A 72089-nucleotide genomic window follows, 5' to 3' on the forward strand; every position below is an offset into this window, starting at 1 on the left:
CCTAATAATTCTGCACTCCCTGTATGTGTATGTATTTATGTGTGTGAATGTACAGTATCTGTGTGTGTATCTATGTGTATGTAATTATGTGTGTATGCATTTGTATATGTGTGAAATTGTGTGTGTGTATGTATTTATGTGTATGAATGTACAGTATGTGTATGTATTTATGTGTGTGTGTATGTGTTTGTATATGTGTGAATGTGTGTATTTATTTATGTGTGTGTATGTATAGTATGTGTGTGTATGTATATGTGTGAATGTGTTTGTATGTATGTGCTTATATGTATGTGTGAATGTGTGTGTATGTATTTATGTGTATGTGTACAATATGTGTGTATGTATGTGTTTGTATGTATATGTGTGAATGTGTGTGTTTATGTATTATGTATATGTACAATATGTTTGTGTATGTGTGGGTGTATGTACAGTGTGTGTGTGTGTATGATTGTACAGTATCTGTATGTATTTATGTGTGTGTGTGTACAATATGTGTGTGTATGACTGTGTATGTATGCATATGTGTGAATGTATTTGTATGTATGTGTTTATATGTATGTGTGAATGTGTGTGTATTTATGTGTGTGTGTGTACAATATGTATGTGTATGTATGTGTTTGTATGTATATGTGTGAATGTGTGTGTATTTATGTGTATGTTTGTATGTATGTGTTTATATGTATGTGTGAATGTGTGTGTATTTATGTGTGTGTGTGTGTGTATTTATATGTGTGTGTGTGTGTATATGTTTGTATGTATATGTGTGAATGTGTGTGTTGAAATAGAATAAAGCACAGAACTGCATGAATTAAGTGATTTTTTTGTGCTCAAGCGATATCCGACATAAATTTTAGTGTGTGCCCCCACAGAAGTCTTTTATGTGAGAAATTTAATACACCCCACTATCCGACATGCAGATGTTAGCTTGCACAAGAGTATCCCTTGAGAGATAAAATAACTTTGTAACGTGAGCGCAGAAATGGACAATAGACCATGCATTATAATCTCTATATACAGTAGCTGGTATTAATTCATGTTTTTTGTTTATATACATATCTTTTTACACTGAGTGCTTTTTACTGAGCTATTACCCAAATAAAGCGTCTTGTCTAACATCCCTCTTGAGGGCCAACGTTTTTGACTTGAATCTGTAAATGTTGGGTATCAAATGCCCCATACCATTCTGTGCCAACACAGCTGACCCTTTTCTCCTGCCAATTGCACAGCCGTGTACGGTGGAATGTGGACCGCCAGAATCCAATGAAATGAAATCATTTTTTTTTCGGCCACAGGGGGATAACAAAACCAAATCAAATTTGTACTAACATATTTTTTTTTCTTTTAGAAGTTAAAAAGTAGCATTTTCCCTGAGAAACATTTTTTCCTCTACAATGAATGATTCATTGACTTGTTTTTCAATATGTCTTAACAGTTATTTTCATAACCTTAGCAAAATCAAAGAGAAATGTGTTGAAATCCCCATTAAGATATATTTTACACTACTCAATTCAAGGGTACAATATTTTTGCATAAAAGTCAAAGCCTGGGTTCCTGAATTTTAAAGAAGACGTTTCAATTTATATTTGGAGCTTTTTCCATTAGTTTTTATTTTTAAACATGATCAAAACACGGTGGGTAATGCCTGGCAGGACAGACTGTACGATGTGGGAAAAATAAAACTCAGTATATGTCAAACTTCTGTTAATCACTAGACAAGAGAGACTGGACACATTGCATCATCTGAAACCAAGTAGATCAAACCCTTAATACAGATATATCCATAGAATAAAGAAATAAAATGTGTGGTCGATATCTACTAATTAGTAATGGGATATGAAACCCCAAATTTTTCATTCATGATTCAGAATTTTAAACAACTTTCCAATTTATTTCTATTATTTCATTTTCTTCATTGTTCAGATATCCTTTGTTGAAGAAATAGCAATGCACATGAGTGAACCAGTCACACAAAGCATCTATGTGCAGCCACCAATCAGCAATTACAGAGCCTGTTAAGATATGCTTTTCAACAAAGGATATCAAGAGAATGAATCAAATTAGATCATAGAAGTAAATTGGAAAGTTAATTAAATGAAAAGAAAAAAATGGGTTTCATGTCCCTTTAAAGGGACAGTTAAGTGAAAATTAAATTTCAATAGATTGGAAACAATTTAATTACAATTAACTTTTATTGTCAATTTTGCTTAGTTGTTTTGGTATCCTTTGTTAAAGAGTAATCCTAGGTGAGCTCAGGAGCTTGCACATGTCTTTAGCCCTCTAACAATAGCATTTGCAACAATGTTTATAGCAATGTTATACATAGCTACAAACAGTGCTTCCATAGACTGGTAAAGGGATATGAAACCCAACAGAGCAAGAGATTTTAAACAACTTTCTAATTTATTTCTGTTATCATTTTCTCTTCATTCTCTCGGTATCTTTTGTAAGCTTAGGAGCCGGCACATATCTGGAGCACTATATGGCAGCAGGTTTGTAAGAATGTTATCCATTTGCAAGAGCACTAGATTGCAGCACTATTTCCTGCCATGTAGTGCACCAGATGCCTATCTAGGTATCTCTTCAACACAGAATATCATGGGAACAAAGCAAATTTGATAATAGAAATAAATTGGAAACCTTTTTTTTAAATGTTATGCTCTGTCTGAATCACAAAATAATTTTTTGTGCTTCATATCCCTTTAAATACACGTCCACGCTCCTTAACTCCTCTCAGCCTACCTAGATTTACTTTTTTTTTTTTTTTTTTTTTTTTTTTAATTTTAAATTTTTATTGAAATTTTGATAGAAGGCATACATACAATGCTAAATAGGGTAGTATATTAACAGTAATTGAATACAGGCAGCATGTGACATAACCTTATAATGGACAGTATGTATTCCTAGATAAGAGAGGAAAAGAAAAGAATATGTTATGCAGTTAGTATGCCAAGTACTCTAATCACCTCCATAATGATCAGAGAGGCCACTCTTGGACCTTTACGCTAAATATAACAAACTAGTGGAGGTTGATTACAACCAAGGAGATCACTTATGGATCTCGAGCTAGTAACACACCGTGCTTTCTAATTTTACTATTATAACTGGCAACTGTTACACACAAAGATATGGACACCTTTAAGAGCAATTAGTTGGATTATCAAATATAGAACATAAGACGCAACTGTGCATATAATTACTAATCAGAGTGGGAGCACTGCTAGACCGGATGGGGCTATGAATAAAAAAAAAACAACACATAGTACATAATGGCTTTGTAACCACTCTAACCCTCAGCACAATCTACTATCCTGGTGTGTGTGATAAATATCATCTCAGTCATATAATACATGCTTAGAATACTATATACGCATTTGTAACAAACAATCATTACGTATAGTAAATAAGTAAAACAGCTGCAGTTCCTGAGATATCTTACCTATCTTAGACAGTACAATTATGGCTTCAATACTGTCACATAGCATATGCTAATTTATAACTATATGAGGATACAGACATTCAACTTGATATAAGGAGAGGGGATTATTATTTAACTTGTTAGCAACTATAAATCCATATTTACCCGCCCTATGTAGTTAATACAGTCTCAGTTGTAGGAGGTGTAATGAACAACGTCCACACAGTAAATAAAAATGAATAATGTATTTTCATCAAATTGTCCAGTAAGAGGAAAATTACAAAGTTCTCTCGCATCAAGCCATGCTGTCAGCAGACACGTAGCACAACGGCTCTAACCCATGCCTGTCCTCCACAACTGTGCCACAAGCTTGGGGTATAATTTATCGTCGGGTGCCTTGAAAATCATGTGCCACATTGCCGTTGTTAGAGTGGCAGTACTGTAGACAATCTTCTTGAGTCTTTGGCATCGAGTGACATAAAGAGCAAGCTCTGAGTAGTGGGGTAGAAATCCCAGCAGTGAGAAGGTGAAAGGTATGCCTTTTGGCCTTTTAGGACGGAGATTCACAGGGGTAATCTCTGCAGCTCGATGCGTATTAACATCATCTTGGCAAGCGTTGTGAGGGTAAAGTAAATCCGGACGGCTCCAGACTAATGTATTCATAAATTTTTGGTGCATCGAGGTTTTCATCTGCTCCTCATTCTGTAATGTCTCAGGCTCAATACCCCGACACGCTTCCACCATTGGTGAGGCTGTGGTATAAGGCTGAGGGTCATTTATTGCGCTTGTCGCCCCGTCTGAACTGTCTACCTCTGCTACTGTTGCTCTCTGGTGCAAAAGATCCAGATCAGTTCTCAGGTGTCTAGTTGTAAGTGTGTTGACTTCGTCTGCAGTAGGAGTCTCACATATACAGCGCTGTATAGTAGCGATCATCTCCTCCTCTAGTCGGGACAAAGCTGCACATATAAGTTCCTTAATTATTCGGGATTGTGTATCCATGATGAGCATTAGTTGTAATGAATGGTCTCTTCTCAAAGTGTTGCTCTTTTAGCAGAACAAGAAGTTAGATCGTGCTCCAGCACAACCGGCTGGCATATATCTGGTATTATCAGATCAATGGAGGGGTGAGTGAGGTTCCAAGCCGTCTCTAGGCCTCTGCTGCGTACCTCACCAATTCTGGGCTGCTAGGCTGAAGTAAACAATAAATAGTACTTAAGTCTTTTCCACGAGGATTAGATATCCTCACCTAACTGAAATTTAACTTAGTGGGAGAAATTTAGGAGTGATAAACAGCAGATTTAACATCTCCTCTGTAGAGCCCTAATTAAAAGCAGCCATCTCAGTCGGTAGTTGGACACGCCCCCCTAGATTTACTTTTTAAGAAAGGATTTAATTAAAGAACAAAGCAAATTTTATATCAGAAGTAAATTGCATGCTCTGTCTGAATCCTGAACATTTAATGTTAACTTTATTGTCTTTTTAAGAGAATTTGCTTAAAGGGACACTCAGGTAAAATTAAATTTTAATGATTAAGATACAGCATGTAATTTTAAACACCTTTCCAATTTACTTCCATTAAAAAAATGTGCACATTCTTTTATATTTACACTTTTGAAATCACCAGCTCCTACTGAGCATGTGCAAGAATTCACTGACTATACGTATATGAATTTGTGATTGGCTGATTGCTATCACATGGTACAGGGGGAGTGGAAATATACATAAATATACATAAAATTTGTTAGAAAATAATTCTACTACTCATTTGAAATTCAGATTGTCTTGTTGTCTTGCATTTGTTGCTTAAGCAAATCTACTGTGTTAGGACCTTTTGAAATCAGCAGTGTATTTGGTGTTCCCTAGTGACAAGCTATGGTTGCATGGATCAGTTAGCAAGATAGGTAAAACAGCTATTATTGGCAGATTGATGACTTTAGTGTATATATAGAGGTAAAAAAAACAGGCCCATTGCATCTGCTAATATTTATTTTTACAATTTTTTTGTACTCAGCTTTTTTTATGTTATCCGTGTAAAAAATCAGTATGCAAACATATAGGCATTGTTGCCAGGAAAAAAACCTCAACATGAAATACAATCTGTTTAAATTTAAAATACCAGTATCAGTTGTGTACTCCCTATTAATAGTGAGCATTAGCCGGAAGTGCCTATCAACCAATGAGAATTAACAGGAAGTGCCTATCAACCAATGAGAATTAACAGGAAGTGCCTATCAACCAATGAGAATTAACAAGAAGTACACAACTGATACAGCTGTATTAGTATCAATTTAATATTAAAGGGACAGTCAATGCCAGAATTTTTGTTGCTTTAAAAGATAGATAATCATTACCAATTCCCCAGTTTTGTATAATCAACACAGTTATAATTATACACATTTTACCTCTGTGATTACCTTGTATCTAAGCCTCAGCAGACTGCCCCCTTATTTCAGTTCTTTTGACAGACTTGCAGTTTAGCCAATCAGAGCTGTCTCCATGGTAAATTCACGTGCATGAGGTCAATGTTATCTATATGAAACACGTGAACTAATGCCCTCTAGTGGTGAAAAACTATCAAAATGCATTTAGATTAGAGGCAGTATTCTGGTAAGAGGGCAAACTTTGGAAAAGAGCGAACCATGTCACTTCCTGTGACGTTTCATCAGTTGTTTCACACATTTTGGACCTAATGCGTATGTGTGCCAACGTCATCACATACCTGGCCGCATACGTCACTGCTAAAATATTTAGAGCTGTGAAATTCAGGAACCCTTTCTAGAGCGCATGCGTGGGATTTTCTATCACAAATGGTGCGCTCATGGAAAGCTGTTTATTAGGCTCCTCGGCAATATTCGGAACTCCGCCCCCCACTGCAACTAACTACTACTCTAAAGCTGAGTCTCCATGTTCGTGCTTGACAAACAGCCTTCCCGCCACTCGGCTATAGCCACTGCTTCTTCTGATGATCCAATGCAGCTTTTCACAGGCTCCATTCAATGTCTTTATCTTTCATTGAACCGAGCCTGTGAAAAGCTGCATTGGATCATTAACAGTATAACTGTCTACTCTATCATCTGTAAAAAAAAACTTGATATCAATTAAAAAGAAATAACATACAAATGAAAAGTTGACAACCTCATTAGTTTGTTATAGCAAAACACGACCGCCAGGATAAGTCACAGGGGAAATAGAATCAATTTGAATTTTGCATGATGGACGTAAGTTTAGATGAGAAATCCCAAAAACGCCTCTGTCTATCTAGAGCACACCAGAACACTCACGGATGCCCCTGGAGTAGCCTTTCATTCTATCCAGTGAGATAAATTTACCATTACAAAACAGACATGCACATATTTTAGTCTCATTTATATCCCCTTCCCGTCCGGATTTATTTGTCTACATGGTAACAAAGTTCCAATGTAAACAAATAAGTAAAAATTCAAATCACCCAATTTCAATGATGGGATCGGGTCAGGGGGGAGTGCCTATGACGCTAGGCACGTCCTCCAGTCCTCGATCCCATTTAGCAATCCTCTATGGCTTCAGGACAGCCAAATGGCTAAGACGTTCCAAGCCGTCCTTACGGCACTAAAGCCCAGTGCAGTTAGGAATGCATGGAATGTCCAATTAAAGGAAAGGGGATATAAAGCGTTTCTATAAGCGTGTTACCTACACTTTGCGGTTGTAATTAAAGTTCTTCTGTGTTGTTAGTGGTTCATGTTTGATGTGTGAGATCACGTGTTGGCCGACCTCATGCAGCTGTAGATGACAGCAACGCCCACTAACCAAACTGGAAAATACGTGTGAATTGATGCTCAATGATCTTTGAATATGATCTTTCCTTTACAAGACCACTTATGGGCATCTTTTTATCTAGGCCTATCTGTGGGCTTACACAGGAGTGAAGCAGGGAAGGTCAGTTTGCTAAGATTACATTGATGGCTATGAGCCTTGCTGTGTGTTAACTGGCTGTGTGAACTTGTATGTACGTATAGCCAAGGAACTGTAACATGCTTGGCTCACACACATGGCATTTTGGGAAGATCTTGGCTATGACTGGGTACTGTTTGGCCAAGATTTCTTTTTAATGTGCTAAAACGTTGCTGTTCTGTGTATTTATAACCCAAGAATCTGCCTTAAGCAGCATCATAAAAAGCTGAATTGTTTAAACCCACAAAAAAAAAAAAAAGGAAATCAAAGTAACTGGCAGATTATTTTGCAAGCTGATTTAGGGTGCCACTGATACAAATAGTTTATAATAATTTAGATAACTTACACCTTCTCAACTGAAATGTAGCCTACCCATGAAACCAATGGTTGGCTCAATTTGAGTTTGCTAAGCTGTTGTGTGATCAGAGGCAGTTTCAGACTACAGAGTATCAAGCAACACCTGATGCAAGAGAGACCTAATAAATGCTCTTGATTTATTGGCAGCTTTAAAAACATGTTTTGAATAAACTTAAAAGGGCATAAAACTAAAAATTGAAATGCATACAAATATATTTAAATTTTCAAATGAATCATTTTTTGCACTATACCTGCATTAGTAAAAATGCTTCTGTAAAAACATGTACAGTGAGAGCTTTTACTGCACATGCACATATGCCTCATACACCCTTATTTAAACAGTCGGACAGATTATCAGTGTAGCGCAAACATTTGCACGCGAGCGATAAGGAATATATCGTTGGGCTTTGCGCTCATTACACTCATAATACCACTGTCCAATAAATATACATTACACAGTACAGTTACACTCATACTTACACTATCTAATAAATATACATTACACAGTCCAGTTACACTAATAATAACACTGTCTAATAAATATACATTACACAGTACAGTTACACTCATACTTACACTATCTAATAAATATACATTACACAGTCCAGTTACACTCATAATAACACTGTCTAATAAATATACAATAGACAGTACAGTTACACTAATAATAACACCATCTAATAAATATACATTACAAAGTACATTTACACTCATAACACTATCTAATAAATATACATTACACAGTACAGTTACACACATAATAACACTGTCTAATAAATATACATTACACAGTACATTTACACTCATAACACTATATAATAAATATACATTACACAGTACAGTTACACTCATAATAACACTGTCTAATAAATATACATTACACAGTACAGTTACACTCATAATAACACCATCTAATAAATATACATTACACAGTACAGTTACACAGATAATAACACTATCTAATAAATATACATTACACAGTACAGTTACACTCATAATTACACAGTCTAATAAATATACATTACATAGTACAGTTACACTCATAATAACACTAATAAATATACATTACACAGTACAGTTACACTCATAATAACACTAATAAATATACATTACACAGTACAGTTACACTCATAATAACACTGTCTAATAAATATACATTACACAGTACAGCTACACTTTTAATAACACAGTCTAATAAATATACATTACATAGTACAGTTACACTCATAACAACTATCTAATAAATATACATTACACAGTACAGTTACACACAAAATAACATCATCTAATAAATATACATTACACAGTACAGTTACACTCATAATAACACCATCTAATAAATATACATTACACAGTACAGTTACATTCATAACACTATCTAATAAATATACATTACACAGTTCAGTTACACTCATAATAACACAGTCTAATAAATATACATTACACAGTACAGTTACACACATAATAACAGCATCTAATAAATATACATTACACAGTACAGTTACACTCATAATAACACTATCTAATAAATATACATTACACAGTACAGTTACACTCATAACACCATCTAATAATATACATTACACAGTACAGTTACACTCATAACACTGTCTAATAAATATACATTACACAGTACAGCTACACTCATAATTACACCATCTAATAAATATACATTACACAGTACAGTTACACTCATAACAACACCATCTAATAATATACATTACACAGTACAGTTACACTCATAACACTGTCTAATAAATATACATTACACAGTACAGCTACACTCATAATTACACCATCTAATAAATATACATTACACAGTACAGTTACACACATAACACTAATAAATATACATTACACAGTACAGTTACACTCATATTAACACCATCTAATAAATATACATTACACAGTACAGTTACACACATAACACCATCTAATAAATATACATTACACATTACAGTTACACTCATAATAACACTATCTAATAAATATACATTACACAGTACAGTTACACACATAATAACACTATCTAATAAATATACATTACACAGTAGTTACACTCATAATAACACCATCTAATAAATATATATTACACAGTACAGTTACACACATAATAACACCATATAATAAATATACATTACACAGTACAGTTACACTCATATTAACACTAATAAATATACATTACAAAGTACAGTTACACTCATAATAACACAATCTAATAAAATTATTTAAAAAAAATATTGCACAAAAAAGGTGTTAGAAGAAAAAGAATCAGGCAAAGGGCTTTAATATTGAGATTCATACATATATATGTCTAAAGATGTTTATGTACAGTATGTATAAAAATATGTCTAAATATGTATTTACAGACATAATTACACATATAAACACATATATATGTACACACACACATACATGTGTGTGTGTGAGACTGTGTGTGCATTGTTAACTAGATGAAAACATGAAAAAAATATTTAAAAAACATAATTTATGTAAGAACTTACCTGATAAATTAATTTCTTTCATATTAGCAAGAGTCCATGAGCTAGTGACGTATGGGATATACATTCCTACCAGGAGGGGCAAAGTTTCCCAAACCTCAAAATGCCTATAAATACACCCCTCACCACACCCACAAATCAGTTTAACGCATAGCCAAGAAGTGGGGTGATAAGAAAAAAGTGCGAAAGCATAAAAAATAAGGAATTGGAATAATTGTTCTTTATACAAAAAAATCATAACCACCACAAAAAAGGGTGGGCCTCATGGACTCTTGCTAATATGAAAGAAATTAATTTATCAGGTAAGTTCTTACATAAATTATGTTTTCTTTCATGTAATTAGCAAGAGTCCATGAGCTAGTGACGTATGGGATAATGAATACCCAAGATGTGGATCTTCCACGCAAGAGTCACTAGAGAGGGAGGGATAAAATAAAGACAGCCAATTCCGCTGAAAATAATCCACACCCAAAATAAAGTTTAAATCTTATAATGAAAAAAACTGAAATTATAAGCAGGAGAATCAAACTGAAACAGCTGCCTGAAGTACTTTTCTACCAAAAACTGCTTCAGAAGAAGAAAATACATCAAAATGGTAGAATTTAGTAAAAGTATGCAAAGAAGACCAAGTTGCTGCTTTGCAAATCTGATCAACCGAAGCTTCATTCCTAAACGCCCAGGAAGTAGAAACTGACCTAGTAGAATGAGCTGTAATCCTTTGAGGCGGAGTTGTACCCGACTCAACATAAGCATGATGAATTAAAGATTTCAACCAAGATGCCAAAGAAATGGCAGAGGCCTTCTGACCTTTCCTAGAACCGGAAAAGATAACAAATAGACTAGAAGTCTTTCGGAAATTCTTAGTAGCTTCAATATAATATTTCAAAGCTCTAACTACATCCAAAGAATGCAAAGATCTCTCCTTAGAATTCTTAGGATTAGGACACAATGAAGGAACCACAATTTCTCTACTAATGTTGTTAGAATTCACAACCTTAGGTAAAAATTTAAAAGAAGTTCGCAACACCGCCTTATCCTGATGAAAAATCAGAAAAGGAGACTCACAAGAAAGAGAAGATAATTCAGAAACTCTTCTAGCAGAAGAGATGGCCAAAAGAAACAAAACTTTCCAAGAAAGTAGTTTAATGTCCAGTGAATGCATAGGTTCAAAAGGAGGAGCTTGAAGAGCCCCCAGAACCAAATTCAAACTCCAAGGAGGAGAAATTGACTTAATAACAGGCTTTATACGAACCAAAGCTTGTACAAAACAATGAATATCAGGAAGATTAGCAATCTTTCTGTGAAAAAGAACAGAAAGAGCAGAGATTTGTCCTTTCAAGGAACTTGCAGACAAACCTTTATCCAAACCATCCTGAAGAAACTGTAAAATTCTCGGAATTCTAAAAGAATGCCAGGAAAAATGATGAGAAAGACACCAAGAAATGTAAGTCTTCCAGACTCGATAATATATCTTCCTAGATACAGATTTACGAGCCTGTAACATAGTATTAATCACAGAGTCAGAGAAACCTCTTTGACTAAGAATCAAGCGTTCAATCTCCATACCTTCAAATTTAAGGATTTGAGATCCTGATGGAAAAAAGGACCTTGCGACAGAAGGTCCGGTCTTAACGGAAGAGTCCACGGTTGGCAAGAGGCCATCCGGACAAGATCTGCATACCAAAACCTGTGAGGCCATGCTGGAGCCACCAGCAGAACAAACGAGCATTCCTTCAGAATCTTGGAAATTACTCTTGGAAGAAGAACTAGAGGCGGAAAGATATAGGCAGGATGATACTTCCAAGGAAGTGACAATGCATCCACTGCTTCCGCCTGAGGATCCCTGGATCTGGACAGATACCTGGGAAGTTTCTTGTTTAGATGAGAAGCCATCAGATCTATTTCTGGAAGTCCCCACATTTGAACAATCTGAAGAAAAACCTCTGGGTGAAGAGACCATTCGCCCGGATGTAACGTTTGGCGACTGAGATAATCCGCTTCCCAATTGTCTATACCTGGGATATGAACCGCAGAAATTAGACAGGAGCTGGATTCCGCCCATACCAGTATTCGAGATACTTCTTTCATAGCCAGAGGACTGTGAGTCCCTCCTTGATGATTGATATATGCCACAGTTGTGACATTGTCTGTCTGAAAACAAATGAACGATTCTCTCTTTAGAAGAGGCCATGACTGAAGAGCTCTGAAAATTGCACGGAGTTCCAAAATATTGATTGGTAATCTCACCTCCTGAGATTCCCAAACCCCTTGTGTTGTCAGAGACCCCCAAACAGCTCCCCAACCTGTCAGACTTGCATCTGTTGAAATCACAGTCCAGATCGGAAGAACAAAAGAAGCCCCCTGAACTAAACGATGGTGATCTGTCCACCGCGTCAGAGAGTGTCGTACAATCGGTTTTAAAGATATCAATTGAGATATCTTTGTGTAATCCCTGCACCACTGGTTCAGCATACAAAGCTGAAGAGGTCGCATGTGAAAACGAGCAAAGGGGATCGCGTCCGATGCAGCAGTCATAAGACCTAGAATTTCCATGCATAAGGCTACCAAAGGGAATAATTGAGACTGAAGGTTTCGACAAGCTGAAACCAATTTCAGACGTCTTTTTTCTGTCAGCGACAGAGTCATGGACACTGAATCTATCTGGAAACCTAAAAAGGTTACCCTTGTCTGAGGAATCAACGAACTCTTTGGTAAATTGATCCTCCAACCATGTTCTCGAAGAAACGATACAAGTTGATTCGTATGAGATTCTGCTAAAAGTGAAGACTGAGCAAGTACCAAGATATTGTCCAAATAAGGATATACCACAATACCCTGTTCTGTGATTATAGACAGAAGGGCACCGAGAACCTTTGTAAAAATCCTTGGAGCTGTTGCTAGGCCAAACGGCAGAGCCACAAACTGGTAATGCTTGTCTAGGAAAGAGAATCTCAGAAACTGATAGTGATCTGGATGAATCGGAATATGCAGATATGCATCCTGTAAATCTATTGTGGACATATAATGCCCATGCTGAACAAAAGGCAGGATAGTCCTTATAGTTACCATTTTGAATGTTGGTATCCTTACATAACGATTCAATATTTTTAAATCCAGAACTGGTCTGAAGGAATTCTCCTTCTTTGGTACAATGAAGAGATTTGAGTAAAACCCCAGCCCCTGTTCCAGAACTGGAACTGGTAAAATTACTCCAGCCAACTCTAGATCTGAAACACATTTCAGAAATGCTTGAGCCTTCGCTGGATTTACTGGGACACGGGAAAGAAAAAATCTTCTTGCAGGAGGCCTTATCTTGAAGCCAAATCTGTACCCTTCTGAAACAATGTTCTGAATCCAAAGATTGTGAATTGAATTGATCCACATTTCTTTGAAAAATCGTAATCTGCCCCCTACCAGCTAGGCTGGAACGAGGGCTGCACCTTCATGTGGACTTGGGAGCTGGCTTTGGTTTTCTAAAAGGCTTGGATTTATTCCAGACTGGAGATGGTTTCCAAACTGATACCGCTCCTGAGGGTGAAGGATCAGGCTTTTGTTCCTTATTGTGACGAAAGGAATGAAAACGATTATTAGACCTAAATTTACCTTTAGATTTTTTATCCTGTGGTAAAAAAGTTCCTTTTCCTCCAGTAACAGTTGAGATAATAGAATCCAACTGTGAACCAAATAATTTATTACCCTGGAAAGAAAGGGAAAGCAAAGTTGACTTAGAAGACATATCAGCATTCCAAGTTTTAAGCCATAAAGCTCTTCTAGCTAAAATAACAATGCTATGAGAATTATGATCTGTTACTTGTTGCGCTAAAGCTTCTAACCAAAAAGTTGAAGCTGCAGCAACATCCGCTAAAGATATAGCAGGTCTAAGAAGATTACCTGAACATAAGTAAGCTTTTCTTAGAAAGGATTCAATTTTCCTATCTAAAGGATCTTTAAAGGAAGTACTATCTGCCGTAGGACGTAGTACGTTTAGCAAGAGTAGAGATAGCCCCATCAACTTTAGGGATTTTGTCCCAAAACTCTAATCTGTCAGATGGCACAGGATATTATTGCTTAAAACGTTTAGAAGGAGTAAATTAATTACCCAAATTATTCCATTCCCTGGAGATTACTTCAGAAATAGCATCAGGGACAGGAAAAACTTCTGGAATAACTACAGGAGATTTCAAAACCTTATTTAAACATTTAGATTTAGTATCAAGAGGACCAGAATCCTCTATTTCTAATGCAATTAACACCTCTTTAAGTAAAGAACGAATAAATACCATTTTGAACAAATATGAAGATTTATCAGCATCAACCTCTGAAACAGAATCCTCTGAACCAGAGGAATCATTATCAGAATCAGAATGATGATGTTCATTTAAAAATTCATCTGAAAAATGAGAAGTTTTAAAGGACCTTTTACGTTTACTAGAAGGAGGAATAACAGACATAGCCTTCTTATTGGATTTAGAAACAAAATCTCTTATGTTAACAGGAACACTCTGAGCATTAGATGTTGATGGAACAACAACAGGTAATGTAACATTACTAAAGGAAATATTATCTGCATTAACAAGTTTGTCATGACATTCATTACAAACAACAGCTGGAGGAACAGATACCACAAGTTTACAGCAAATACACTTAACTTTGGTAGATCCAGCACCAGGCAGCGATTTTCCAGAAGTATCTTCTGACTCAGGGTCAATCTGGGACATCTTGCAATATGTAATAGAAAAAACAACATATAAAGCAAAATTGATCAAATTCCTTAAATGACAGTTTCAGGAATGGGAAAAAATGCCAGTGAACAAGCTTCTAGCAACCAGAAGCAATAAACAATGAGACTTAAATAATGTGGAGACAATAGTGACGCCCATAATTTTTAGCGCCAAAAAAGACGCCCACATTATTTGGCGCCAAAAATGACGCCACATCCGGTAACGCCGACACTTTTGGCGCAAAAAAACGTCAAAAAATGACGCAACTTCCGGTGACACGTATGACGCCGGAAACAAAGAAAAAATTTTTTGCGCCAAAAAAGTCCGCGCCAAGAATGACGCAATAAAATTAAGCATTTTCAGCCCCCGCGAGCCTAACAGCCCACAGGAAAAAAAGTCAAATTTTAAGGTAAGAAAAAAATTGATTTATTCATATGCATTATCCCAAATATGAAACTGACTGTCTGAAATAAGGAACGTTGAACATCCTGAATCAAGGCAAATAAATGTTTAAACACATATATTTAGAACTTTATATAAAAGTGCCCAACCATAGCTTAGAGTGTCACAAAAATAAGACTTACTTACCCCAGGACACTCATCTACATGAAGTAGAAAGCCAAACCAGTACTGAAACGAGAATCAGCAGAGGTAATGGTATATATAAGAGTATATCGTCGATCTGAAAAGGGAGGTAAGAGATGAATCTCTACGACCGATAACAGAGAACCTATGAAATAGACCCCGTAGAAGGAGATCATTGAATTCAAATAGGCAATACTCTCTTCACATCCCTCTGACATTCACTGCACGCTGAGAGGAAAACCGGGCTCCAACCTGCTGCGCAGCGCATATCAACGTAGAATCTAGCACAAACTTACTTCACCACCTCCATAGGAGGCAAAGTTTGTAAAACTGATTTGTGGGTGTGGTGAGGGGTGTATTTATAGGCATTTTGAGGTTTGGTAAACTTTGCCCCTCCTGGTAGGAATGTATATCCCATACGTCACTAGCTCATGGACTCTTGCTAATCACATGAAAGAAATATATATTTATGCAATATTCAAATTTAATTAAGGTTTTAACTATGTATTTACTGTAAATATTTCACATTCCAATGTTCTGCACATAGCAGAATATGTTCTATGTATTTATATTCCTATATATATCTGTATATATCTATTCCTATATATAATCTTGTAAATATCTATGCCTATATATAATCATGCATATATATATATATGTGTAGAAATATTCATTGATGAATAAATATAACATATTGTAATGTGAAGAATATTGGAATGTGAAATATTAATATTTTCATGCCGGGTAAGCGCACATGAGAATATGCGATCGGGTTTGCGTGAGAGTGGGTGTTAAGTTTTTTCCAGCTTTTTTTCTCCATTAACTTCTGAGGGAATACGCGAATGCGCACACAATATTAAACATTCAGCTTTTTGCGCTCTTCAGGTTCGGGTGCAAGAAAAAACAGTTTACTTTCAATACATAATATGAGCACAACACAACAAGCGCAAAAAGCTTACTTCAAGCACAATTAACGCTCATTGATGGTAATGGAGTCATCACCAACACAACATATGCTCACTGAGAAGGTGCAGTGTTTGAATTTACAGATAACATTTGTAAAATATTTTTGATAATATATAGGTATTATAAAAATGTTTATTTTTTTAAATTAAAATTCACCTCTCAGAGCATTGGGGAGCTGAGAGTGCAAGTCGTAGTGTGTGAGCAGGCCATGCATGGAGAAGGGCAGAAGTGTGTGAGCAGGGCATGCTGGGAGAGGGGCAGGAGAGTGTGAGCAGGGCATGCTGGGAGAGGGGCAGGAGAGTGTGAGCAGGGCATGCTGGGAGAGGGGCAGGAGTGTGTGAGCAGGGCATGCTGGGAGATGGGCAGGAGAGTGTGAGCAGGGCATGCTGGGAGAGGGGCAGGAGAGTGTGAGCAGGGCATGCTGGGAGATGGGCAGGAGAGTGTGAGCAGGGCATGCTGGGAGAGGGGCAGGAGAGTGTGAGCAGGGCATGCTGGGAGAGGGGCAGGAGAGTGTGTGCAGGGCATGCTGGGAGAGGGGCAGGAGAGTGTGAGAAGGGCATGCTGGGAGAGGGGCAGGAGAGTGTGAGCAGGGCATGCTGGGAGAGGGGCAGGAGAGTGTGAGCAGGGCATGCTGGGAGAGGGGCAGGAGAGTGTGAGCAGGGCATGCTGGGAGAGGGGCAGGAGTGTGTGAGCAGGGCATGCTGGGAGAGGGGCAGGAGAGTGTGAGCAGGGCATGCTGGGAGTGGGGCAGAAGTGTGTGAGCAGGGCATGCTGGGAGTGGGGCAGAAGTGTGTGAGCAGGGCATGCTGGGAGAGGGGCAGGAGTGTCAGTGTGTATCCAGGCCATGCTGGGAGAGGGGCAGGAGTGTGTGAGCGGGGCATGCTGGGAGAGGGGCAGGAGTGTGTGAGCGGGGCATGCTGGGAGAGGGGCGGGAGTGTGTAAGCGGGGCATGCTGGGAGAGGGGCAGGAGTGTGTGAGCGGGGCATGCTGGGAGAAGGGCAGGAGTGTGTGAGCAGGGCATGCTGGGAGAAGGGCAGGAGTGTGTGAGTAGGGCATGCTGGGAGAGGGGCAGGAGTGTGTGAGTAGGGCTGGGCGGGCATGCTGGGAGAAGGGCAGGAGTGTGTGAGTAGGGCATGCTGGGAGTGGGGCAGGAGTGTGTGAGCAGGGCATGCTGGGAGAGGGGCAGGAGTGTGTGAGCAGGGCATGCTGGGAGAAGGGCAGGAGTGTATAAGTAGGGCATGCTGGGAGTGGGGCAGGAGTGTGTGCGCAGGGCATGCTGGGAGAGGGGCAGGAGTGTGTGAGCCGGACATGCTGGGAGAAGGGCAGGAGTGTGTGAGTAGGGCAGGAGTGTGTGAGCAGGGCATGCTGGGAGAAGGGCATGCTGGGAGTGGGGCAGGAGTGTGTGAGCAGGGCATGCTGGGTGAAGGGCAGGAGTGTGAGTAGGGCATGCTGGGAGTGGGGCAGGAGTGTGTGAGCAGGGAATGCTGGGAGAGGGGCAGGAGTGTGTGAGCAGGGCATGCTGGTAGAAGGGCAGGAGTATGTGAGTAGGGCATGCTGGGAGTGGGGCAGGAGTGTGTGAGCAGGGCATGCTGGGAGTGGGGCAGGAGTGTGTGAGCAGGGCATGCTGGGACGGAGAGGGGCAGGAGTGTGTGAGCAGGGCATGCTGGGACGGAGAAGGGCAGGAGTGTGTGAGCAGGGCATGCTGGGACGGAGAAGGGCAGGAGTGTGTGAGCAGGGCATGCTGGGACGGAGAAGGGCAGGAGTGTGTGAGCAGGGCATGCTGGGACGGAGAAGGGCAGGAGTGTGGGAGCAGGGCATGCTGGGAGAGACGAGGCAGGAGTGTGGGAGCGGGGTATGCTGGGAGAGGGGCAGGAGTGTGGGAGCAGGGCATGCTGGGAGAGAGGCAGGTGTGTGGGAGCAGGGCAGGAGTGTGTGAACAGGGCATGCTGGGAGAGTGGCAGCAGGGCATGCTGGGAGTAGAAGTCCCGGAAGTAGTGCTGTTGGGGTTACAGTGTATCAGTTCAGGTGAGAGAGGTGTTGGTGAGAAAGTTCCGTGTTCTGCTCTGTTTTTTATGAGTTATGTTATTCTCACTCTCAGGCTCTGTGTACTGCTGCACATACTCTCAGAGTTCTGCTCTTATACTACTTGCTCTCAGGTGTACATTCATCTGTCTCTCAGCTGCACTCCCACTCTGTCTCTCAGCTGCACTCCCACTCTGTCTCTCAGCTGCACTCCAACTCTGTCTCTCAGCTGCACTCCCACTCTGTCTCTCAGCTGCACTCTCACTCTGTCTCTCAGCTGCACTCTCACTCTGTCTCTCAGCTGCACTCTCACTCTGTCTCTCAGCTGCACTCTCACTCTGTCTCTCAGCTGCACTCTCACTCTGTCTCTCAGCTGCACTCTCACTCTGTCTCTCAGCTGCACTCTCACTCTGTCTCAGGGCTGCTTTTACACTCAGGTGTGCATTCATCTGTCTCTCAGGGCTGTACTTACACTCAGGTGTGCATTCATCTGTCTCTCAGGGCTGTACTTACACTCAGGTGTGCATTCATCTGTCTCTCAGGGCTGTACTTACACTCAGGTGTACATTCATCTGTCTCTCAGCTGCACTCTCACTCTGTCTCTCAGGGCTGTACTTACACTCAGGTGTACATTCATCTGTCTCTCAGCTGCACTCTCACTCTATGTCTCAGGGCTGTACTTACACTCAGGTGTACATTCATCTGTCTCTCAGGTGAGCTCTCACTCTGTCTCTCAGGGCTGTACTAACACTCAGGTGTACATTCATATGTCTCTCAGGTGAACTGTCTCTCAGGACTGTACTTGCACTCAGGTGTACATTCATCTGTCTCTCAGGTGAACTCTCACTCTGTCTCTCAGGACTGTTCTTACACTCAGGTGTACATTCATCTGTCTCTCAGCTGCACTCTCACTCTGTCTCTCAGGACTGTACTTACACTCAGGTGTACATTCATCTGTCTCTCAGCTGCACTCTCACTCTGTCTCTCAGGGCTGTACTAACACATAGGTGTACATTCATCTGTCTCATCTGCACTCACTCTGTCTCTCAGGACTGTACTTACACTCAGGTGTACATTCATCTGTCTCTCAGCTGCACTCTCACTCTGTCTCTCAGGAATGTACTTACACTCAGGTGTACATTCATATGTCTCTCGGGTGAGCTCTCACTCTGTCTCTCAGGGCTGTACTAACACTCAGGTGTACATTTATATGTCTCTCAGGTGAACTGTCTCTCAGGACTGTACTTGCACTCAGGTGTACATTCATCTGTCTCTCAGGTGAACTCTCACTCTGTCTCTCAGGTGAACTCTCACTCTGTCTCTCAGGGCTGCACTTTGTCTCTCAGGGCTGCATAACATAACAAATAAGTATATGTTATTTAGAGGGACAAATATACATTTCTATGCATTTAATCTGTATATTTTAACGACTCTAAGTGCACTTTACCTTACATGAACATAATAATGAAAGTCATGTTTCTGTATTTATCAGACATTAAGCCATGCACAGCAAAAGATCTTCTTACAGAGTAATGTTTTATAAGATTTTAACCTGATAGCAAATTGCAGTATGTTTCAGCCCAAGGACACACCACTTTAAAAGCTGCCTGAGTATTTTTTATCTTATCTCCTCAGTTGTAGCAAATTAGGGACAGATACAAATAAGCTCCTGTATTGATCAAGCAATCAGTGTGTATTATGTTTCTGGGTAAAACTAGAAATCCTGCAGTAATACTCTTGTGCTAGTGCAAAAACTAGAAATTTAAGATTAAAATGACCTAATTAGGGAAAATTACCTATTTTGCTTCATTATCTTGTTATCCTGAGCATACCTAGGTATCTTTTTCAACAAAGGATATCAAGAGATAAAAGCAATTAAGATAATCAAAGTATATTATAAAGTTGGAAAGAAAAAACATTGAGCAAATTCTATTCATGCGTAAACATTTTACCAGGAATTGATGTATGTTTAATAATTAATGCTACCAAATAGAAACTGTTTTTGTAATAAACAATATCCCACTTTCTACACTCCTAGTTATCAGGTAAAGAGCCGTGTGGCCATAGGTTCTGTGCATGTGATCTCGTTGTCCCTCATCATGCATGTGTCAGGGGAAACCACATGCCCAAGGCTGCCAGACATGCCTGTATACACCAGACTTGTGAAGGTGTCATTTTTTGTTTATAGAACAAGAGCACCAATTTTCAATTCTACTTCTGTGGTCAAATTTGCTTTCCTCTTTCTTGGTATCCTTTGTTGAAAATCATACCTTGGTAGGCTCAGGAGTAGTAATGCTCTACTAGGAGCTAACTGCTGATTGGTGGCTACACACATATGCCTCTTGTCAATGGCTCACCAGATGTGCTCAGCTAGCTCCCAGTAAAGCATTGCTGCTCTAGAGCTGACTTTAAAGGGACATTGAACACTAAATATTTGTTATAAGTGTAGTATTTAAGTTCTTCTAGCCTCCCTCTAGTCATGTGTGCTGCCACGTTGAAATCTCACTTCACTGCATGCCAATGCTGTTGTATTTATACATGTGCAGCAACTCTACTTCAGATATCTGCAGTGCAAGTTCCAAAATTGTGGCACCCATAATTAGCGAGAGTTGCATAAAGTGTTTAGTGTCCTTTTAACTATGTGTTTAATTATTATATAAACACTAACAACAGAGCATAAATACAATGCTCTAACACATAAGAAATTTTTGCATTTTTATGTTCCTTTAAACATATAGGTTTAGTCCTGAAGCTGCAGGCTTGAGATGGCTGGTGAGCAAATCAGGAGCCGTAGTTGCATGTGCCCACCAATGACCAGCAGTTTCATGTAAGGGAGCTGCAGTGCTTGCAGGTTTTGGCAAAACTTTTACTTAAAGTGAATGTAAACTTTAATGAATTAGTGTCCGTTTTTTTTAAAAATACTATTAAAAACATGGGCACTTTGATTCATGAAAGTTTACATTGCAGCATATTTTTACAAATACTTACCTTTTTCTTCAGCAAAGCTGGATCGACGATCCCCCGCCCGTAACTCCTCTGTACTTACACAACAATGACTAAATCGGCTTCCTCTAATCATGGCTTTCCCCCAGAGCGTCCATCTCGTGAGGCCACGCCGTGACTGGAGGAAGCCGGTTTCGTCATTACTGTGTAAGTACAGCATGAGAAGTGGGCGGGGGATCGCCGATCCGGCTTTGCTGAAGAGAAAGGTAAGTATTTGTAAAAATACGCTGCAATATAAACTTTCAGGAATGAAAGTGCCCATGTTTTTAATAGTATTATTAAAAACCGGCACAAATTCATGAAAGTTTACATTCACTTTAAGTGTTTGGGGGGGTGTCTAGACATTGTAGTCTAGTGTCAGTTATGCAAATGTTACAGGGTTTAATAATTTAGAACATGACATGTAAATGTCTGTATAAGGAGCAGTGTGTAGAAAGGCTATTCATTTAGTCATCATCTCATACCTCCCTCCTGTTCCGGATACTGTAGGATTGTCATGGGTTGGTTGGTCGGTCTGCCAGCTTTCTTTATAAGGGTAAATGTTTTAGTTTCCATAAACTCCGTAGCTCCTCCCATGATACATCTGATTCCACTAAACCTCACTTATGACACGCCCAATCCCCACCCACAGAAAAAACATATGCCCCACCCTCTTGTCACTGCTCTGCTCACAAAATACGCTTGGCCACCGCAGACCAGGTCTCCTCACCTGCCTGTTTCGGTAAAGGTTGCAAGGAGTGTCATCTAACTGTAGCCAGAGCTATTGCAAATACACAGTAAATGTGAATTGTAAATCTCACATTCTTAAAAGGATGGTAATTCCAAATTAAACCTTCAGGATTCAGATAGGACAGGCAATTTTAAACATCTTTCCAGTTTACTTTTATCATTAAATTTGCTTTGTTCTCTTGGTATTCTTTGTTGAAAGCTAAACCTAGGTAGGCTCATATGCTAATTTCTAATCACTTGAAGGCCGCCTCTAATTTCAGTGCATTTTGACAGTTTTTTCACAGCAAGACATTGCTAGTTCACGTGTGCCACATATATATATATATATATATAACATTGTGCTCACTCCAGTGGAGTTATTTATGAGTCAGCACTGATTGGCTAAAATGCAAGTCTGTCAAAAGAACTGAAATAAGGAGGCCGTCTGCAGAGGCTTAGATACAAGGTAATCAAAGAGGTAAAAAGTGTATTAATATAACTGTGTTGGTTATGCAAAACTGGGGAATGGGTAATAAAGGAATTATCTATCTTTTTAAACAATAAAAATTCTGGAGTAGACTTTCACCTTAAAAAGACATAATAGTGCAATAATAAAATCCTCTTAATGCTATAGAGCACGCAATTATTGTTTAAATGATTGCTGCAAAGGGGTGAAAAACATAGTTAAAGGGACATGAAACCCTACATTTTTAATCTGTTGTGTAATATTTATAATAAACATGGAAACACCTTCCTTGTTTTAGCATTTTAAGTTAAATTCCTAGTCCTTTTACAACCCTTCTCTAGACTCACAAGTTGTGTCACAGAATGCTACCTAGGTAGGCAATTGTAAGCTTGCACAGTTTGTGTGCAAGTGCACATTGAAGCCAGTAAAGTCATTGCTGATGTCACCTGCTTTGACAGCGCCCAGCAGTGTATCAGTAGTTTGTAAGCCTACAATAGTAATCTTGTTCCTCTAGACCAGTGTTTCTCAACCTCTTTGCAGCACATACCCGGCAATCAGATATTTCCTATGTACCCCAACAGCAACACACAAATAATTCTGATCTCAAACGCTCACGTGAGCAAAAATTTAAATCACCACAAAACTTGTATCAGATCTATTAACCACATATACAAAGTGTCCACAGCACCTTGTCTTAAAATCACTCCTTTATTTGGACAGTTTAAAAAACATGTAACATTTCGGGCCTTTCAGCCCTTAATCATGCATCTTTGGATAACAGATTTATTAACCAGATAATCATATCCAATATTTATGGTACCACCTTTCTATAATTTTCTGCACAATTTATCTGGCTCATTTTACTGTGGAACACATTATCTAGCACATCACTGGTGTCTGCAATTGTGTTAGAATAAAAGAATAATTGCACAAAGATTCAGGAGCAAACCCAGGTGTTATTTTTATGCAAAAAATATTTGGAATATGCAATATGATCGGTCAAATATTATATGAGAGTTGAAGCGATTTAGACATTAAGGATTATAAAGATAAATCTGCACACAGGGACCTTATAAACCAAGTTATTTTAGTTGTGCCATAATTACGGAACACATGGCAATAGCACTGATTTATCTGGATTTCATATAATTCCATGTACCTTTAAAGCCTATATCCATTGAAGGTATTAAACACAGAGGATTTTACAGCTGCATTATTATATCCCTATGAATTTAAAGTGGCACAAATCTGGTCATGTAAAATCTCCCTGATTATATAGTATACTAGTGTGGTGCCGTGTTACTTTTGATGACAAATTTTGATTTAGTCTTTTGACTAAAATGCTGTTTTAGTCTTTTTTTAGTCATCTGAATTGTTTTAGTTTTAGTCGACTAAATCTTCAATAGATTTTAGTTGACTAAAATCTAAGGGGTTTAGTTAAAGTGTAATGCATTATTTAAGCATTTCTCTATAATTTGCAAACTGATTATATACTTCAGAAGTAAACATAACACCTGTTATTATTTATGGTATTAAGGGTTAACCCTTTCCCGCCGTTATGCCGTTGTATTCCGTTACAGCGGCGCTGGGCTTTAAAGCCGCTATGACGGAATACAACGTCATAGCCAATGGCTGTCCTGAAGCCTACTGCGCTTGCAGGATTTGATCGCGGTCTGGAGGGCGTTCCTAGCGTCATAGGGACGCCCCCCAGACCCGATCCCATAATTGAAATCTCACGATCGTTTGCACGATCGCGTGATTTCAATTTGTCTACAGTTGTTTCGATGTAGACACTTTAACCCAGTCATGAAAGGGTTAAACATACAATACAGACACAGATTTAGCCGTGGTGATATATAACGTCTTTATTAAACTTAAAATGAAATAAAACCAAGTTTCATAAACAAACAAAAGTGCAACTTTAAAATATAAAAAAACAAACTGTAAACTGTATTGGCTGTAATACCGTTGCACATATTACCCAATATAAACACTTATAATAATTAAAACAAGTATCAAGTAACTCAACACAACAAAATGTTTCTGCAGCTAGCACAGGCACAGCATAACTTAAAGGGACACTGAACCCAATTTTTTTCTTTTGTGATTCAGATAGAGCAACAATTTTAAGCAACTTTTTAATTTACTCCTATTATCAATTTTTCTTCGTTCTCTTGCTATCGAAAAATAAGGCATCTGGCCTTTTTTGGGGGGTTCAGAACCCTGGACAGCACTTGTTTATTGGTGGGTGAATTTATCCACCAATCAGCAAGAACAACCCAGGTTGTTCACCAAAAATTGGCTGGTATCTAAACTTACATTCTTGCATTTCAAATAAAGATACCAAGAGAATGAAGAACATTTGTTCATAGGAGTAAATTAGAAAGTTGCTTAACATTGCATGCTCTATCTGAATCATGAAAGAAAAAAAAATTGGGTTCAGTGTCCCCTTAAACCCATACTCATGGGTTATTCTTATTTCTATCGGAAGAATCATTTGATTGTTCAGATTCGAAAAATTAGCACTGCTCTAGAACTTGCAAACTCATTATATACTCCTGGAGTGAAGGTTTATTGACCTGTTTTTATTTTTGGTATTAAGGTTGGAACATGCAATACCGATTTAACTGTTGTGGTATATAACATTATTATTGTCTTTATTTATCTTAAATGAAATAAAGCTTCGTAAATAAATAAGAAGATAGCCTTGCTTTTTTTTTTTTTTTTTACAAAAGAGCAGTAATAAAATATGGATTGATTAAATTGCATAAAGTGTTAATTTTGACAACAAATCTTGATTTAGTTTTAGTCGTATTTTAGTCATCAAAATTTCTTTAGTTTTATGCTCATATTAGTCTAGTTTTAGTCGACGAAATTAACACTGGTGTGGTGTATATAAGAGATTTCCCAAAGGTAATATAATTAATTTTAGTTAAAAATTGCCCCTTGTTGAACCACGCTTAAAGGGACAGTCTAGGCCAAAATAAACTTTCATGATTCAGATAGAGCATGTAGTTTTAAACAATTTTCCAATTTACTTTTATCACCAATTTTGCTTTGTTCTCTTGGTATTCTTAGTTGAAAGCTTAACCTAGGAGGTTCATATGCTAATTTCTTAGACCTTGAAGCCCACCTCTTTCAGATTGCATTTTAACAGTTTTTCACCACTAGAGGGTGTTAGTTCACATATTTCATATAGATAACACTGTGCTTGTGCACGTGAAGTAATCTGGGAGCAGGCACTGATTGGCTAGACTGCAAGTCTGTCAAAAGAACTGAAAAAAGGGGCAGTTTGCAGAGGCTTGGATACAAGACAATCACAGAGGTTAAAAGTATATTATTATAACTGTGAAATGGGTAATAAAGGGATTATCTATCTTTTAAAACAATAAAAATTCTGGTGTAGACTATCCCTTTAACCTAAAGGCCCCTCACCCCCTTCAGCTTCTTACTGTACACAAAGACCAAAAGCCCTGGTAAGCAGAGTGGAAGACCACAAGGGTAAGTGCAGATAAAGTGAGGGGGTATTTTTAACTAAAATTAATTGATACCTATAGAAAGATCTTAAAGGGCCGTTATAGTGAAACCATTACATGTTCTTTTTGGCTATAGCATGTAATGTTAACTCTAGCAACTCTGTATTTAGAGTCAAAATTAAACTTTCATGATTCAGATAGAGCATAAAGGTTTAACCCCTTAATGACCGCAGCACTTTTCCATTTTCTGTCCGTTTGGGACCAAGGCTATTTTTACATTTCTGCAGTGTTTGTGTTTAGCTGTAATTCTCCTCTTACTCATTTAATGTACCCACACATATTATATACCGTTTTTCTCGCCATTAAGTGGACTTTCTAAAGATACCATTATTTTCATCATATCTTATAATTAATTATAAAAAAAAATATATAATATGAGGAAAAAATGGAAAAAAAACACACTTTTTCTAACTTTGACCCCCAAAATCTGTTACACATCTACAACCACCAAAAAACACCCATGCTAAATAGTTTCTAAATTTTGTCCTGAGTTAAGAAATACCCAATGTTTACATCTTCTTTGCTTTTTTTGCAAGTTATAGGGCCATAAATACAAGTAGTACTTTGCTATTTCCAAACCCCTTTTTTTTTAATAATTAGCGCTAGTTACATTGGAACACTGATATCTTTCAGGAATCCCTGAATATCCCTTGACATGTATATATTTTTTTTTAGAAGACACCCCAAAGTATTGATCTAGGCCCATTTTGGTATATTTCATGCCACCATTTCACCGCCAAATGCAATCAAATAAAAAAAAATCATTCACTTTTTCACAATTTTGTTCACAAACTTTAGGTTTCTCACTGAAATTATTTACAAACAACTTGTGCAATTATGGCATAAATGGTTGTAAATTCTTCTCTGGGATCCCCTTTGTTCAGAAATAGCAGACATGTATGGCTTTTGTTGTTGCTTTTTGGTAATTAGAAGGGCACTAAATGCCACTGCGCACCACACGTGTATTATGCCCTGCAGTGAAGGGGTTAATTAGGGAGCATGTAGGGAGCTTCTAGGGTTAATTTTAGCTTTAGTGTAGTGTAGTAGACAACCCAAAGTATTGATCTAGGCCCATTTTGGTATATTTCATGCAACAATTTCACCGCCAGATGCGATCAAATTAAAAAAAACGTTAAATTTTTCCCAATTTTAGGTTTCTCACTGAAATCATTTACAAGCAGTTTGTGCAATTATGGCACAAATGGCTGTAAATGCTTCTCTGGGATCCCCTTTGTTCAGAAATAGCAGACATATATGTCTTTGGCATTGCTTTTTGGTAATTAGAAGGCCACTAAATGCCGCTGCGCATCACGCGTGTATTATGTCTAGCAGTGAAGGGGTTAATTAGGTAGCTTGTAGGGAGCTTGCAGGGTTAATTTTTAGCTTTAGTGTAGAGATCAGCCTCCCATCTGACACATCACACCCCCTGATCCCTCCCAAACAGCTCCCTTCCCTCCCCACAATTGTCCCCGCCATCTTAAGTACTGGCAGAAAGTCTGCCAGTACAAAAATAAAGGGAATCTTTGTTTTTTGTAAATTATAGCATATTTACATATGCTGCTGTGTAGGATCCCCCTTAGCCCCCAACCTCCCTGACCCCCCCCCCCCCAAACACCTCTCTAACCGTCCCCCTCTGACTTTTTGGGGGCCATCTTGGGTACTGGCAGCTATCTGCCAGTACCCAGTTTGCAGAAAAAAATGTGTTGTTTTTTTTTTTTTTTTTCGCAGTTTTTTTTTTCTGTAGTGTAGCTTCCCTCCCACATACCAACCCAACATCCCCTGATTTAGCTTTTTTATTTTTATTACATTTTATACCAAATCCTATAGTGCATATTTTCTGTAGTGCAGCGTTCCCACCCGCTCCCTCCCCGTGCACGCGCCCGCCCCCTCCCTATCGTGCGCGCGCCCGTGCGCGCCCCCGGTCATCCCCGCCCACGATCCCGCCCCCCCCTGCACATCTCCAGGGCCATCGATGGCCGCCACCCGCCTTCCGGTCCTGCTCCCACCCACCAATGAAGGAAGCCACCGATCTCCGGTGCAGAGAGGGCCACAGAGTGGCTCTCTCTGCATCGGATGGCCATACATGGTTATTGCAGGATGCCTCCATATTGAGGCATCACTGCAATAACCGGAAAGCAGCTGGAAGCGAGCAGGATCGCTTCCAGCTGCTTTCCACACCGAGGACGCGCAGGGTACGTCCTCAGGCGTTAACTGCCTTTTTTTTTTTTAGGACGTACCCTGCACGTCCTCGGTCATTAAGGGGTTAAACAAAGTTTCAATTTACTTCTGTTATTTAATTAGCTTCATTCCCTTGGTATCTTTTGTTGAAAAGCATACCTAGGTAGGCCCAGGGAGCAGCAATGCACTACTGGGAGCTAGCTGATTGGTGGCTGCACATCTATGCCTTTTGTCATTGGCTCACCAGATGTGTTCAGCTAGCTCCCAATAGTTTATTGCTGCTCCTTCAACAAAACATACCAAGAAAATCAAGCAGATTTGAAAATAGAACTAATCTGAAAAGTTGCTAAAAACTGTATGCTCTGTCTGAAAGAAAAATGTTGTTTTATGTCACGTTTAATTTGAAATGTTTAAAAGGTAATGTTTACTGTCCCTTTAAGTCTGAAAATTGTGTGTTTTCCGGTCCTGAAAACCGATAGAGCACATGGCAGACTTCACAAGCCTAACCCTGCCACATATCTGTTCCTAATTTGCAGCTTGTTATTTTTTGTTATTGAAGCCAAACAATGGAGATTTTGTTCATGCAATGACAGTGGCAAACCCTATATTTTCCAGTCTGGATTGACTACTCCAAAGTGGGTGGCGTTTGGCCTTTAAAGACAACTGCAGCAAACAAGGTGTTATCTGCTGATATGTTAATCTATTGAGAGACTGCAGAACAAAATGTAATTACAAGGTGTTTACCGTCCCTTTAAATGCTTTTAAAACATTTATTTTTTGCAGATGTTTGTAATGCAATAGTATTTCATAATACTCTGCATATATAAAATGACTTTACTGTCCCTTAACCCCTTCCGCCAATCGGACAAAGATCTGCATCATGCGGTAAATAGATAACATAGATCTACGTCTGACCTTCAAAGGAAGCTCCTGAAGTCTCAGTTGTCAAGTGATAACCGAGACTTGCTGTTCCTGGGCTGCAGGCATTTGACTTCATATGGTAGAATAGCACGATCCGTTACCATATGAGTGCAGATGCCTGATCGTTACAGACAGTGGCACGGTCTTGTCACTGTCTGTAACAATCTCCGTTTGTGCTGGTGAGAGGTTTGGGAGGAATAGAGGGAGGTGCAGGGCAGATGAAGGGGCGGGACCTTACCTACAGAAAATAATGTGTGACTGGGAGAGGAAGGGAAGAGATGCTATAGAAAAATGGGGAATCAAGGTGGGGGTCCTAACAGTAACGATCGGGGGGAGGGGGCGGAAGGGACTGCTACACTACAGGAAAAAAAAAAATACATACATTTTAAAAAAATAAAGAGAAAATTGTAAACTGGGTACTGGCAGACAGCTGCAAGTACCTAAGATGGTGAACACCATGGGGAGGGTTACAGGGCTGTTTGGGAGGGATCCGGGAAGTTGAAGGCTAAGGGGGATTCTACACTGCAGAAAATAAATAAATAAATAAAATTAATTCATTTAAAAAAACAAAGCTAACACTTCATACTGGCACACTGTCTGCCAATACTTAAGATGGTTGTCAGGAGCGTGTGTTGGGGGGGGGGGGAAGCTGTGTGGGAGGGATCACGGAGTGGGAAGTGTCAGGTGGTAGGGTAATACTATCACCCTTACCAGCTAACCAATTAACCCCTTCACTGAATTTCAGAAGTGTGGTGCCCAGCTTCAATTAGCAAACTTCTAATTGCTAAAAAACAGAATTTATGCTTACCTGATAAATTATTTTCTCCAACGGTGTGTCCGGTCCACGGCGTCATCCTTACTTGTGGGATATTCTCTTCCCCAACAGGAAATGGCAAAGAGTCCCAGCAAAGCTGGTCACATGATCCCTCCTAGGCTCCGCCCACCCCAGTCATTCGACCGACGGACAGGAGGAAATATATATAGGAGAAACCATATGATACCGTGGTGACTGTAGTTAGAGAAAATAATTTATCAGACCTGATTAAAAAACCAGGGCGGGCCGTGGACCGGACACACCGTTGGAGAAAGTAATTTATCAGGTAAGCATAAATTCTGTTTTCTCCAACATTGGTGTGTCCGGTCCACGGCGTCATCCTTACTTGTGGGAACCAATACCAAAGCTTTAGGACACGGATGAAGGGAGGGAGCAAATCAGGTCACCTAAATGGAAGGCACCACGGCTTGCAAAACCTTTCTCCCAAAAATAGCCTCCGAAGAAGCAAAAGTATCAAATTTGTAAAATTTGGCAAAAGTGTGCAGTGAAGACCAAGTCGCTGCCTTACATATCTGGTCAACAGAAGCCTCGTTCTTGAAGGCCCATGTGGAAGCCACAGCCCTAGTGGAGTGAGCTGTGATTCTTTCAGGAGGCTGCCGTCCGGCAGTCTCATAAGCCAATCGGATAATGCTTTTAAGCCAAAAGGAAAGAGAGGTAGAAGTCGCTTTTTGACCTCTCCTTTTACCAGAATAAACAACAAACAAGGAAGATGTTTGTCTGAAATCTTTAGTAGCCTCTAAATAGAACTTTAGAGCACGGACAACGTCCAAATTGTGTAACAAACGTTCCTTCTTTGAAACTGGATTCGGACACAAAGAAGGTACAACTATCTCCTGGTTAATATTTTTGTTGGAACTTTCGGAAGAAAACCAGGCTTAGTACGCAAAACCACCTTATCTGCATGGAACACCAGATAGGGCGGAGAACACTGCAGAGCAGATAACTCTGAAACTCTTCTAGCAGAAGAAATTGCAACCAAAAACAAAACTTTCCAAGATAATAACTTAATATCTACGGAATGTAAGGGTTCAAACGGAACCCCTTGAAGAACTGAAAGAACTAGATTTAGACTCCAGGGAGGAGTCAAAGGTCTGTAAACAGGCTTGATCCTAACCAGAGCCTGAACAAATGCTTGAACATCTGGCACAGCTGCCAGTCTTTTGTGAAGTAAAACAGATAAAGCAGAGATCTGTCCCTTCAGAGAACTTGTAGATAATCCTTTCTCCAAACCTTCTTGTAGAAAGGATAGAATCTTAGGAATTTTTATCTTGTTCCATGGGAATCCTTTAGATTCACACCAACAGATATATTTTTTTCCATATTTTATGGTAAACTTTTCTAGTTACAGGCTTTCTAGCCTGAATCAGAGTATCTATTACAGAATCTGAAAACCCACGCTTTGATAAAATCAAGCGTTCAATCTCCAAGCCGTCAGTTGGAGGGAAACCAGATTCGGATGTTCGAATGGACCCTGAACAAGAAGGTCCTGTCTCAAAGGTAGCTTCCATGGTGGAGCCGATGACATATTCACCAGGTCTGCATACCAAGTCCTGCGTGGCCACGCAGGAGCTATCAAGATCACCGAGGCCCTCTCCTGATTGATCCTGGCTACCAGCCTGGGGATGAGAGGAAACGGTGGGAATACATAAGCCAGGTTGAAGGTCCAAGGTGCTACTAGTGCATCTACTAGGGTCGCCTTGGGATCCCTGGATCTGGACCCGTAGCAAGGAACCTTGAAGTTCTTACGAGACGCCATCAGATCCATGTCTGGAATGCCCCATAATTGAGTTATTTGGGCAAAGATTTCCGGATGGAGTTCCCACTCCCCCGGATGGAATGTCTGACGACTCAGAAAATCCGCTTCCCAATTTTCCACTCCTGGGATGTGGATCGCAGACAAGTGGCAGGAGTGATCCTCCGCCCATTGAATTTTCTTGGTCACTTCTTTCATCGCCAGGGAACTCCTTGTTCCCCCCTGATGATTGATATATGCAACGGTCGTCATGTTGTCTGACTGAAACCTTATGAATTTGGCCTTTGCTAGTTGAGGCCAAGCTCTGAGAGCATTGAATATCGCTCTCAGTTCCAGAATGATTATCGGGAGAAGAGACTCTTCCCGAGACCATAGACCCTGAGCTTTCAGGGATTCCCAGACCGCGCCCCAGCCCACTAGGCTGGCGTCGGTCGTGACAATGACCCACTCTGGTCTGCGGAAGCTCATTCCCTGTGACAGATTGTCCAGGGTCAGCCACCAACGGAGTGACTCTCTGGTCTTTTGATCTACTTGAATCGTCGGAGACAAGTCTGTATAATCCCCATTCCACTGTCTGAGCATGCACAGTTGTAATGGTCTTAGATGAATTCGTGCAAAAGGAACTATGTCCATTGTTGCAACCATCAATCCTATTACTTCCATGCACTGCGCTATGGAAGGACGAGGAACAGAATGAAGTACTTGACAAGAGCTTAGAAGTTTTGATTTTCTGACCTCTGTCAGAAAAATCCTCATTTCTAAGGAATCTATTATTGTTCCCAAGAAGGGAACTCTTGTTGACGGGGACAGAGAACTTTTTTCTTTGTTCACCTTCCATCCGTGAGATCTGAGAAAGGCTAGGACGATGTCCGTATGAGCCTTTGCTTTTGACAGGGACGACTCTTGAATCAGGATGTCGTCCAAGTAAGGTACTACTGCAATGCCCCTTGGTCTTAGAACCGCTAGAAGAGACCCTAGTACCTTTGTGAAAATCCTTGGAGCAGTGGCTAATCCGAATGGAAGTGCCACAAACTGGTAATGCTTGTCCAGAAAAGCGAACCTTAGGAACTGATGATGTTCCTTGTGGATAGGAATATGTAGGTACGCATCCTTTAAATCCACGGTAGTCATACATTGATTTTCCTGGATAGTAGGTAGGATCGTTCGAATAGTTTCCATTTTGAACGATGGTACCCTGAGAAATTTGTTTAGGATCTTTAGATCCAAAATTGGTCTGAATGTTCCCTCTTTTTTGGGAACTATGAACAGATTGGAATAAAAACCCATTCCTTGTTCTCTTATTGGAACTGGATGTATCACTCCCATCTTTAACAGGTCTTCTACACAATGTAAGAATGCCTGTCTCTTTATTTGGTTTGAAGATAATTGAGACCTGTGGAACCTTCCCCTTGGGGGTAGTTCCTTGAATTCCAGGAGATAACCTTGAGAAACTATTTCTAGCGCCCAAGGATCCTGAACATCTCTTGCCCAAGCCTGAGCAAAGAGAGAAAGTCTGCCCCCCACTAGATCCGGTCCCGGATCGGGGGCTATCCCTTCATGCTGTTTTGGTAGCAGTGATAGGCTTCTTGGCCTGCTTACCCTTGTTCCAGCCTTGCATTGGTTTCCAGGCTGGTTTGGGTTGTGAAGTATTACCCTCTTGCTTAGAGGATACAGAATTAGAGACCGGTCCGTTTCTGCGAAAGGGACGAAAATTAGGCTTATTTTTAGCCTTAAAAGACCTATCCTGTGGGAGGGCGTGGCCCTTTCCCCCAGTGATGTCTGAAATAATCTCTTTCAAATCAGGTCCAAATAATGTTTTACCTTTGAAAGGAATGTTAAACAATTTTGTCTTGGAAGACACATCCGCTGACCAAGACTTTAGCCAAAGCGCTCTGCGCGCCACGATAGCAAACCCTGAATTTTTCGCCGCTAATCTAGCTAATTGCAAAGCGGCATCTAAAACAAAAGAGTTAGCCAATTTAAGTGCTTGAACTCTGTCCATAACCTCCTCATACGAAGATTCTTTACTGAGCGATTTTTCTAGTTCCTCGAACCAGAAACACGCTGCCATAGTGACAGGAACAATGCATGAAATTGGTTGTAGAAGGTAACCTTGCTGTACAAAAATCTTTTTAAGCAAACCCTCTAATTTCTTATCCATAGGATCTTTGAAAGCACAACTATCTTCGATAGGAATAGTAGTGCGTTTGTTTAGAGTAGAAACCGCCCCCTCGACCTTGGGGACTGTCTGCCATAAGTCCTTTCTGGGGTCGACTATAGGAAATAATTTCTTAAATATAGGGGGGGGGAACAAAAGGTATGCCGGGCCTTTCCCACTCTTTATTTACTATGTCCGCCACCCGATTGGGTATAGGAAAAGCGTCGGGGGGCACCGGAACCTCTAGGAACTTGTCCATCTTACATAATTTCTCTGCAGTGACCAAATCGTCACAATCATCCAGAGTAGATAACACCTGCTTAAGCAGTGCGCGGAGATGTTCTAATTTAAATGTCACAACATCAGGTTCAGCTTGATGAGAAATTTTTCCTGAATCTGAAATTTCTCCATCAGACAAAACCTCCCTCATGGCCCCTTGAGATTGGTGTGAGGGTATGTCAGAACAGTTATCATCAGCGTCCTCTTGCTCTTCAGTGTTTAAAACAGAGCAATCGCGCTTTCTCTGATAAGTAGGCATTTTGGATAAAAGATTTGCTATGGAGTTATCCATTACAGCCGTTAATTGTTGCATGGTAATAAGTATTGGCGCACTAGATGTACTAGGGGCCTCCTGTGTGGGCATAACTGGTGTAGACACAGTAGGGGATGATGTAGTATCATGTTTACTCCCTTCATTTGAGGAATCATCTTGGGCAATATCATTATCTGTGGCATTACTGTCCTTACTTTGTTTGGACACTATGGCACAATTATCACATAAATTTAAATGGGGAGACACATTGGCTTTCATACATATAGAACATAGCTTATCTGATGGTACAGACATGTTAAACAGGCTTAAACTTGTCAACAAAGCACAAAAAAACGTTTTAAAATAAAACCGTTACTGTCACTTTAAATTTCAAACTGAAAACACTTTATTACTGAATATGTGAAAAAGTATGAAGGAATTGTTCAAAATTCACCAAAATTTCACCACAGTGTCTTAAAGCATTAAAAGTATTGCACACCAAATTTCAGAGCTTTAACCCTTAAATTAACGGAACCGGAGCCGTTTTTACATTTAACCCCTATACAGTCCCAGCTATATGCTTTGCTGAGACCCAACCAAGCCCAGAGGGGAATACGATACCACAAGACGCCTTCTATAAGCTTTTTCAGTGATTCTTAGCTCCTGACACATGCATCTGCATGCCTTGCTCTCCAAAAACAACTGCGCATTAATGGCGCGAAAATGAGGCTCTGTCTATAACTAGAAAGGCCCCCATCTGAAAAAGGTGTCCAACACAGTGCCTGCCGTTTTTCTAAACGTTCCCCAAGATTATAATACCAATAATTAGTTAGAATCTGCATAATATGCCTAGTAAAGCAATCGTTTTAGCCCAGAAAAATGTCTACCAGTTTTTAAGCCCTTTTTGAAGCCCTTTATTCTTTTATGTTTAACTAAGAAAATGGCTTACCGGTCCCCATGAGGGGAAATGACAGCCTTCCAGCATTACATGGTCTTGTTAGAAATATGGCTAGTCATACCTTAAGCAGAAAAGTCTGCTAACTGTTTCCCCCAACTGAAGTTACTTCATCTCAACAGTCCTGTGTGGAAACAGCAATCGATTTTAGTTACTGTCTGCTAAAATCATCTTCCTCTTACAAACAGAAATCTTCATCCTTTTCTGTTTCAGAGTAAATAGTACATACCAGCACTATTTTAAAATGACAAACACTTGATAGAAGAATAAAACTACATTTAAACACCAAAAAACTCTTAACCATCTCCGTGGAGATGTTGCCTGTGCAACGGCAAAGAGAATGACTGGGGTGGGCGGAGCCTAGGAGGGATCATGTGACCAGCTTTGCTGGGACTCTTTGCCATTTCCTGTTGGGGAAGAGAATATCCCACAAGTAAGGATGACGCCGTGGACCGGACACACCAATGTTGGAGAAACTAATTGCAAAGCCATGCATATCTGTTACTTCTTAACAAAAGGGACTCCTGAAAAACTTTTACAACCATTTTTCTTATGACTGCAGTAGTAGTTATATGTAAATTAGTTTAGTGAAAAAGTGAACCATTTTTTGTAATATGATCACATTTGGCTGCAAAACGGTGGCATAAAATATACCAGAATGGGCCTAGATCAATACTTTGGGTTGTCTACTAAAATATATATATATATATATATATATATATATATATATATATATATATATATATATATATAGTTTTGATAGGTTAATAAAAAAACAAGGCTCTATTTTTGTTTAAATGGAATGATAGCAAAATTATTCTGTATAAAGTTTTTCTCTGAATTTCCCGGTAGCGAAGGAGTTAAACCACTGCATCCTCAAGAAAGTACGAATATTCATCACAGTTCTGCATTTGCTCCTGTACACTCTATTTACTAGAGATACGTTCCTTCTGCAAACCAACAAGCCACACATTTTACATAACTCTTCATATTAAGATACTTCAGTTATTAGTAATCATTTTAGTTTGGCGACTCTACATACGCCCTTCTCCTCTAACAAGCTATAATTGCTTGCATATTTGATTTCTCAGTACTAGCAGGCATATATAAATACATGAATAGTGTTGGTTGTATTAAGCAGCTAGTTATAGATGGGTGATCACGCTCTCTCGCTGGATGGCACACACAACGTGCATGTTTTTTACAAAAGAAACAACACACGTAAATTACAAGCTAAAGTATCGTTTGATGGCTTAAGGCAGCACATTTCTGGTTGTCATTTCATCCCCAGCATATTTGTGAGCTTGTTTATATAATGATTTAGAAAAAGACGGACCACCAGCCAGCAGGCATACTTTGTACGGTGGGCAGACACCACTGGGAGATATATTTAAACCACATTTCAGTAATTCTGCCAGACAATTCTTCACTTTTTTTTCTGTTATTTAATTTTTTTGTAAGCCTCAGACTTCCTCACAGGACTTGAGAATTCTCCGGCACAGTATCATACAAATGGGTGCTGCAGCCCAATCTTACAAAATATGTATCCGGCATGGCAGTTGGTAAGAGAATTGTGCAATCTTCACCAACTTACGGAAACAACTGTGATGTGCTGCTAAAGCAGGAATGGCCAGGCTTTTATCAATATAGCAGACAGCACGTGACGCCCAGCCAGATGTGAGGAACCTTTGTTTAATATCTCCTCTTGGCTAATAAGCTGTATACAACCTCTTATGACATTTGATTTGATGCACCAAGAAAAAACTGTTCTGTGTGTGAAAAACATATAAAGCTAAATATGAATCTAAAAACTTTTGGTCTGATATTTGCACCTTACTGATGAAGCCTAAAGAAGGCTGAAACTCACGCCTGGGGTTGCCATGTCTTTCAATAAAAAAAAGTGAACTAGAAATTGTTGAAATAGGTTTCTAAGGTTCATGGTCTACACAATAACACAGGGAATACTTCATGATCTTAATATGTGTCAATTAGAGTGGAAAGAGATATTAATCCTGTATATTAAAGGGACGTGAAACCCAAATTATTTAATTCATGATTCAGACAGAGCATGGGATTTGAAACAACTTTCCAATTGGCTTCTATTATCTAATTTGTTTTGTTCTCTTGATATAATTTGTTGAATAGGATACCTAGGTAGCTTTAGGAGCTGCTGATTGGTGGCTGCACATGTATGCCTCATTTCATTGGCTCACCCAATGGGTTAACTAGCTCTCAGTAATGCATTTATGCTTTTTCAACTAAGGATAACAAGAGATTGAAACAACTTAGATAATAGAAGTAAACTAGAAAGTTCTTTAAAATTGTATGTTGTATCTGAATCATGAAAGACAAATTTTGGGTTTCATGTTCATTTAAAAATGGAACATAAGAGTCTAAATGAATCATTCATGATTCACATAGAGCATGCAGTTTTTAACAACGTTCCAATTTACATCCATTATCATATTGACTTTGTTCTCTAAGTACCCATTGTTGAAAAGCTACTTATATAAGCTCAAGAGCATGAGCATGTCTTTATCCATATATGGCAGCAGCATTTGCAATGTTATAAAGCTGTTGCTAACACCGCTGCCATTTAGTTTTTAGAAGCGTATAACTGAAAATCTTGCAGATACTGCTGACTTATAGTGCTCAAGACATGAACATGTTTCTAGACATATCTAGATATGCTCATCAACAAAAAATAGCAAGAGAAGAAAGTTAGTTTGCTAACTTTTTTCTTTTCAATTTCATGCTGAGGGCCTGATGATGGAAAGCTCTCCACTCAGGTAAGATGAACCTCCAGCACTGCAAGGTCTCTAGTCAAATTTTCAAAAGGCAGATTTTGCTTAATTTCTCCAAGGCGCGTCCCTGCATTTCTGTATGTGAAGGAGAGACAAGCCCAGTGCAAAATAGCACTGTATAACAGGACAGTTCTGCTGCATTTACACTTTATGCTTTCTATTTTATATCCCTTTACACTTTAGATTAAGCTTTATTACATTTCAACTTTGCACGTTTTATTTTGTATACAGCAGTGTATTTAGGATTATGATTTCACAAATTCTGATTATGCTTTCACAGTTTCTGTGTAACTTTAGAAAATTAGGATCTTCTTTATATATTTATGTGTATTTATTAAAAATTACATTGCACTGTGCATTTCTTATATTTAAAATAAAACTGAAAAACTGTCACTGACTTATGTTTCTGTGGCCTCTATGTACTTTGTTTCTATTTGCCTACATTCAAAGTTATTTTTTAACGTGTTACCTGTATTGTGCAGCCGTTTCCTTTTTTTTTTTAAAACTGTCAGCTTCAGTTTCCCCGAGTGCTTTATAATTTTCTGTGGGCCAGATAATCAGACATTCTCTAGTATGGAAGTCATGCAGACTTCACAGGGGCTGAACCTAGAAGTCCCAGATAAATGAGAGATGCCTTTCATAGAAAGTAATACAGTTCTCTGGGAAATACAATTTTACATAGGAGAGACAAGTTAACTGTAGAAATCATGGAACTGATATAAAGGCTCAGTTTGCATCAATTACAAATTAAACTGAAATGTTTTCACTACATTTTTTTTTCTTTTGTCTATATTTTTGTATATATATTACTTTTCTGTTAGTTAAAATAAGTGTATGGTGAATTTTGAGAAAACCATCTGCATACAGCTGGAGAGATAAATCAGTGAGACCAGCTTGTTTAAAACGCTTACATAATTTCACAAGCATTGTGAGAGAGCTTCAGGTTTTACCATGGGAACTCCCCTGCTCAGACAAGTAACTGCTCTGTCCCTCCCACTTTCTGAAACTGTCAGTTTTAGTTTACAATGGAGCAAATACAAAGTGCAATGTAATTTGTAAAAGATACACAGAAATATACAAAGCATGATGCTAAAAACCAGAAACTTTCAAAACATAATCAGAATTTGTAAAATCACTGCTGGATCTAAATGTATTAAAATATAAAAGTGAAAGTGCAAAGCTTAAATGCAATAATACTGAAAGGACCCAATGTGAAGTGTAAAGTAATATAAAATATAAAGCACAAAGTGTAAGTGAAACAAAACTATCATATCATGCAGTTATGTATTGCACTGGGCGTGTCTCTCTTTTAGATACAGAAATAAGAGAGATCTCGCACTGCTGGAGAGTTCCACCCTTTTTCTTTTGAGCATTCACTGAGTTCAGCCCCTGTGAAGTCTGAACTACAATTTCAATTTGATTTTATGTTAAATAAATAGTGTATGATTCATATACTTATAATTATAGGTGGTAAGGACAACTACTTTAAAATGTAAAAATGCCTGATATATCTAAAGAAACTTAAACTTTTGAGGGAAATATGAACTTTCTGTTCTTTATCAGCCATTATATTTTATATGACTGAACCTGAAGAATCTCCAGAAGCTCCTACATTTTCTGCTTTGTGATAAATGGGCACTGACATAAGTAAAATGTGGAGGATATTTTGTAATTCAGCCAGCTCTAAATATAATAGATTGATAAAGTTCTCTAAAAAATTCTGAATTACATTAGTTAGGATTAAATTAAACAAAACCTCAGATCATTCACTTTGAGTTTCTAAACCATATTGTATGATTATTACTGTGGTTTAATGTGTTTGTTAATCTTGTTTACACCGTTTCATTTGAATAAAGTCATGTTTGTAATTGCAATTTCCACAAATTACTTATTTTCAGGTTGAGCAGAGGCCTGAGAATGAGTCAAAATGCAACTTCAGTGGCAATCATTGGTGGAGGAATCTCAGGCCTGGTGTGCGCAGCACGGCTTTCTCAGCTGGGATTAACGAACACCATAGTCTTTGATACTGGCAAGCATGCAACAGGGGGGCGATGCAGCAGTAGATACATAAATATTTCTGGTAAACTACAGATATTTGACCACGCCGTGCAGTTCTTTACGGTGAGTGATCCACGGTTTGCTAAGATTGTGTCCTTTTTACACAACAAGAATGCCGTTAAAATTTGGTCAGGGAAGATAGTTGAACTTAAAAAAGGAAGAGCCCCGTCAGAAGTGAAGGGTTTGCAAGCTTTTATTGGAACAAGAGGTATGGTGTCCGTACCGGAGTGCCTTTCAAGTCTTGCCCGCGTGGAAATAAATAAGTGGATCTCCTCTGTACATTGGGACCCTGTTGTCAACAAGTGGAAGGTTGATGACTGTGGCTGGTTTGATTATTTGGTTATTGCCCATAACGGGAAATGTGCAGCAAGTCTCATGGCTGATTCTGGGGCTCCAGAAATCCACAATTTATTGAAAGTTAAATTCGGCCCAGTGCTGTTACCGAAGACCAGAGTTATGCAGCTATGTTCACTTTGGGTGTTGTTAGCTGCCTTTCCCAGTAAGATAAAACTTGATTATGATGGAGCATTTGTGGATCACCCTGATGTATCCTGGATTGGAAACAATACTTCCAAATATAATTCAGAAAACACAGTTGACTGCTGGACTGTGATTAGCACACAGGATTTTGGTGCAAACCATAAGGTTCCTCAAGAGCACATACCACCATCCAAAGAGAAGGAAGTCATTCATTTATTGCTTAAGGGTTTAGCAGAAGCAACTGGGTTAGACTTCAAGACCCTAAAACCTTGTTTTACCAAAGTGCAGTTATGGGGTGCAGCAAATCCGCTGAACAGGCTGCAGGGAGAGGGCTGTGCATTCAAAGCAGGTCAGAAGGTGGGTGTTTGTGGTGATTGGCTCGTTAGCCCATGTGTTGAGGGAGCAGCTATGAGCGGCCTGAATCTGGCTGAAGTTATCAGCCAACACGTGAAAGGTGAGAGGAGAGATGTTGGATTGCAAAGCTCTCTGGTTCCCTTGGAGTCGAAAACCATCGGGGCATTTCCTACAAATAAACTTTTGGTTTTTAATCCTACAAAGTGAGGCTTCAGTTTACCACACAAAAGCATTAGTATCTACCAACTCTGCAACTGGATGAGTTTAAGTCAATCTTTTCTTTAATGTTATCAACTTTTTCTCACTCAATAAATGCTCAACAATCCCACAAAACACACATGCCATATAATTATTACACAGTTCTGCTGCTTGTGTCTGCGAGACTCTTCAGCTGGTGCACTTGGTAGCAATACAACAGGAGACAATATTAGTTAAAACTAGATTTATTGATATTCAAGTATAAAAATATCATAGGCAGAACTTGTACACTGGCTAAGAATAGAGATTTAGGCCTCTATTTATCAAGGTCTGTCGGACCTGATCTGACAGTGCGGATCAGGTCCGCCAAACCTTGCTGAATACGGCGAGCAATACGCTTGAGCTGCTGGTGCAACGCCGCCCCCTGCAGACTCACGGCCAATGGGCCGCCAGCAGGGGGGTGTCAATCAACCCGATCGTACTCGATTGGATTGATTTCCGGCGATGTCTGCTCAGAGCAGGCGGACAGGTTATGGGGCAGCGGTCTTTGTGACCGCTGCTTCATAACTGCTGTTTCTGGCGAGCCTGCAGGCCCACCAGAAACACGGGGCATCAAGCTCCATTCGGAGCTTGATAAATATGCCCCAAATTATCTAACATGTTTCACGCCCACAAAATAGCACTTTCTCAAAGATTTGCAAAGGAATTCCACATTTAAAATTTAAAGAGACATTAAACACTTTGAGATAAAAAATATGAGGCACCAGCTCCTACTGAGTCTGTCATTGGCTGATGGCTGTCACATGATAAACTGGGGAATCTGAAATTTCTAAGAAAGAATGTACTGATAATTTGGATAATTCTCAGTAAGTGCTATTGTATTGTCTTTTTATTGTACATTTGTGGATCATGCAGTTAATTTATTTACTGGCCCTTTAATTAGTGTTTGATGTTTCTTTAAAGGGACAGTACACTGTAAAATAGTTTTTCCATTAATGTATTTTCAGTGACTTGTTATACTAGCTGCAGAGTATAAAATATTTGAGAAATTGCATTTTCGGGTTTATTTGTGTATCTGAAGTAGCTGTTTTTGTGCTTTGAAACCACAGCCTATTACAATGGGTTGAGCTTCAGGTAATATCAGATCTCATTTTGTTATCACTTTTATGTACACAGACTTGCTTCCTTATCTTTTATATTTGTCTGGAAAACCAAAGCTCAATACATAGAGAGAACAATGGAAAATTATCATTTTATTACTTAACTGTCATGCCCCCCACTGAGGGTGTAATCTCTTCTGCTGGCTGTGTTTACTTAGGCTTGTCAATAGCGTATACGCCAGTATCAAAACTTTCAGTATAGGTTGGGAAACCACAAGCTAAATCAGCTATTTCAAATGCTGAAATATGAGTAAAGGAGCTACTTGCAACCAATTTAATACACTCTAGCAGGTAAAAAGGATCATTGGGAATAATTTAAAGGGGAGAAAGTTTTTGGGTGAACTGTCCCTTTAATCTGTCAAAAAACTGCAACTGTAGAATCCATTGTTGATGTATATATTGTTCAGATAAAAGGTGTAACTATCAGAATTTCAAAACTCATTTATAGTTTATATATATATATATATATATATATATATATATACACACACACACACACACACACACACACACACACATATATAACACAGTCAGGATTTGCACTCACATCTCAGAGGAACAGCTGCCAGGGTTTCAGGAAAATGAATTCATACAAAGCAAGATCCGTACTCACTGGACTTGTGTAAATGTGTAGTTTATTGTGACGTTTTGGAGCCAAACTGCCTCTTCCTCAGACCAAGGGTTGGTCTGAGAAAGGGGCAGTTTGGCTCCGAAACATCACAGTAAACTACACATTTATACAAGTGCAGTGAGTGTGGATCTTGCTTTGTGTGTATGTGTGAATATCTACTGTGTATGTATATATGTGTGTATGTGTGAATATCTACTGTGTATGTATATATGTGTGTATGTGTGAATATCTACTGTGTATGTATATATGTGTGTATATATATATATATATATATATATATACAAAACACGGAAGGGGACTGCACTCTCATACCGGACTGGGTACACATCCCATGACCCTGCAACATGCTCAGCCCTGGGTGCTCACCGGCACTCACAGGAAGCTGTGCTGTCCCTAGAGTCACAGGCAGTTAACCCCAGACAAGTCTGGGTGCAAGAACCATAGGGGAAATTACAAAACAAATTAATACAACACACAGAGAAAACCCAGCACTCACTTACAAGCTCTCAGCTAAGATTTAAAAGCAAAAATGGAAAGGTTAGTTACCGCATCTGGCCAAATGGGACAAGCCCAGGTACCACGTCAAGGTCCTTTCCAATACCTGGGGCCCTAAAACAGCCACACAATGCAAGCTCTCAAATCCAAACAAACTGGGAACAAGGGAAGGGTGCACAGGCTTATGTAATCACCCTAGACATATACAAAACACGGAAGGGGACTGCACTCTCATACCGGACTGGGTACACATCCCATGACCCTGCAACATGCTCAGCCCTGGGTGCTCACCAGCACTCACAGGAAGCTGTGCTCTCCCCAGACTCACAGGCAGTTAACCCCAGACAGGTCTGAGTGCAAGAACCATAGGGAAAATTACAAAACAAATTAATACAACACACAGAGAAAGTCCAGCACTCACAAGCTCTCAGCTAAGATTTAAAAGCAAAAATGGAAAGGTTAGTTACCGCATCTGGCCATATATTAGTGAAGCACAAAGACAACTTAATGACAAGGAAGTATACCTGAAGCTGAGGGAAAATCCCATTGAGCAATATAGGAATATACTGAAAGAAATAGTCAAAGCTGCAAGGTATAATAACATTATAACACAAGTTATAGAAGAGAATCTCATTCCAGAATACCCTGTAACACCGATATACCACTACTTTCCAAAAGTCCATAAAGATCCTATAAACTCTCCAGGTCGCCCGATAATTGCAGGGATAGAATCATTGAATGAACCACTATCAGAACTCATGGATAAATACCTTCAACCACTAGTAAAGAAACTTCCTAGTTACATACAAGACACAACATCGTTGCTATTAGAGCTCAAACAAATTAAATGGAAACAAACTTATCGGTTCTTTGTAGTTGATGTTTCGTCACTTTACACTTCCATTCAACATGTCAAAGGGTTGGAAGCTGTTGAATATTTTTTAGAAAGATATAGCAATTATGAGAACAACACTAAACAATTCATATTGCGATCCATTGACTATCTTCTGACACATAATTTTTTTATGTTCAATGGGGGCTTCTATCTCCAGAGACGTGGGACTGCTATTATGCCAACCTTTTTATGGGTTGGTGGGAGCAGTCCCACGTCTATGGAGATGGGAATCCCTATCGGGACAACATTATTCTATATGCTCGCTATATAGACGACTTGTTTTTCATTATGGATTGTAGTGAACAAAAAACTGAAGAATTCTGTACCTACCTAAATGGGAACAATAGAGGTATTAGTTTCCTAGGAGAACAAAATCAGATCAATTTCTTAGATATTGTAGTATCAGCTAATATAGAAGAATGTGTTATTGAGACTGATCTCTTTAGAAAACCTAAGGCAGGGAACACCATCCTAGAATTTAATTCAAGTCACCCCCGACATACACTTCAGGGTATTTCTAAGGGTCAGTTTATCCGTGCAAAACACAATTGATCAAATCAAGATAATTATATCAAACAGGTAAATAATATGACACAGTGTCTTAAAGAAAGAGGCTACAGTGATGATATTTTGAACAGAGCTAAATAGTAGTTGACCAAATTCCCTGCTAAGTTATAAAAAAAAGAAGCAATAGAGGTACCAAACAAAAAAAACATAATTTATGTAAGAACTTACCTGATAAATTCATTTCTTTCATATTGGCAAGAGTCCATGAGCTAGTGACATATGGGATATACAATCCTACCAGGAAAGTTTCCCAAACCTCAAAATGCCTATAAATACACCCCTCACCACACCCACAATTCAGTTTAACGAATAGCCAAGCAGTGGGGTGATAAAGAAAGGAGTATAAAGCATCAAGAAAGGAAATTTGGAAATAATTGTGCTTTATACAAAAAACATAACCACCATAAAAAGGGTGGGCCTCATGGACTCTTGCCAATATGAAAGAAATGAATTTATCAGGTAAGTTCTTACATAAATTATGTTTTCTTTCATGTAATTGGCAAGAGTCCATGAGCTAGTGACATATGGGATATCAATACCCAAGATGTGGAGTCTTCCACTCAAGAGTCACTAGAGAGGGAGGGAATAAAAATAAAAACAGCCATATTCCGCTGAAAAAATTAATCCACAACCCAAAACAAAAATAAGTTTATTTCATCTTGAAAGAAAAAAACTTAAATCAAAAGCAGAAGAATCAAACTGAAACAGCTGCCTGAAGAACTTTTCTACCAAAAACTGCTTCCGAAGAAGCAAATACATCAAAACGGTAGAATTTAGTAAATGTATGCAAAGAGGACCAAGTCGCCGCTTTGCAAATCTGATCAACTGAAGCTTCATTCTTAAAAGCCCACAAAGTGGAAACTGATCTAGTAGAATTCTCTGAGGAGGGGCCTGACCCAACTCCAAATAAGCTTGTTGAATCAAAAGTTTCAACCAAGAAGCCAAGGAACTAGCAGAAGCCTTCTGACCTTTTCTAGGACCAGAAAATAAAACAAATAGACTAGAAGTCTTCCTGAAATCTTTAGTAGCTTCTACATAATATTTCAAAGCTCTTACCACATCCAAAGAATGTAAGGATCTCTCCAAAGAATTCTTAGGATTAGGACATAACGAAGGGACAACAATTTCTCTACTAATGTTGTTAGAATTCACAACCTTAGGTACAAATTGAAAAGAAGTCCGCAAAACTGCCTTATCCTGATGAAAAATCAGAAAAGGAGACTCACAAGAAAGAGCAGATAGCTCAGAAACTCTTCTAGCAGAAGAGATAGCCATAAGGAACAACACTTTCCAAGAAAGTAGTTTACTGTCCAAAGAATGCATAGGCTCAAATGGAGGAGCCTGTAACGCCTTCAGAACCAAATTAAGACTCCAAGGAGGAGAAATTGATTTAATGACAGGCTTAATACGAACTAAAGCCTGTACAAAACAGTGAATATCAGGAAGTATAGCAATCTTTCTGTGAAATAAAACAGAAAGAGCAGAGATTTGTCCTTTCAAGGAACTTGCAGACAAACCCTTATCCAAACCATCCTGAAGAAACTGTAAAATTCTAGGAATTCTAAAAGAATGCCAGGAGAATTTATGAGAAGAACACCATGAAATGTAAGTCTTCCAAATTCTATAATAAATCTTTCTAGAGACAGATTTACAAGCTTGTAACATAGTATTAATCACTGAGTCAGAGAAACCTCTATGACTCAGAACTAAGCATTCAATTTCCACACCTTCAAATTTAATGATTTGAGATCCTGATGGAAAAATGGACCTTGAGATAGTAGGTCCCGCCGTAACGGAAGTGGCCAAGGCGGGCAACTGGACATCCGCACCAGATCCGCATACCAAAACCTGTGTGGCCATGCTGGAGCCACCAGCAACACAAAAGACTGTTCCATGATGATTTTGGAGATCACTCTTGGAAGGAGAACTAGAGGCGGGAAGATGTAAGCAGGATGATAACACCAAGGAAGTGTCAGTGCATCCACTGCTTCCGCCTGAACACCCCTGGACCTGGACAGGTATCTGGGAAGTTTCTTGTTTAGATGAGAGGCCATGAGATCTATCTCTGGAAGACCCCACATCTGAACAATCTGAAAAAACACATCTGGATGGAGAGACCACTCCCCTGGATGTAAAGTCTGGCGGCTGAGATAATCTGCCTCCCAATTGTCTACACCTGGGATATGTACCGCAGAGATTAGACAGGAGCTGGATTCCGCCCAAGCAAGTATCCGAGATACTTCTTTCATAGCTTGGGGACTGTGAGTCCCACCCTGATGATTGACATAAGCCACAGTTGTGATATTGTCTGACTGAAAACAAATGAACGGTTCTCTCTTTAGCAGAGGCCAAAACTGAAGAGCCCTGAGAATTGCATGGAGTTCTAAAATATTTATTGGCAATCTCGCCTCTTGAGATTTCCAAACCCCTTGTGCTGTCAGAGATCCCCAAACAGCTCCCCAACCTGAAAGACTCGCATCTGTTGAGATCACAGTCCAGGTTGGCCGAACAAAAGAAGCCCCTTGAACCAAACGATGGTGATCTATCCACCATGTCAGAGAGTGTCGTACATTGGGATTCAAGGATATTAATTGTGATATATTTGTATAATCCCTGCACCATTGATTCAGCATGCAAAGTTGTAGAGGTCTCATGTGAAAACGAGCAAAGGGGATCGCGTCCGATGCTGCAGTCATGAGACCTAAAACTTCCATGCACATAGCCACTGAAGGGAATGACTGAGACTGAAGGTGCCGGCATGCAGCAACCAATTTTAAACGTCTCTTGTCTGTTAGAGACAGAGTCATGGACACTGAATCTATCTGGAAACCTAAAAAGATGACCCTTGTCTGAGGAATCAAGAAACTTTTTGGTAAATTGATCCTCCAACCATGTTTCCGAAGAAACAACAATAGTTGATTCGTGTGAGATTCTGCAGTATGTAAAGACTGAGCTAGTACCAAGATATTGTCCAAATAAGGAAACACCACAATACCCTGTTCTCTGATTACAGATAGTAGGGCACCCAGAACCTTTGAAAAGATTCTTGGAGCTGTTGCTAGGCCAAATGGAAGAGCAACAAATTGGTAATGCTTGTCTAGAAAAGAGAATCTCAGAAACTGATAGTGTTCTGGATGAATCGGAATATGAAGGTATGCATCCTGCAAGTCTATTGTGGACATATAATGTCCTTGCTGAACAAAAGGCAGAATAGTCCTTATAGTCACCATCTTGAAAGTTGGTACTCTTACATAACGATTCAAAATTTTCAGATCCAGAACTGGTCTGAACAAATTTTCTTTCTTTGGTACAATGAATAGGTTTGAATAAAACCCCAAACCTTGTTCCTGAGGAGGAACTGGCATGATTACCCCTGAAGACTCCAGGTTTGAAACACACTTCAGAAAAGCCTGAGCTTTTACTGGATTTACAGGGATGCGTGAGAGAAAAAATCTTCTCACAGGAGGTCTTACTTTGAATCCTATTCGATACACTTGAGAGACAATGCTCTGAATCCAATGATTTTGGACAGATTTTATCCAAAAATCCTTGAAAAACCTTAATCTGCCCCCTACCAGCTGAGCTGGAATGAGGGCCACACCTTCATGCGGACTTAGGGGCAGACTTTGGTTTCCTAAATGGCTTGGATTTATTCCAGTTTGAGGAAGGCTTCCAACTGGAAGCAGATTCCTTGGGAGGAGGATTTAATTTTTGTTCCTTATTCTGACGAAAGGAACGAAAACGGTTAGAAGCCTAAGATTTACCCTTAGGTTTTTTATCCTGAGGCAAAAAAACTCCTTTTCCTCCAGTGATAGTTGAAATAATAGAATCCAACTGAGAACCAAATAAATTATTACCTTGGAAAGAAAGAGATAGTAATCTAGATTTAGATATCATATCAGCATTCCAAGATTTAAGCCACAAAGCTCTTCTAGCTAATACAGCTAAAGACATGGATCTAACATCAATTTTGATAATATCAAAAATGGCATCACAAATAAAATGATTAGCATGTTGCAGTAAGCGAACAATGCTAGATATGTCAAAATCCAATTCATGTTGCGCTAAATTTTCCAACCAGAAAGTTGATGCAGCCGCAACATCACCCAAAGAAATAGCAGGTCTGAGAAGATGACCTGAATATAAATAGGCCTTCCTTAGATAAGATTCAAGCTTCCTATCTAAAGGATCCTTAAAGGAAGTGCTATCTTCCATAGGAATAGTGGTACGTTTAGCAAGAGTAGAAATAGCCCCATCAACTTTGGGGATCTTTTCCCAAAACTCTAGATTTTGCTGGTAAAGGATACAATCTCTTAAACCTTGAAGAAGGAATAAAGGAAGTACCTGGCTTATTCCATTCCCTAGAAAACATATCAGAAATAGCCTCAGGAATGGGAAAAACACCTGGGGAAACCACAGGAGGTTTAAAAACAGCATTTAAACGTTTATTAGACTGAACATCAATAGGACTGGTTACCTCAATATCCAAAGTAATTAACACTTCTTTTAATAAAGAACGCATATACTCTATTTTAAATAAATAAGTAGATTTGTCAGTGTCAATGTCTGAGGAAGGATCTTCTGTATCAGATAGATCCTCATCAGAAGAGGATACATTATTATGTTGTTGGTCATTTGAAATTTCATCAGCTAAATGAGAAGTTTTAAAAGACCTTTTACGTTTATTAGAAGGTGGAAATGCAGACAAAGCCTTCATAATAGAATCAGAAACAAATTCTTTAAAATTTACAGGTATATCATGCACATTAGAAGTTGAAGGAACTGCAACTGGCAATGTACTATTACTGATAGAAACACTATCTGCATGTAAAAGTTTATCATGACAACTATTACAAATGACATTCGGTGGAATAATTTCTACAATTTTACAACAAATGCACTTAGCTTTGGTAGAACCGATGTCAGGCAGCAATGTTCCAGCAGAAACTTCAGAGGCAGGATCAGATTGGGACATCTTGCTCAATGTAAGAGAAAAAACAACATATAAAGCAAAATTATCTATTTCCTTAAATGACAGTTTCAGGAATGGGAAAAAATGCAAAAGCATAGGCCTCTTGATAGAAAAGAAAGCAGGAGGCAAACAACAATGGGGTATTGAAATAATGAAAAAAATTTGACACACTTGCGTCACTAATGACGCCGCCGTGTGAAAGGTCTCGGCGTCACGTATGACGCCGGAAATGACGAAGTTGCGTCAAAAACGTATTTTTTCGTGCCAAAAAAGTTCGCGCCAAAAATGACGCAATAAAGTCTAACATTTGACGCACCCGCGGGCCTAACACCCGCAATTGCAAAAAGTAGTCAAACTGAAAAAAGACTAAACCCCAGGTAAGAAATAATTTTCTTAAAGTGTTTATATTCCCAAATATGAAACTGACAGTCTGCAGAAGGAAATACATGAACCTGACTCATGGCAAATATAAGTACAATACATATATTTAGAACTTTATATAATTTGCATAAAGTTCCAAACCATAGCTGTGAGTGTCTTAAGTAATGAAAACATACTTACCAAAAGACACCCATCCACATATAGCAGATAGCCAAACCAGTACTAAAACAGTTATTAGTAGAGGTAATGGTAAATTGAGAGTATATCGTCGATCTGAAAAGGGAGGTAGGAGATGAATCTCTACGACCGATAACAGAGAACCCATGAAAAAGACCCCTGTTAGAGAAATCATCGTATTCAATAGGTGATATTCCCTTCACGTCCCTCTGACATTGGCTGTACTCTGAGAGGAATCGGGCTTCAACAATGCTGAGAAGCGCATATCAATGTAGAAATCTTAGCACCAACTTACTTCACCACCTCCATAGGAGGCAAAGTTTGTAAAACTGAATTGTGGGTGTGGTGAGGGGTGTATTTATAGGCATTTTGAGGTTTGGGAAACTTTGCCCTCCTGGTAGGATTGTATATCCCATATGTCACTAGCTCATGGACTCTTGCCAATTACATGAAAGAAACAGAAATTTATCCCAACATATAGTACACAATATGGGCAGGTATGCAATATAATTAGGGAGAGTATCCCCACTTTGAGCATAGATCCTATATTGAAGAAAATCATACAGGATGGATGTGAGTTTATCCCCCAAAAGGGAAAAACAATAGGTAACCTTGTATCCCCCTCAGATCTCCCAAGGGAGACCAAGACTTGTTGGTTAAGTGTAGGAAAAACATATACAAAACATGTGATTATGTAGTTGAGGGTAATACTTGCAGTTCCATTACTACTAAACAAACGCATGAGATAAAATTCCATATAAACTGCAATACAACACATGTAATATATCTCCGTACCTGCAAGGGCTGTTTGAAACAGTACATAGGGAGAACTAAGAGGGCCCTTTATGACAGGGTCCTACAACACCTCAGATCTATTGAGGATGAGGATTCTACCACTCCGATAGCAAAATATTTTAGGGAATTTCATAATTCCAATTCTAATCTTTTGCAAGTACAGGGAATCGATCATGTGCCCACTTGGAGAAGGTGTGTGTGTGTGTGTGTGGGGGGGGGGGGCAATAGAGAGCACAATTTAAACCTTAGGGAGGTCTTTTGGATTTTCACTCTCAAAACATCTATCCCAGATGGCTTAACTTTTAGGAGGGATATTGACCTATGTGTAAGAACTTCCTAGCAATGACATAACTTGCATTGTGGATAGTATCCTTACAATGAAACCTATCAGGAATAATGGAGCATAACTATATAGTGCAGCAATAGGACAATGGATTATAAATTATCTCCTTAATATTGCATTGATATTGCAATTCAGTTATATATATATATATGATAAAATAGAGGGAATATATATATTTGATATGGTGTAACTTTAAGTAATGTGGAATAATGGAATAATGAATTAGAAATTATCCTTTTGATTAACTTTATAGTGTAGCAATGATATTATGAATTACTGATTCCCCATATTGATTAAATTTATTGTGCAGTAATATTATAACCCAGATACATGTATATAAATTTGAGGGTATACATACATTTGATATATTTGATATGCTGTACCTTTAATTTTGAAAAAGTGGTGTATAAAAGGCTGGAAATAGCCGGTGCTCCTCCATGCAGTGAACAAGTACTGTGTGCACGAAACATGTCTGCTGAGGAGCACGGCTATACATTGTATACTCTTATAACTAATCGTCATGATTTTAACGACGTTTGGAATTAAAAAGTCTTTTTAGAATTTTACCTACTTGTCTATGACTGGTGCTTTGGATAACTGTGTACATTTATATATATATATGTGTGTGCATTGGAGCCCTTTGCAGTCAAGTAGCTGAAGACATGAAAAATCTTATTTATGCAATATTTACATTTAATGAAGTGCTCAATGGTGTAATTACTGTAAATCCTTCACATTTCAATGTTCTTCACATTGAGGGATTCTATAATATTCCTTTATGTATCTGTATATCTATACCTATATATAATCATGTGTGTGTGTGTATATGTATGTGTATATATATATATATATATATATATATATATATTACAAAAAAAACATATATATATATATTTAAGAATAAATAGAACATATTCTGCTACGTGAAGGACATTGGAATGTGAAATATTCATATTTTATGTCGGGTTAGCGCACTTGGTTAAACAAGATCGGGTTTGCACACAAGTATGGGTGCTGTTTCTCCCTCCACACACACTTTTCACGCTCCATTGAAGTCTATGGGGGAATATGTTCCACTTTTTGCATGCGTTGGGTTAGCCCTCATGTGCAAACTTTTCACTTTCAACTCGTAATACAAGCTTAAACAAGCCTCCGTCTAGCAAAGTCAACGAGTGTGCGGAACGCTAATTTGCACTCCACTTGTAATCTAGTCCTAAATAAGGATTATAACAAAGCATGCAAAAGAGTGATCAGATTAGCCAAAATTGAAAATGAAAGCGTTATTGCAAATGATTCTAAGACAAACGAAAAACTTTTTTTTTAAGTATATAAATGGCAATCTAAGATGAAAAATATATGCACATTAAAATGTGAGAAGGGCAGCATGATTAACAGTGACCAGGGAAAGGCTGAGGTGCTAATCCATTTCTTTTCTTCAGTATACAAAAGAGAGGAACCAATTGGAGATACATTGAAACAAACTAGAACATATGAGCCCATACAAATAACTGGGTTATCACTATATGACATCGGGAAAGAACTGGATATTATCAAGGTAAATAAAGTTTCAGGTCCAGATGGAAATAACCCAAGGGTTCTAAGGGAACGTAGTACTGTCATAGCCAAACCTCTAATCTTAATTTTTCAGGACTCATTATCCTCAGATATAGTACCCCAGGACTGGCTTAAAGGGACACTCAATCAAAATTAAACTTTCATTATGCAGATAGAGCATGCCATTTTAAACAACTTTCCAATTTACTTCCATTAACAAAATGTGCACAGTCTTTTTATATTTAAACTTTTTGAGTGGCCAGCTCCTACTGAGCACGTGCAAGAATAAGTGTGTATGCATTTGTGAATGGCTGATGGCTGTCACATGGTACATGTATGCATTTGTGATTGGCTGATGGCTGTCACATGGTACAGAGGGAGTGGAAACAGACATAATTTTTAAAAATGTCAGAAAAAAAATCTACTCATTTGAAGTTCAGACTAAGTGCTATTGCATTGTCTTGTTATCTTACATTTGTTGATTATGCAAATGTACTGTGTTGACTGGTCCTTTAAAGCTGATGTGTTGCCACTTTTTAAAAAAGGAAGCAGAGCTGATTCAGGAAGCTATAGACCAGTAAGCAGTAGTTGGTAAGATACTGGAAATGATTATAAGGGATGGTATTCAAGAGTATATTCCAGAAAACAAGATTATGAGTTCAAATCAGCATGGTTTTATGAGTAATAGATAATGTCAAACAAATCTAATTAGATTATACTAGGAGGTAAGCAAAAATCTAGATAAAGGTGAATTGGATTATGCGATTTACTTGGATTTTGCTAAGGCTTTTGATACAGTGCCACATGGCAGATTACTGTACAAAATGAAGGGACTGGGAATATCTGAAAATGTTAGCTCATGGATAAATAGCTGGATAAAAGACAGGGAAAAATGTGTTGTAGTAAATGGATCATACTCAGATTGGACAAAAGTAATTAGTTGAGTCTCCCAAGTATTGCTGCTGGGTCCTGTTCTTTTTAATATTTTTAGAAATAACTTGGAAGAAGGAATAAATAGCAACATCTCTATTTTTGCAGACGATGCAGGTGATTAGCTTAGTGCTGTAATTGCTTTATAAGGGGATTTATAAAAATTATAGGAATGGGCTGGTAAATGGCAAATGAGATTTATCATTTAATAATGGTAAATGTAAGGTTTAATATTTTGGACAAACATATGCAAGCTACCTATTATTTAAATAGGAGTAGACTTTGCAAAACAGAGGAGGAAAGGGATTTAGGAGTACTTATATATTACAAGCTAAAACTTAGTGTGCAAGGCAGCAGCTTCCAATGCTAATAAGATATTAGCATGTATTAAAAGAGGCAAAGATGCAAAGGAAGAGAGCATAATTCTATGGATGTATAAATCCATGATAAGACCTCACCTTGAGTATGGAGTGCAGTTCTGAGGACTAATTTTAAAAAGGTACATTGCAGAATTAGAAAACAAATCAGAGAAGGACCACAAAACTGGGATATGGAGGATTTAAACTATGAAGTGAGGTTAGCTAAATTGGGTCTTGAGAGGTGATAATACTTTTTATAAATATATTTAAGGCCCATATACTGAGTGGTTAGAAGCTCTGTTTATTCCAAGGCAGTTGTTTGTGACAATAGATCAAAATTCAAGGCTGGAGGAAAGGAGATTAAATCTCCAGCAACATAAATGTTTTTTCACGGTTAGAGCAATCACATTGCAGAATATCTTTCCTAAGGAGTTAGTGGATACCAATACCTTAGATGCATTTATAAATGGTTTAGATACATTTGTGGCTAAAAACAGGATTCAGGGATATGATTGCTTGTGTTAAATGGGTCAGCTTTCTAATCTGTTAATGTAAGTTCAATTGTAAGTTTCTTTGATGTAAATCAGGTAGTCTCTTTATAGGTTGGAACTTGATGGACTTCTGTCTTCTTTTAACCTCATCTACTGTGTAATTAAAAAATGCCTCCGGTGCGCATAAGGCAGAAATAAGTAACATGTAATATGGGTAGATTTTGTGTTTCAGTTATAAAATGCTCTTACACATTATATCTTGTTAAAGGTGTATGGAACTTTCAGTAGGCATCTGGTTAAAGGTGTATAGAACTTTCAGTAGGCATCTGGTTAAAGGTGTATAGAACTTTCAGTAGGCAACTGGTTAAAGGACCAGTCAACACATTAGATTTGCATAATCAACAAATGCAAGATAACAAGACAATGTAATAGCACTTAGTCTGAACTTCAAATGAGTAGTAGATTATTTTATAACAAATTTCAAAGTTATGTATATTTCCACTCCCCTTGTACCATGTGATAGCAATCAGCCAATCACAAATGCATATACGTATAGTCTGTGAATTCTTGCACATGCTCAGTAGGATCTGGTGACTCAAAAATAGTAAATATAAGACTGTGCACATTTTTTTTTAATGGAAGTAAATTGGAAAGTTGTTTAAAATGACATGCTGTATCTGAATCATGAAAATTTAATTTAACCTGAGTGTATAGAACTTTCAATAGGCATCTGGTTAAAGGTGTATGGAACCTTCAGTAGCCATCTGGTTAAAGGTATATAGAACTTTCAGTAGGCATCTGGTTAAAGGTGTATAGAACTTTCAGTAGGCATCTGGTTAAAGGTGTATGGAACCTTCAGTAGCCATCTGGTTAAAGGTGTATGGATCCTTCAGTAGCCATCTTGTTATAGGTGTATGGAACCTTCAGTAGCCATCTGGGTAAAGGTGTATGGATCCTTCAGTAGCCATCTGGTTAAAGGTGTATGGAACCTACAGTAGCCATCTTGTTACAGGTGTATGGATCCTTCAGTAGCCATCTTGTTATAGGTGTATGGAACCTTCAGTAGCCATCTGGTTTAAGGGATATGAAACAAAAAATGTAGGTTAAGTCAAAGTAAACATATAAAGAAACAAATTGTTTAAAAACAGCAAACAACTTACTTGTTTTCTTGCAAAATAAGCACTCAGTGTAGCCCCTTCCTGCAGATAGATAAGGGAGCAGACATGCTGAGAACTCAAGTTGCATTCTGGCTCTTCTGAGCATGGGCAGAAGCTGATTTCCTGTTTCTCTAGTTTTCTTTTAATAGCAAACCTGCTCATATTTTTTTAGAAAATGTAAGACATCAAGCTAGATTTGCCTTCTCTTAAAGACCCCCCCCCCCGCTCTTTTGTAGAGCTGTGACAGGAAGTAATGGGCACTGCACCAATTACGTTTAACAAATAATTAAAGGCAAAATCCATTTAAAATGAAGAATTATACATATTGCAATTATTTTTTATTAAGCATGAAACACAGCTTAGTTTTTTTTTATTACAACAATGAAACAGAACTGTTTATATCCCTTTAATCTGTCTGTCTTTCTAGCATCTATCTTCCTGTCTGTCTTTTTATCTATCATCTCAGTGTTTATTGCCAGAAAAATGTTTTGATTTCTTTTAAAAAATCAGAAAAAAATGAACTTTTGGGGTTGAAGGAAATGTTTTTATTTTTTTAAGATGATAACTGATAAAATGAGTTATCATATGTCACCTGATGCTTCGGGTGGGTATCTAAAAGCATCAATAAAACCAAAGAAGGTGCCTCATGTGCGTATCAATCAAATGTCGTATACCACAAGCACGACTGGTAAATCAGGGTACTCACATCTCAATCACGATTTACTCTAGAATGATTACCGTTAACTGTTTCACGAACCATAAAAGTTGCATAATACATCAAAAATACATTAAAAAGTACAGTTACACTCATACTAACATCATCTAAGAAAAATTATTAAAAAAAATATTGCACAAAAAAGTTATAAATATGCTATTTGAAGAACATTGGAACGTGAAACATTCTTCATGTTGGGTTAGCGCAAATGAGAATATGCGATCAGGTTTAGGCAAGAGTGTTTTTTTCTCTCCATTGATTTCTATGGGGGAATAGGTGAACTCACACGCGATATTCTAACTTCAGCTTTTTGCGTTTGTCGGGTTCGCGCGAGAGCGAAAACTGTTTACTTTCAACGCGTAATATGAGTTCAACCCGACAAGCCCAAAAAGCTTACTTCTAGTGCAATTAACGCTCAAGCTGAAACGTTAATTTACGCTCCACTGGTAATCTGGTCCGTAGTTGGTATTAAAACAACTATAATCCGCCCTAGATTATAGTTGTTAAACCAAGCAGTCATAAGATATCATTTTTAGTACATATACTATTATTTATCAAGAAAGACAAAGTCCATAGAACCCACAAAAGTCATAGCGAAGCTCTTTCTGGACCCCTCTATGAGCAAAACTTTGCAAATTTCTATAGCAATACTTTGCAAATCTGTCAGCCAAAAAGGATAAATTTGCTGACTATCAGGTGTGACATATTTTAAATACTTTTCCAGACTAAATCTTTACTTTGAGAAAACTTAAATATAATATTCATAAAACATTCTTCAATATGCCTGTTTTTTTAATACATTATACAGCCCAATGTAGTAATAAAATGATGTTTTTACAAAGTCTGAGTGCTTTTAGCCTAGGAAACACCCTATTGGATCTCACAGTGCTATTTGCTTATGGGTCATTTGGGTCCCCGAAGGTCTCATTTTATTGCTCGCAAAATAATTTAACATATTTTTAGAAAAGGGAACAGAATGTTTTTTCAAGCCTTATTGCAAAGAACAAGGTAAATACAGATTTAAAAAAGTTATAAAACATAAGTAAACTGGAGACAATATTAAACTGATGGTGTTAAAGGAACTTGAAAAGCCAACAAGCACTTTTAGAAAGAAACGTAATGTCTGTACTGGCATTGAAAGGGTTATGAGAAATCCCTGCAGGTGGACAGCCGCTCCTCCCACACAGAAATTCCTCTAAAGTGCCCATTAACTTAAGTCTGTTCTCAGACCTTCTAGAGAGAAGTGCAGGAAATGAGCCAGGAAGTGTGTCTCAGTTCTCCAGGAAGTAGATGTCAAATGTTCACAGACCCTGGAAATCTGAACTCCTTTTCCTGCTATGTGCTTGGAATATTTGTTGCTTCTTGGAGTAATTTGGATGACCTCTCGAATGGTTTAATGTTTGACCTTTTTAGAGTCACAATGGCATTAGTCCAGTCCCATGCTTGTTAACAACAATATCCAAAATCCTTAAAGGTTTAGGGTCTGCCCAGCCAAGGATGTATTGTTTTCATGCAAAAGAAAAAATGCAATCTAATCTGAAAAGATTTCTATGTCATCACCTGCTCCTTAAGATTTCAAATACATAGACAATAAAAAAAAATGTAATAAAAAAAATAATATATATATACAAAATTATATATATGTTGAGGGTAAAATCAGAAATTGGGTAATCCTAGCATTACCCGGTAAAGCTGACATTACCCAAGCTACTGTGGGTAAAGCTTGATGTAACATAAGTCTTCTCAGAGTGCATCGAGTCACTGCATCAAACATATATATACGATGCACTGTAATTCACACATTTTCACTATCTTTTTTGCCTCTGCCTGGGGGGGGGGGGTTCAAGTGAATGCCAGAGGATCAGCGGGGCAGCTTCCTTCAACTTCCTAGGCAGAGGCAAAAAAATAGTGTAGATGGGGGAATTACATTACTTGGAGCTTTATCCAGAGCCGCTTGGGTAATGTCAGCTTTACCCGGGTAATCCTAGTATCACCCGGATTTTGGACTTTACCCATAACATATATACAGTATGTATACAAATTCGAGCTATCCTATAAGCAACCGCTATAAATCTTAGGGCATTAACTACGTTCAGGTCTTGGAGAGATTTTTTTTTCTCATTGTACAATAGTTTAAAATCTCACTGAGTATAGGTTGTTGGTTTTGATTCACAAAAATAAAGAGCTTTCCGGTGACACAAATCTTAAAGGGACACTGAACACAAATTTTTTCTTTCGTGATTCAGAAAGAGCATGCAATTTTAAGCAACTTTCTAATCTACTCCTATTATCAATTTTTCTTTGTTCTCTTGCTTTTTTTATTTGCATCTAAATTATTTTTTTGGTTCAGCTCTTGTTTATTGGTCGGTTAAATCAATCCACCAATCAGCAAGAACAACCCAGGTTGTTCACCAAAAATGGTCCGGCATCTAAATTTACATTCTTGCTTTTCAAATAAAGATACCAAGAGAATGAAGAAAATTTGATAATAGGAGTAAATTAGAAAGTTGCTTAAAATTGCATGCTCTATCTGAATAACAAAAGAAAAAATTTGGGTTCAGTGTCCCTTTAAGTTTAAACATAGGAATCTAAATTTCTAGATTGCAAGTTCCCACTGGAATATGGCTCCCAGTTCCTTCTGTATTTCATTAATAAATTGTGTCTTCTCTTATAAATATCGTATCATCATTGTACTCATCATTTGTACTCATGGACAGCACTGCAGAATTTGTTACCACCTTATAAATAAAGTATAATAATAAAAAAAAAACTAATATTTACATTTCTATAGTTTTAAAGAAATTTGTCACAAGACTTTAAATTTTTCTCAAAGGAGAATTCCTTAAATTAGTGAATTTAAGGAATTCTCCTTTGGTTTAGAAAGAGTGCAATATTAAAATACTTTTCAGGGGGGATTTCCAGGCGGCGGCCATCTTTGTGGTCGCGCTGAGCTTCAGCTCCTGAGCTACTCACCACTTTCTATTAAATTTACCCTGAAAAGATTGGCGGCAGGCCATCCAAACTGGTAGAGCAGCTGGACTGAAGGCACTCTGACACAAACAACAGGGGTTTATGGACGAAAGTGTGGCTCCCCAGCCCTCAGTGCCGGACTTTTTATTTGGAGGCCTTCCCCTGCATCTGAAGCCTCCTCTGTCCTCGCAATCGCCACGCCATTACCGGGTGGCCAGTGCCCTTCATGGCAAACTATCCTACAGATCAGCCTATGCTGAGTCAATAAGAGAAAGCTTTAAGCACTCCGAATTATAATGGACCGCAGAGAAGCATCAATTGCCGTTCTTGCCAAACTACTAGACGACCAACTTCTGAGCATCTCAGCCCACCTGGCACTAGTATATGGCAGTATTTGCACCCCTAAGACTGCAACAAGCTCCCCAAAAAGGCTGAAAACCGCCACTTCTGCAGAGGAGGACATTACTTGGGAAGAACATATCTCACAAGAAGGGACAGCTGTTGTCCATCTTAACTCCGAGCTCGGAAGTGAACGGAGAGCCGCCCCAGACAGTGTAGGTCAGAGCGGATACTCTGAGAGAAGAGAACTCTCAGTTGACCCCATATCCAAGAGCTTCTTGCTCTCGCTGAGTGCACAGCGGCTGTCAGCACAGGAGGAGAGGGGGCGCTACTTACCAGCCAGCTATACTCACGCTGGTTGCAGTGCGACATGCGGTATCGAGCTGCCTGATGTTACAGATGGGGATCTCGAAGCAAGGAATATATTGTGTCCCGGTACAGGAGCAGCAGCAGTAGTACTCCCTCAAGGTGTAAAGGGAGTCACGCTCCACCAGAAATGGTTGTGTCTTCCAGATTGAGGCCCTAAGCAGTTTAAGAACACGGAGGCCAGTCAGCTGCCGCAAGTTGTACACGCAGCTCCACACAACGTCTCACAAGTTCCTACCTTTGTTACCAACTCTCACGCATACCGGGCTGTGAATGCGCCTTACTTTACCCCCTGTGTTCCCCAGTCTGGAATAGGTTAGTGAGAGGAGACCTCATGCGCCCATGCCAGGAGCTAAGATACTGACCTGGACTTTTCCTAGTGTGCCGCAGATGTCCATGGTTCTACCCGGGGACTTTGTCATAATGGTGGGAACTCATCATCCTGTTATATACTAGACGGTCCGTAAGTGGGTATAACTATGGGAAGATCTCCACCGGGTCTAATGATTGTTCATTTGTAACATAAATAATCTAATAACCTATTGGTTTGCCATAATGCCCCTTCTCTCTGGGACTTTTACATTGTGAGCCACCCTATGTTTGGTCCAGTGAGGAGTTCTATCTTGCAGGATGGTTGCCAAGCCTGAAGCCCCATAAACATGGATATTCTAACACGCATAGACTCCCAAACATACTAAGCGTCAATCAATTAAATGATGACGGCTCCAAAGCCTGATGTCTAAGCCAGTATAATGTGCATTATGTAAGATGTCCCCTCTGATTTTACCACATAACGTTAAGCTGCTGATAACTGAGGACTAGCACTGTATATCACCCTTAATCTGCATATTATATTCATTGACCTGTATCAGTTTTTTTTTTATATAAATAGGAGTCAGTTCATGCATACCTTATGGTGACTTATGTTATGGTGACTTATGTAGTGGCGTGGGAGTATGGTATTGCGGCTCCACCATCATGTATCAAAGATGAAGTGTGCCCTATGATACTATTTACCTGCCCTATATGCATATACTTACCAATTTTATTCTCCCCCCAGCCAACAGTTGGAGGCAGTCATTATACTTTCATTCCTATAGTATTAAGTTTCAATGTTCACTATAATAATATTCAAAGTTAACTATATATACACAACTTCCATATGGTTAATATAAAAACTGAGGTTCAACCAAAGTAACCCATGAGTGGTTACCTATTTATCATAATACTCTCCTTTTTGGATATGTTGTCATTTGAGGTCCAAAAGTGGCCTCCTGGTTGTCATGGAGGGTTTACAACACATAAGGCACATCAATATTAAGTTGATTATTTCACGCAATACCCTTAGCTTTAACTCTGTATTACTAGTATTAGTGAGCTTATATTACACATCTACCTGTTTGAAATGGAGGATTTTAAGCTCTAACACTGTCATGTAACTGTATTTTATACGTATATATATATATATATATATATATATATATATATATATATATATATATATATATATATATATGTTGTATTTGTGCTTTGCCTTTACCTCAATAAAAAAAAATAAAAAATAATAAAAAAAAAAATACTTTTCAATTTACTTCTAATATCAAAATAACTGATTTCTTGGTATCCTTTGTTGAAAAGCATACCTAGGTAGGCACAGCAGCGGCAATTTACTACTGGGAGCTAGTTGCTGATTGGTGGCTGCACACAAATGCTCCAACACATCTTAAAGAGAAATGGCTTCAAAAATATTTCTTCCGATGTAGGTTTGTTTATGTGAATATTTATAGGAATGCTCACTGGTTTACATTACAGTCAGTTTAATAAAGAACAAAAGCATTCAAGGCATCCCCAACACACACCTAATTTGGCAGGAACTGAGCGATTGTCATGAAATCCTTTGCATTGACGTTAATAGAAATGAGTTCACTAGCTATGGCTATGACTCTCGGTGTGCAATGCCGCTGGAATGTGAGTGACTTCACACTACTCAGCTTCAGTCCAGTTATCTCCATTGTCTCTGTATAACTTACTCTATCTCAGGAAGGACTTTCAGATGAATGCAAAACAACACAAATGAGCAATTCTGCCAACCTACCTCTGACCCTGTAAGGCAGATACTGTACCAGCAGTTTTATTTCATTTTTAGAGGAATGGCAAACCTGCTGTGATCAGCCTGTGGGTCAGTCTATATTAGAAAATGTATTAAAGTTCTCTGGCAGCCAAAGGGTTAAGATGTATTGGAATAGATCAGTGGACGTGATCAGGTTGGCATATATATATATAGATAGATATATAGATAGATATAAAATATGTGTGTGTATATACTGTATATATAGATATAGATAGATATAAAATGTATATAGATAGATATAAAATGTATATGTATATATAGATATGTATATATATATATAGATATAGATAGATATAAAATGTATATAGATAGATATAAAATGTATATATAGATAGATATATAGATAGATATAAAATGGATAGATATAAAATGTATATATAGATAGATATATAGATAGATATAAAATGGATAGATAGATATAAAATGTATATATAGATAGATATATAGGGGCCTAATTATCACTGTGCGAGCGGACATTTATCATTGCACCAGCAGATCTGGTGAACTGCTGATGCAATACCGCCCCCCCTGCAGATTCGCGGCCAATCGGCCGCTGGCAGGGGGTGTCAATCAACCCGATCATATTAGAAACACAGGGCATGAAGCTCCGTACGGAGCTTGATAAATAAGCCCCATAGATAGATATAAAATGTATGTATATATATATAATTTTGCTTCCAAATAAAAATGTTAAATACGTTAAATAATAAACTTGGAGCACAGTTGTATCTATCTCAGATGTATGTGTTTGCTGTACCTATGGGCATCTGGGGGGGGGGGGGATATCCCACCAATGTCTAGAATCTGACCTAGGGATTGGCAGACCCTGTGCAAACAAGTAGGGTATATGACTGCTTCAGTCACATGAAGGGCCCTCTAGACAGCATATGGCTGATTTGAACACTTGAATTTCTTAACCTATTATAAACCAGAGTAATTGTAATAAAATAGTAGCCTTCTGGACCTGTGTATGTTTCTCTACAAGAATGAAATCCACACACGTATGAACCCTCTGAGGCTTCTCTTTCTAATGAGGGATAACAGGATCCTTTAGCTGTCATATGGTTGTGAATAACATCATGATCTACTTCACCAACTTCAGAGAAATAAAATAAATTGGTCATAAAGACATTGCATCACAGTCTCTGTATAGCATAAACCAAAACACAGGTGAGAGCTCACATATTAAAGTGAAGGTCAATTTTGACAAATTAGTGCCCGGTTTTTAATAATCCTATTAAAAACAAGGGCACTTTAATTCATCAAAATTGACATTTCAAGCGTTTTCTTCAAAAACGTACATTTTAATCCTGAGAGCCGCTGCAGTGCTTCCTCCGCCCATCACAAGTCCTCTTCATCCAATCACGGTGTTCCCTCAGGCCATGATCCCCCGGGGGAACGCCGTGATTAGAGGAAGCCAGGTTTATCATTTCTGACTTAAGCAGAGGCTTCCAAAGGCCGCGGGAATCGATGGAGCAGCTTTCAGGATTAAAAGGTAAGTTTTTGAAGAAAACGCTTGAATTGTCAATTTTCAAGAATTAAAGTGCCCTTGTTTTTAATAGGATTATTAAAAACTGGGCACTTATTCGCCAAAATTGACCTATACTTTAAGAAGCAAAGTATCTATATATGATATGATTGTCACATGATTCACTAGATATCATACAGTTGTCACATGACCCTCTAGATATCATAGTTGTCACATGACCCTCTAGAAATGATATGATTGTTACATGACCCTCTATAAATCATAAAGTTGTCACATGACATTGTGGGTATCTAATGGTTGTTATATGACTTTCTGGGTATCATATGGTTGTCACATTACCCTCTAGATATCATACAGTTGTCACATGACTCTAGATATGCTGTTTGTCACATGACTCTATGGGGCTGATTTATCAAGGGCCGAATGGCCCCTGATGCCCCTGTCAGCAGTTATGAAGCAGCGGTTTTAAGACCGCTGCTACTTAACTTGTCCACTGTCTCTAAGGCTGCAGACATCAATCCGCCCGATCCTATACGATCGGGTTGATTGACACCCCCAGCTAGCGGCCGATTGGCTGCGACACTGCAGGGGGCAGCATTGCACAAGAACTGCTTGTGCAATGTTAAATTCAGTGATGTCTTGCGGACATGATACACTACAGCGTATCATGTCTGACAGACTTTGATAAATCAGCCCCTACATATCATTAAGTTGTCACATGACCCTCTAGATAGCATAGTTGCACATGACCCTCCAGAAATTATATGATTGTCACATGACCCTCTATATATCATACAGTTGTCACATAAAGTCCTGGGTATCATGTGGTTGTCACATGACCCTCGGTATTATAGTTGTTATATGACCCTCTAAATATGATATGTTTTTCATATGGCACTCTATGGGGCTGATTTATTATTGTTCTGTCCGACATGATCCGCTCAGTGGATCATGTCCGCCAGACATCGCTGAATGCCGACAGCATACGTTGTCTGCATTTATCATTGCACAAGCAGTTCTTGTGAACTGCTTGTGCAATGCTGCCCCCTGCAGATTTGAGGCCAATCAGCCACTAGCAGGGGGTGTCAATCAGCCCGATTGGGTGGATTGCAGACTGCAGCCTCAGAGGCAGCAGACCAGTTATGGAGCAGCGGTCTTAAGAAGTCTCCATTCGGAGCTTGATAATTCGGCCCCTATATATCAAACAGTTGAAGCATCACTCTCTGTATATCATATAGTTGTCATATGAATCTCTAGATATGATTGTCACATGACCCTCTGTATTTCATACATGTGTCACGTGACTTTCTTGATACCATACGACTGATGTATAAAATGCCACTGACTTGCATTGGGTGATAAAACTATATATATATTTGTGAAGATTGCTATTATTTTTTTTGTAATATTTTATTTCTCTTCCTATAATAATTTCTGCTGACACCCATGGTTGTTCCTGTGCACCATATTATTGATTTATCTACATCTTCTCTTTACTTACGTACAGATGATGACAGAAAGCCATGTACAGTTTGGTAAATTTAAACTATTGTTCAAGAAGACAATGCAACTATCCTCTTTGTAATCGGAGAATGAAGGGTTTAACAAGAGGGTTAATGGTTTTAGCAAGTGTTAAAAGCTTGTGGTCATCAGTACATTTTGGCCGGCTGCTTTGTTTTAGGCAAACAATGTTGAGGGTACGGCTCAGATAGAGCATAGGGATCAAATAAACTTCAACCTCAGGAAGCAGGTGTTGCTGGGAATGTTTCCTGCCAGCCTCACTTCTGCTCATGCTCTCTGTTATTATCTGTTATTTTTCAGCAGATGGGGTTCCAGCTGCATGGAAACCTGATGGTGGGTTTGGCTCTCTGATGTTGGAAGGATTTGCTGCAAACCCAGGGTGGATCACATCAGGCTGAAAATATATCTACAGGAGACTTAAAAACTCCATAGCACATAGCGCTGAGCTAATGTTTCCTGCGCTGTAAAGAGAGGAGCTGTCCAGCAGCGACTCATGCAGGGGGTACACTTTAGGCTGTGTCACATTGCTCTGTCCATCTAGGCCATAGTTACAGCCATGCAGTAGTAAAATGCTAATATACCTTATAGCATTTCACTTAATAAGTAGTAGATTTTGTTCTGACAGATTTCATAGTTATGTCTATTTCCACTCCTCCTGTATCATGTGTTATAAGGGGGCCCTAGAGCATATAAGGGGAGACGCTATAGCATATAAGGGGAGGTGCTAGAGCATATAAGAGGGCGCTAGAGCATATAAGGGGGCGCTAGAACATATAAGGGGGCGCTAGAACATATAAGGGGGCGCTAGAAAATATAAGGGGAGGCCCTAAAGCATATAAGAGGAGGCGCTATAGCATATAAGGGGAGGTGCTAGAGCATATAAGGGGGCGCTAGAGCATATAAGGGGGCGCTAGAACATATAAGGAGGCGCTAGAAAATATAAGGGGAGGCCCTAGAGCATATAAGAGGAGGCGCTAGAGCGCATAAAAGGAAGTCCTAGAGCATATAAGGGGGAGCGCTAGAGCATATAAGGGGAGGCCCTAGAGCATATAAGGAGGAGTGCTAGAGCATATAAAGGGAAGGCCCTAGAGCATATAAGGGGAGGCCCTAGAGTGTATAAGAGGAGGCACTAGAGCATATAAGAGACAGCGCTAGAGCATAAAAAGGGAAGGCCCTAGAGCATATAAGGGGGTGCTAGAGCATATAAGGGGGTGCTAGAGCATATAAGGGGGCACTAGAGCATATAAAGGGGGTGCTAGAGCATATAAGGGGTGCTAGAGCATATAAGAGGGTGCTAGAGCATATAAGAGGGCGCTAGAGCATATAAGGGGGTGCTAGAGCATATAAGCAGGGAGCTAGAGCATATGAGGGGGCACTAGAGCATATAAGGGGTGCTAGAGCATATAAGGGGCCGCTAGAGCATATAAGGGGGTGCTAGAGCATATAAGGGGCCACTAGATCATATAAGGGGGGTACTAGAGCATATAAGGGACGCTAGAGCATATAAAGGGGGTGCTAGAGCATATAAGGGGCGCTAGAGCATATAAGGGGAGGCGCTAGAGCATAAGGGGAGGCGCTAGAGCATATAAGGGGACGCTAGAGCATATAAGAGGAGGTCCTAGAGCATATAAGGGGAAGCGCTAGAGCATATAAGGGGAGGCCCTAGAGTGTATAAGAGGAGGCACTAGAGCATATAAGAGACAGCGCTAGAGCATAAAAAGGGAAGGCCCTAGAGCATATAAGGGGGTACTAGAGCATATAAGGGGGTGCTAGAGCATATAAGGGGGCACTAGAGCATATAAAGGGAGTGCTAGAGCATATAAGGGGTGCTAGAGCATATAAGAGGGTGCTAGAGCATATAAGAGGGTGCTAGAGCATATAAGGGGGCGCTAGAGCATATAAGAGGAGGTCCTAGAGCATATAAGGGGAAGCGCTAGAGCATATAAGGGGAGGCCCTAGAGTGTATAAGAGGAGGCACTAGAGCATATAAGAGACAGCGCTAGAGCATAAAAAGGGAAGGCCCTAGAGCATATAAGGGGGTGCTAGAGCATATAAGGGGACGCTAGAGCATATAAGCAGGGGGCTAGAGCATATAAGGAGGCACTAGAGCATATAAGAGGTGCTAGAACATATAAGGAGGCGCTAGAGCATATAAGGGGGCGCTAGAAAATATAAGGGGAGGCCCTAGAGCATATAAGAGGAGGCGCTAGAGCATATAAAAGGAGGTCCTAGAGCATATAAGGGGGAGCGCTAGAGCATATAAGGGGAGGCCCTAGAGCATATAAGGAGGAGCGCTAGAGCATATAAAGGGAAGGCCCTAGAGCAGTGATTTTCAACCTTTTTTTTGCTGTTGCACACATTTTTACATTAAAAAATCCTGCGGCGGGGGGCGGAGCTTGGCCGTTCAGTGAAATGGCCGCGTAGTGCAATAGCTCCTAGGCCCTAAGTTGTTAAACCCAGCAGTTATACCCGACCGATGCTTCAAATATAGCACCGCATTAGAGGAGACAATCCCCTGAGCCTGGCTCACCATACCAACAGCCGCAAACTCCCTGTTATCAACTCCGGGCCCGCTCACAACATCGGGCGACGCCCGGACCTGAGGGTAAAGACGACACGCGCCCAGGTTTCAGCGGCGCCAAAGCTGAGAACCATCCAGGGAGACACATCGCAGCAACTCAACGGCTGCCGCCACCCGCCAACGGTCACACACATTACAGCACATAACAGCTCTGCGGGTGCGGCCCCCTCTCAAGGCGGAAGCTACATACCGGGACAGCAAGGTAAGAAGGCACGCACATCAGGCCTCAGGCGGCAACGGAGCTAGTTACCCACAGCACCGTAGTACATCAACCCTCCATTACAGGGACAAATCAACCCTCAAACTCACAGGAGCCCTCAGTGGAGAAGGAGCACACCCTTTACACCCAAACAGACACTGAAACAAGGGGCATACCTACTCAGCTTCCAGCGGTCACTGTGAATCATACGCCCTGCGCACTTACTGAGGAGATTTACTTCTTTTCCCCTTGCTGCACGGTTCAAAAATACAGTCACTAAAGACAGTGCGCCCACACAGCCCCCACCAAGCAGCACCTACATGCAGGTGACCCTTGAGTTACATTGCCAGAAAAGTGACCCACAAGACAGCAGCCCCTCACAGTGCGCAAGAAGAAACAGCACAAAAGCCAGCACCAAATTGACTGCCTTATAAACTTTCTCTCTAGTTCTCTGTATTTAAAAGAAAAAACAAAAGCGGACAGTCCTCACCCACCTTAATCCTAAGCATACCAAACACAAAGCAGATAAGGAGGACGGTGACACCCTTAAGGTGCGCAGGGAGAACAAGCTCAGGTGTCAGCAACTGCATTTGATTTATAAACTTTATTTTTGGCCTACAATAACCCTGCAGGAGCAGCTAGCTACTATCCACGCTAGCCCTCAACATATCATAACAGCATGCCAGCGAAAAAAACGACTAGGCCAGACAGCATACCACATCCCAGGACCATGCAGCAGTTCTTAAAACAACCTGAATCCACGTCAAAGACACTACAACAAGCTGCAGACAGCATCGTGCCCGCATCAACCCCACAGTCCAGTACTCAGACAGTGAGCCCTGCTCTTAATACTACACAACAAATCACTAGAGAAGACCTCAAATCTTTATGTTCCAAAGAAGACTTTAAAGAAATGCTCACTGAAGTAAAGGGCTGGTATGGGGACCTCAAAAGGGATTTATCAAAGGTGACGCGGAGAGTTACCAATCTAGAAGAAAATCACAACACAACCAGTAATGACATCAACCATATGTCCCGCCTTCTCTACGACCAAGAAGAAACCATATACAACCTACTAGAGAAGGTCGAGGACTTAGACAACAGGGGCAGGAGGAACAATTTGAGAGTTCGAGGGATACCAGAATCCATCCACCCAGGAACCTTAGAGGGTTGTCTGCAGGCCATGTTCCGCACGCTAAAAGGGGATGAGAATGCCCCCGAGGTAATTATCGAAAGAGCACACAGGGCCCTTAGAGCGAAACCCCCACCTAAAGCACCCCCAAGGGACATTATCCTGAAGCTGCTGCACTTCAAGGATAAGGAGGACATCTTAAAACACTCAAGGCAAAAACAGGACTTCACACATGCAGGCTGTCGCATCCAGATTTTTACAGACCTGAGCCCCACGACACTCCAAAAGAGAAGGGACCTGAACCACATAACATCAGTGCTCAGAGAGAAGAAGATCGCCTATCGCTGGGGGTTTTCGGTCAGCATCATCGCCAATAACGGCAACACCACAGCTATCTATAAAACTCAGGATGACTTACCCCGCTTCTGTGAGGCACTTCAAATACACATCCAGACAGAGGACCAACCAAAGGACAGCTCTACACCAAGGCCCCTCTTGGGGACCCGGATGCGACCTGCACCCACACTCAACAATGAAAGGAATCTACACAAACACCCCTCACTTGTGACTGTCGCTGATGATGCGGAGGAAACACATCAACATATGGACTGTTCGCCCCCACGGCCTAGGTTGGAGGCCAGTCCCTGATCCAAGGCATCAGGTCGTATATAATATAATGTTATCTTTAAATTTACTTTTTCAAATGCTGGGTTTGATAACGGGGATATTACCCTATTTTGCTAGTTATCTATTTTGCTAGTTATCTGTTACTATTGATTGATTGCTGCTTTTATAGTTTTCTAGTGTTAACTTATCTACACAACATCGGCTTCCTAGGTGAAGCAGCCGTACTGTTAGTACACTATACCTACTTGCAAACTCACCCTTCCTCTTCTTACCCTCGCTATCACCCCCCCCTCTCTTTTCCTACCCCGACTCCCCCCTTTCCCACCCCACTTTTCACTCACTATCATACACAAGGACTTGAGAGACCTAGACACTACCTACTCTACAGACCCACAGAAGAAGTAGGGTCTACAGACTAGACAGACACTGCCCAGCCCTCAGCACGCCCGCACTCTAATAAGCAGATTGAACGCAACCGAAGCCCTCTGGAGTTGTGTAACCAAACTTATAACACTCCAGAAACATGCAGCCGCGTCCCATCAAACTCATAACCATTAACGCCAAAGGACTTAACAGTCCTGAAAAGAGATCAATTGCTTTCACGCAGTTACACAAAGCAGGAGGGGATATTATCTGTATACAAGAGACACACTTCAAGAGAGGGAGGGAGCCTAGGTACATCACTCACAGGTATAACACCCACTATCTAGCATCGGGCGGTTCTAAGAAAGGTGGGGTGGGTATCTTCATCAGGAACTCAATCCCCTTCCGACCAACCAAGGAGAGGCAGATGGATCACTGTAGGCTCTGGAAGAATTAGAACAGTAGACCAGAAGCATTGCCCACAACCTCTGCCATTGCAAAACTCCTATGCTGCTCTTGCCGAATACACTTGTGATGAGGAGATTGCTGTTTCTGAGCCCTCTGAAGCTGTAACAGGTAATTTAAATCTATTGGCACCTGATTCTCCAGGTAACATAACACAGGAAAGAACTGCAGATGTGTTTTTGAGAAAAAGACTGTTAGTGGGTGACTCTATTTTGAGGAATGTGTATTTAGGTGAAAGTAAAGGAGAAACAAGGGAGGTTAGATGTCTTCCAGGAGCTACTGCTCACAGGGATAGGAATCGTATTTTGAGAATTGTTAAGGCAGCAGGAAAGGGAAGTGAGTTGGATGTGATTGTTCATTTAGGAACAAATGATCTGGCTAGTAATCATGTTGCTGCTGTTCAGAAAGAGTTTTGTGACCTAGGTAATCATTTAGAGACTGTGGCATCAACTCTATCATTTTCTGCTATTTTACCTGTGTATGACCAGGAAGCAGGAAAGATGGAGCGGATAACAACATTTAATTCTTGGTTAGATAAGTGGTGCAGGGAACGAGGATTTGGTTTTATTGGCCATTATAGCTCTGTTTGGAAAGATACTAGGTTATTTAGGAGAGATGGCTTGCATTTGGATGCTAAAGGAACAGAGTATCTGGGAGAGGAGTTCAAATACTTTATTAGAAATCATTTAAACTAATAAAGGGGGGTAGCATTAATATATCCACCTGCCCCCCACAGCATGCCAAAACTGTTAGTCCAAGTAACAATTCTAGAAATTCTAGTAGAAAAATTCTTCGTGCCATGAGCACAAATGCTCGCAGCTTAGGAAATAAATTACCTGAACTCATTT

At 39.4% G+C, this 72089-nt stretch overlaps 1 protein-coding gene across 2 annotated transcripts; it reads left to right on the forward strand.

The window, feature by feature from the left end:
* Positions 1 to 18330: 18330 nt before the first annotated feature.
* LOC128666243 (uncharacterized) lies at positions 18331 to 42490 on the forward strand. 2 transcript variants are annotated; one of them, XM_053720719.1, is made up of 3 exons: positions 18331 to 18500; positions 21590 to 21647; positions 40245 to 42490. In XM_053720719.1, the coding sequence occupies exon 3, from the start codon at positions 40264 to 40266 to the stop codon at positions 41443 to 41445; it is 1182 nt and encodes a 393-aa protein (XP_053576694.1). In that variant the 5' UTR covers positions 18331 to 18500; positions 21590 to 21647; positions 40245 to 40263; the 3' UTR covers positions 41446 to 42490. The 2 variants fall into 2 exon arrangements, with proteins under 2 accessions (XP_053576694.1, XP_053576693.1); XM_053720718.1 differs by lacking the exon at positions 21590 to 21647 and having other exon boundaries at positions 18333 to 18500.
* The last annotated feature ends 29599 nt before the right edge of the window (positions 42491 to 72089 follow it).

This window comes from Bombina bombina, chromosome 7 (assembly GCF_027579735.1).
Source record: "Bombina bombina isolate aBomBom1 chromosome 7, aBomBom1.pri, whole genome shotgun sequence".
Lineage (NCBI taxonomy): Eukaryota > Metazoa > Chordata > Amphibia > Anura > Bombinatoridae > Bombina > Bombina bombina.

Excerpts from the sequence above, each read along its gene's own strand:
- LOC128666243 (XM_053720719.1), top strand. The coding sequence starts at position 40,264 with ATGAGTCAAAATGCAACTTCAGTGGCAATCATTGGTGGAGGAATCTCA.